At 40.1% G+C, this 72,089-nt stretch overlaps 2 protein-coding genes across 2 annotated transcripts; one reads left to right on the top strand and one right to left on the bottom strand.

The window, feature by feature from the left end:
* Positions 1 to 13,107: 13,107 nt before the first annotated feature.
* usp31 (ubiquitin specific peptidase 31) lies at positions 13,108 to 28,840 on the bottom strand. Its single transcript, XM_026347852.1, has 16 exons — positions 27,651 to 28,840; positions 27,228 to 27,362; positions 26,932 to 27,026; positions 26,747 to 26,839; positions 26,443 to 26,578; positions 25,949 to 26,096; positions 25,675 to 25,855; positions 25,429 to 25,540; positions 25,145 to 25,239; positions 23,960 to 24,037; positions 22,819 to 22,948; positions 22,267 to 22,386; positions 21,664 to 21,889; positions 21,407 to 21,565; positions 21,061 to 21,213; positions 13,108 to 20,421 (listed from the first exon to the last, which is right to left on the bottom strand). Exons 1-16 carry the CDS (start codon positions 28,173 to 28,175, stop codon positions 18,929 to 18,931), a joined length of 3,879 nt encoding a protein of 1,292 aa, XP_026203637.1. The 5' UTR covers positions 28,176 to 28,840; the 3' UTR covers positions 13,108 to 18,928.
* Positions 28,841 to 40,625: 11,785 nt separating this feature from the next.
* baiap3 (BAI1 associated protein 3) lies at positions 40,626 to 58,330 on the top strand. Its single transcript, XM_026347864.1, has 33 exons — positions 40,626 to 40,759; positions 45,555 to 45,642; positions 46,160 to 46,243; positions 46,475 to 46,582; positions 47,177 to 47,236; positions 48,229 to 48,295; positions 49,118 to 49,331; positions 49,514 to 49,558; positions 49,810 to 49,887; positions 50,504 to 50,609; positions 50,740 to 50,847; positions 50,954 to 51,046; positions 51,551 to 51,654; positions 51,746 to 51,863; positions 52,045 to 52,169; positions 53,415 to 53,505; positions 53,648 to 53,704; positions 53,820 to 53,917; positions 54,054 to 54,105; positions 54,238 to 54,389; positions 54,509 to 54,632; positions 54,742 to 54,882; positions 55,011 to 55,106; positions 55,340 to 55,555; positions 55,692 to 55,760; positions 55,868 to 55,947; positions 56,247 to 56,355; positions 56,909 to 56,980; positions 57,057 to 57,140; positions 57,280 to 57,400; positions 57,485 to 57,608; positions 57,699 to 57,904; positions 58,087 to 58,330. The coding sequence occupies exons 1-33, from the start codon at positions 40,626 to 40,628 to the stop codon at positions 58,188 to 58,190; spliced, it is 3,528 nt and encodes a 1,175-aa protein (XP_026203649.1). The 3' UTR covers positions 58,191 to 58,330.
* The last annotated feature ends 13,759 nt before the right edge of the window (positions 58,331 to 72,089 follow it).

Consider the following 72,089-nt stretch of genomic DNA (forward strand, 5'->3'; position numbering starts at 1 on the left):
GAGTGGGTCAATTTGGTAAATCACTGTCACATTAAACTGTCTGTGACACATAAACACATGTATATCGCAAGTTACATACTATAGTTATTAATATATATGTTTAAAAAAAGACTTTCTCATTTTTTTAAAGAATGAAAAGGCCAGAATTGCAAATGTAAATCTAATAATATGACAAAAAAATACATTTGAAGACTACCAGTATCTTCTGTATGCTTGCTAGTGGTATATCATGTAGTGTAATCTTGTGCAACAGTGGCCTTGCCTGGGGTGAGTGAGTTATAGTGACTTTGAAAACTGTTTTAAGTCAGAGCCAGACTTCACTCAGTCCAGGGAGACTGTAGTTTTTTGACAGAGCTCAGCTGAGGTCAGGTCTGTCTGACTGAACCTCACGCAAGCTGAAGAGCCTGGATCCTTCTTGGGTCTCGGGATAACTTCTGTTTGGAGGCTCGGGAAACCTGGCTGACTCTGTTGGGCAAGAACCTGGAGTTGCCTCGTGTCCAGAAACAAAAATATTCTGTCTCCCTGACAGTTTTATCATCACTATACAACAAGGTCAGGAAAAAAAATTGGAACAGGCTGTAAATAGTAGTAAATCCACTCCACAGTCTGTGCAGCAAACCCTCTCTTCAGCTGGTGTGAATGAAAATGTCTCAAGTTACTGTAAAAGAGTGTCTGAACCAATACGCCCAGGCAGTGCTTCATTATTTAGCTAAATTAGTTAGTTCCTACACATGAAGATAATGCTGGATTTTTAATACCTGTAAACATAAATACCACTGAGCAAAAAGAGAAGTAAAGACACTATTGGTCCATGAAGGATGGATTGGTCGTTGGGTTAAAATAAATATCTGGTAGATGCAAATCTGGCAAAAAATTATGCTAATCTGAGAGTAATTGAATATTTATGTGTCGCACATAAATGACCTGGAGGAACAATCAGAGGGTCCTGCTGGAGAATCGCAACAGAAAAGCTTTGACTGCACAGCCACACACAAGCTGCTCATTTGCACTTGCTTCACACTTCTGATTGCACAAGTGGTGTGACTTGCAGTGCGCATGATGAATTTATGTGTTAGATTTTTTTTTTTTTATTTATTTTATTTTTTTTTTTCCAACCCAAATTCCTGCCATCCCATCCTTCCTCCCACGGAGAGGAATCCAGAGACTAAAAAGAACAGATAGTGAAGTACACACTTTGTTATGCGCCGTGTGTCCCCAGTCTGGTTGGAGAGCACAAAAAAGTGGCCGCGCGATGCTGACTGACAATTTCTGATACTTAGCCTGCAGCCCCCACACAGGTCTCCAGATCAGGAAAGGTTGGCAGACATTTTAACAAGCGTGTGAGCTGCGTGGCAAGCAGCAGAGGAGTGAAATTATTTTATGCTCTGATTGAACACCTGTCGATTCTTCTCGTGGGGGAAAAAAAAAAAAAGCATTTCAGTTTTACAGTCATTGAAAGCTTATTCGAAACAGTGCTATAACGTCCAAGGTCAATTTCAATACACAGAAATTCAGGTTAAGCATGTTTTCCACCCACAAAGAAGAAATCTGCGAGCATTAATGTTAATCATGGATATTTCCTCATTCCTACAATTACTGAATGGCTGCTTTCAAAACACATTCATCTTCATATGTATTTGTGATTTCCTGAGGCCAATGGTCATGATTGAGCCTAATTGACCAGCAACACTGAAGTATTTCTAGTTTCACAGTTGTATCCGATTCAAGTGACATTTCTTTTTTATTCCCCAATTAACCTCCCATTCATTCGGTCTTTGGCAAATTACTACACGGCAAACGGACCTTGAAACTGTTTCATCTTCATTATATTAGATATTTTTCACTGTTGATATAAACTGGAGTCAAATGCTGAAGATACAAGGTTGTGCTTAAATATGTTATTATTAGCAAGCTATCAATCCATAAAATACAGGTTATTAGGCCACTCTTCATCTGAAAGTTGACAGTTTAACCCCAATGTATTAGTCATTGAAGGTATAGTAACATCTAATAAAAATAGCCTATGTAATAAAATTGTAAAAGCACACATTAATTAAAAGAAGGTCCTGCATTGCACCTGCATTTAAAAGAAAAAAAGTTGTAGTTAAATGAAATATGTACACTTTACTTACTAAAAATATGTTTTTATTAAACATTATTACATTCTGATGATGTACTGTAATATTTTGCTTTGGCTTCCTGTTACTACAATCACTGTTTTACCAATTAACATGCATTGAGACACAGGCAGCGCGAGTGGTTTCACAACAATACATCATTATCTGAAATTAAGGTGCAGCAGCAAAAACAAGAGCAGGGATATTTATTGCGGTGGTATTGTGGAGAGGCTTGACAGGCGGCGCAGTTCACCCTTCACGGTTATGTCTCTTTTTAGAAAAGCAGAAAATGAGAAGACATTTCCTTTCGTCTTTCTCTCTTCAATGGGACGTCTCGCTCTAGTGTTGCGTTGAAGAACAGCAACAGTTTGGTAAATAACATGTCCAAGTGTCACGCTGTTCGTTGGGACGTGGAGCGAAGGCAGACATGCCACTGCCCTCGGAAACACTGAGGCGTGTCCTCACCTCAGCCCTGTCAAATTGAAACCGAAAACAAACACGGAAGCACCAAACTGAGGCAAATAAGAACTTTTATATAAAGTAGTTTACTGAGGTTGCCTTTATGTCAATTTGCAGGGAAGAGAAAGTTATTGTTCCTCTGAATTTACCTAAGAGGAGCAGCAGTAGGCCTTATATCATCTATTACAAGTAGAAAGCACTCAGTGTTGGAGACATTTCATGATCTTGTACAACACTGTACAACCAAGTCTTGCAAGAAAGGCGCTCATACTAAAACACAACCTCCACATGTTAAACTATAAGCTGATGAAGTATGAACAAGTTTCAGCCATATTTGTTTGAGTCGGAATATGATGTTGGAAAAGATCAACAACGCACCAACAAACATTATGTACGCCTGTATGCTTTACAGAATGATGAAAACATTGTAGAAATAACAAAGTGTTGCCTTTTATTTTCTCCTCACATCCTACCTTCAAGTTTTATATAGACACACAGAACAGTGTAGGTTCACTGAAAACGCACCATACAAACTGATCATTTTCTGCATTCACTGAATGTAGAAAATGATCTAAACTCCTTAACCTCAGTTTGCAGAAGATCAATAATAATAGAGACAAAAGGGCCTCTCTTGTTTGGATTGCTAGCATTCTGGTCTGTGATTTTACCTGAATTTGGACCAATAATACTATTGACTCACTATTTAAGGGAACTGAAAAGCAGTTTCTCACTTTTTGCTGCAGAAAACAAAACCCCACACTCACAGGGGGGATGCTTTTTTTATTATTAGGGTGTAGCATTTTATAAATCTGTCATAAATCGAGACAGTGTGCTGGTAAAGCTGCAGGTATCTCGCACATTCGCCTCGCCTCTGTACAGTATGAGGATCAGTTTCTGCCTAGTTGCTGAGCGAGGAATATACTCCGAGATCCAGAGTGGCTTTAAAGATGGTGGCAACTCAGCTGAAAACTGCAGATGAGAGATAGAGGGAGAGGGCTGGGGGGGGGGGAGAAGACAGAGTGAGATAGAGTGCGGTGAGAAGTTAATATCTCTCACACGACATATCCCGCGTGTCATCCAGCAGCAAGCCCATCAATGCAAATATGCAAAATGACTGCAAGTGTTGGACTACTTGATATTTTAAACATGTCAGAGGAATTTTCAGCTTGAACCTGAGAAAGTGGTAAAAGTCTGAGAGTCTAAACAGCTCCTGTCTTGTGATGAGATCAGCCCAATAATCTTTATAATGTTAAAAACACATTAGTTATTCTGCATAGTCAGATTGGAGGATGTGGCCTAAAGGAGCTTACTTACAGTGGAACTGATTCCTAATTCAAATAAGAAAAAGGTCCCTGCAGTCTTTCCTTATGTATGAAAACTGGTTTTGAAAACTACACAGAGATTCCAGTGTATTTATTGTTCTGCGCTCATTAGCATTCCTTAAGCTGTGGGTCATTAAAGTGCCTCACGGTAAATCCTCCAGCACACTGCTGCAATTAAACATAAATACCAATTCGACTTCAGTCCCCAAAGCTCACAACCATATTTCACGCCGCGTTCATCTATCGGGCTCCTGTGTCAACAGAAAATAGATATCGCATTACCATGCGTGGCCATATTGTTGTCACCAGCACACGCTGACCTCCAGGTGCTTTCTCTCAACTCTAGCTCTTAACTTTAGCTATTTACAGGATGATCTGATTTTTAAAAAAATGAAACGAACGAATGATTTCTCCTTAAAGCCGGTTCTTCTCCATCACATTCTTGTTTGGGCAGGATAGTAGCCTTTGCTGTGGTGATAATCATAATGAAGTGAGTGTGCACCTCAGTTTCAAACACATCTCTGTGTTTCATAACAGAAACAATATAATAAAATCAGTGATTTATGACACAATAAACTAGGTTTAAAAAGACCAACAAAGGGTTTATAATTGCTGCCTATGGGCTCCACCCAGTGACTATAATACCTTAAACTAACATATTTCTATGTTTGCATACTCCAGGTGGAACTATAAATCACTCCTGCAGCCTCTTCAGGTCTCTTCGATGACAAGCGATTGTATTTAATTCCCTCTTTTCTTCTTTATTAAAAGACCAGATCATAGGTCCAACCTGACAGCACTCTCTGAAACTTCCACATAACACCCTCCCCTGCCACGTCCGGCCACCAAATTAAGATTAATTACAGAACAGGCCAATATGCTGAAATGGGAAATTATATGCTCCCAGGAACAGAGCTCTACAGATGCTCTGTCTCAGTTAGGGGAACAGCTTTTAGATTGCACTCACATATCCTTGTGCTGAGCACAGCAGGCGTGGGATTGAGTGTCTCGCTGTATTCTGTGGACGTGATAATACCTGGCAGAGAGGTCTCAGGGTATGATGACAATGATAAAAGTCACATTTAAGGGACTGTTGTAGGGGACATCATACTTACAGTTAAATAAATTAAATTCAGAATAATCACAAGCTCTTTAGAGCTTTATTGTTGTCTCTACTGCACGATCTGCTTATTTTTTAGCATGCAGCGCTGAGACACGTTCTAAAATAGGATCAGAAGTATTAACACATTTGAGTATGTGTGGCCCCCACACCTGCACGTATACTATATATATCACAAACGACTCCCTGTGTGAAGACTTTTTCGTTTCCTGACTCCTGTTACGGCTTCAGCATCAAAGACCCACCAAGTATTAAAGGAAAAGCTTGGACCAGCCAGGACAAGCTCAGCCACGCTGAGTCCTGCTGTGAACATCACCAGAGGAAGAAAATCATGCTGGGAGCCGAGAGAGGGCAGAGGAAAGGGGGTAGCACCTGGCATGTTATGTAATGTAAAGAGCTCATTGTTCAACGTGTACAGGACTGTGGGGCCCTGTGTGCTGTCTTTTGCAATCTGTGAAGCATTATGCGCTGACTGTGTTGGATCGTCTCACTGAGGACGAGGAAGAAGTGATGGGCAGCTGGTGGCAGAAACGTACTTCTTAACAATTTCACACATGCCAGAATTTAACAATTTTAAGTAAGTCAGTTCGGAAAGATGAACGATTCACACACTTGTACAAGCATCCTGCCTCAAGGTCTTCAACAAAGACAATGCTGAACAAAATGGAGTTCTGTGAGGTTTAATTCAAGAGCATAGTTTTTTTTTTTTTTTGAGAGCATAATTAAATCATTTCTTGTTGCAATTTAATTAAACTTTCTCTCAAAATCCTCTTATCACATTAAAAATGACCCTACTTGCTGGCAGATTTGCTCTGCTCCTGTTCAACGTTGTGTTTGTCAACGGTAAGATGAGCCTCGTGTGGTCTCACCTTTCAGTCAGCGTCCTTGTTCCCACCCTTCCCCCTTGAATGGTCAATTCCAGGTTGAATTATATCGGCTGGTGCATTTTGATAGGGTCATCCAAAGCCCGAGCAGCAGACGTCCATGAGCAGAAATTTTGCACAAATACAGTTTTGAACAGAAGCAGCAAATCTGAGCAAACAAAATGTCAACGTGAAATTATTGCAGTTTTCGTTAGGTACTCTGAGTACTTCTGATTAATAAAATAATATTAGGAATAACCTGTAAGTGTACTTTAAAATAAAGTTTACTGTAAAATTGATGAATTTAGGTTTTCTTTTAAGAAGTTATGTTGGTTTTTGTGCTTGTTTTATTCCCTGATATTACTACTACTACTACTACTACTTCAAAGACCATCACAAGCTAAATTCAGTAAAACTCTCTAGCTTTAAGCTCATTTTCCTACAGAGCTCATTTGGCATGTTGGTACCACAATCATCTTTGAAAATCATCTATCTTTTGGGTGAAATTGCACGTTTCGACTGTCACGTCACTCCAATTGCTCAAACGAGCACTTGCGAAGGGCTGCATAGAACAATTTAACACCGTCGCAGGCATTTTTAAGGCACTGAGACATTGTTAGCAGTCAAGACACCGGCTGTGACAAAGCAGATAGAGTTCATGGCCTTGGTGTATTTTGCACATCTATTTTTCATTCATTCACACATTTGAAAGGAATGAATTGTCTCAACTGTGTGTAGAAGTAGTGAAAACTACATCTCCAGCTCACTATCACACTCACTATTTCAAGTAAGAAAATAATAGCGAGAACAATATTTCCATTTTTCACCATCACGTTCTGTGAATGTCACAAATCTCGTGGTGCACACCGCATCCCACCTCTCTGCTCTGATGTCAGTGGTGTATGTTGAGAAGAATTAGAAAGAATGGCTCCGTGTTAAACCCAGATATAAGTATCAATCATCTGTTGATAAATGATGTTGTCGAGGGAAACTGAAAGGGTTCTGCTTCTGTGAAAGACCTGATAACTCTCTCCAAACGTATCTCGTCCTTCAGCAGGATGTCAGAGCGAACCTGTTTCTGAGACAAAAAGGATGCAATGATTAAATTCCTGCCTTCAGCCAGAGAGAAACTCAACACTCGAGAGGATAAAATGGGCCAAGGTGACTGCATTCGCATTCTGAAGCACGGCTCCTCTGGTCTGTTTGCCTGGTGTTGTTGTTGTTGTTGTTGTTGTTGTTGCTCTGAGCTCCCTGTGTTGTGAAGTCTCAAACATGGAAGGGAATGCTGGGGAAGTGTCAGTCGAGGAGCCATCAATGAGCTGGACTATAATCTATTACAATGGCGCAGCCGAGGATCAAAAGCAATGAGCTGCTGACCACTTAATAAACTGCAAGCTTACACTGCGGTATTGTCTTAACTATGATTCATTACCGTCACTGGATCTTGTATGAAAATAAAAGAGGCGCCTGAGGAGGCTGCTAGATTCCAGCCACACCAAATTGCTGTAAATTGCCTCTGCATTACATGTAAAGACTTTTTTTGTGGAGCTCATTTCACTTTCTGTTTTCTTTCCTCCTTCCCTTTATTTTACCACCAATTAAAAATGCATGAAAATAAGAGTTTTAAGTTGCTCGTGAGCTGCAGCTGGATTTTGAAGTTTACATTCTCAAGGCATAGTTTGTGATATTTTATTCATTAATGTTTTTCCTTACATCTTAATTACGGAGGTAGGCTTAAGCAGCTTGCCTCAAAGTCACAGCTGACATTTCTTACTTTATGAGGCGCTAACTGCGGTGAACGTTCATCTCTTACAGAAACTGCTAAATGAACTCTTTATGACACTCGGGCTCTAATGGAGAAGATAAAAAAGCTGTCATATTGAGGCCAGCAATCTGAAGAATGACCAGGGATGAAAATTGTCTACATCTAAAACAAATCTCCAATATGAAATTCTGTTTCATCTCCTCCCGCTGAGAATCTGAAAAGTGTTTGTTTTAAAACAGAAATGTGTGTTGCTTAATTATGCATGTTTCTTCTTTGGATCTCACGTCTCAAGAAGGTGATGCTAATGTTCTTTTTTTAAGCAATGCAAGGATTAAAAAGCAAAGGCGGTGCTTATCACTGAGAAAAGGCTGTTTGGGAGGCCAGCTGAGGACTGAACTGAAGGATACAGCTTCACACACACACACACACACACACACACATACCAGCAGCAGCAGCAGCAGCAGCATCAGCAGGACTCTGGTTTAGGGTGCTGCTCCGGTAAAAGCCAACGCTTGGCTGACTCATTACTGCGCCGTGAGTGTACTCATTAGTCAGTTTCTGTGGGCACTGAAAACAGCTTAAAAGTGCCTTTAAATGGTCACCAAAATGTACCGCGTGCTAAAATGCTCAAATTATTTCTCAGAGAGTGGCACGATCTGTAATTCATTCTGCCGGGTTCATTGTTATTCTCATTGGTGAAAAGGAGAGTCTGGGGAATGTGATAGGGTCTCTTCTTACTGTTAATTAGAAGAGCAGAGAGGATAGCTGCTTTTCTTTTTTTTTTTTTTTTTTTTTTTTTTCTACCTTGTCGTGAACATGACACAAGGCCATTAGGTGACTGGGAAATTTGACTCATTGCGACACGTCTCGCTGAAATACAACGTGTAGCTCACTCCTCATTTTCACCAGAGGAAATGGTATCAGAAAGGTAGAAGAGAAACAACTCTGCAGCTTCTGCTTTTGAATGTTTTACTGTCTGAATTTTTCCTCCAGTTCATGATTTTATTTAATTGATGCGTCTCGAGGATGCGTGGAAACCTCATAACATCAAAAATAAGCACATCTGTGCTCGTGAGAGGCATCCACATTAAACCAACAAACTGAATTCACCAGAGCCTCTTATGCAAAGACAATCTGTTTCAAATGCATCTCTCTGTCAGACACATTGTTCCTCACTACAGTGCTACAGGAAAGCAATAATTAATCCCCTTCAAACTCCATTAAAGCACCAATTCAATCTCTTCCAGCTCTCTACGTTACGTTTCTGATGTATCTACGTGCACTGGAGATGCAGCATTTACATCTGGCGCATCTACGAAAGGCAGATGCCATTGTGTTTTAGTGCTACATCCTGACTGAGGGAAGTCGTTTTCCAGATTCCAGTTTATGGAATAGAAACGTGTTGTGCCCTTGACAAGTATCACCATATTTTCATTCCTTGCAGTAACTACAGGTAATAAGCAATAAAACCATTTATGTGCATCCTAAAGCTGGCACAGACTCAACCGTCATCCACTGTCAGGTTCTGCTTTTCACAGCTTAAGAAGATCCTCAGTATCAAAGAGGGTGAAGAGAAACGGAACAAAACCACATGATAAAAACGTTACTTTAAAAGATTTGACAGATAATAAAGAATCCCCCAAAACCAAGCTCTACAAATGCATTAGACTGTTTCCCGAGGCCTCGGGACTTCTTAGAGCATTTGGATAATATTCATTCATAAATAAGTAATGGTGAAACAGCTTATGGGGGCATCTGGCTTTACATTTGTATTAGCTGCTGTGCTCATGAAACCGTGCATTACGATAAAGTGGATTCATGAGCAGCGAGCCTCTCAAAAACGTGGTTCCCTCAAGTCTTTTGTTCTTGCTGATAAGCAGTGTTTCTTTGTATTTGCCTGTTAATCCAATCGTGTGTTGTGTTCACTGGGAAAATGGAGCTGAGCATAGTAAAACTACGATGTCCTCACTCTGTTCTCAGTTTGGAAATGATTGCATACTTGTCGGGCCAGTGAATATATTACGTTACCTATACAGGTCTACCTCTGTCCAACAAAGACGTTGACTACACCAGGTGCAGGGAGAATTATCTCTAGTTAGGGTCAATTTCTGGAGTTCTAGTTTTGAGACTCCTGATTCCTGATAGCTGTGATAGCTCTTGCTGTCATTCTGATTCACATCCAGCCTGTGATGTGTTCCTCTCTCAGCCAATGTTAAAAACTGCCAACTTTGAGATTTTCCTGGCCGACTTGTCGTTTCTTCGTTTCTTGTCGTGTGCCCTCGAAGTTCCCTTTTTCCCACCGTCACTGTCATATTTGATTACGCTTTCCATATTCAGAAAGCTCTGGAAAAAAAAGCCCCCCGGTGTGATCTTTTGCAACAATGTTTTGTTCTCAAAAGTAGAACGGGATCTAATACACGAGGTGACTTTGTTTTCTCCATAAAAAGCTGCAGCGGAAACGGCAAGCAAACAAGTCCCCTAGTCCACAGAAATTGTTCACAACCACATTCTTCGTGGCACTGGCGACACATCCTGTGAGAACATATTGTCTCTAAGTTTGAGCAACAAGCTACTTGATGAAATAATTCAAGCTGGTGTGAAATATCTATCATGTTTCCTGCACCATGTCCTCACAGTGTGGTCATATGCATCTGAAGACTGTGAAACTATGTATAGACTCCCATAACCTAACATCACACACCCTAAATGACTCTATTGCAGAAAAATATAATATTGTATGGCTGTGATACTGAACAAATAATTTTTATGAGGGAAGAAAAATCAGTGCGGCACTCTAACAGCATTGTGATTGGATGTCCGTGTGTGTGTGTGTGCACATCTATATTAAAATCAACTCACCTTTCAGGTGGCTCTGATCGGAATCAGGAAGAGTGACGATTTCTCTCAGTGCTAATCTCGGCGTGTTTGCTTTATCTGACACCACTAGATAAAGAAGAAAAGGGAAATGACAGCAGGGAATAATAAAAATTCAATAAAGAAAACAAGGAACACGAAAGAGGGGGAAAATCAGGTTCCCGTTTTCTTTGAAATCTCACTTGTCACAAACCACTGATGGGTCTCCAGGTGCTTAGATCTGCCGTCCGCAGGTACTGAGTACCATTCAGCCGTGCTGATGACAGGGGGAGCGTGGCCTTCATCCAAAGAGTTCACACACACAAACATACATACACTTCACTGAGAGAGATTTGCCACATCTGCAGCTGCCCCGCCTCCACCCCAGCTCCACTGGAGCCTTGGATCACTGCTCATGTTGTCCAACGCAGTTTTGCCTGGTAAAAGATCTCAACTATCAATCTCCGAGCTGTCAGCCACTCTGACCCCGCCAGACCCCAGACGAATCCTGCTGTAGAAATCAGACAGCCTTCTCGTGCTGCTGCAAAGGTTGATTTAGTGGTCTCGGGGAGAAAAGGGGGGATAACAAACAGCCAGTGTGAAAGTGAATGCGCGATGAAGCTCGGCGGCAGATAGTAGAAAACAGGCGGTTAATTAGCTGCTACAAGGCAGCCAATTAACTGCCAAACATGACAAATGAACGCTGATAGTGGGGCAGTATCATAATAAAGTATTTGGGCATTATTTCTCACGTACAGCAGCCATATTATGCATCATTTCAGGTTAATACTTTTATTTTCTTATTATAGGCTTTTATGCAATACCTCTTGTTTTAGCTCCTCTACCTCCAGCAAGTGAGCCAAGCTGAGGCCAAAGCACAGAGTGACTGAGCATCACCCCACAGGCCACATAAACAAACTGCAGCTAAGCACAGTTCTCACTTGAAACATCAACTTTTTAAAATCCAGTCGTACATGTTCGAGCTGGTTTCAGATCTGGATAATGACAGTGGACAAGGCGAACAACCCTGAGAGACGTAACCGGCCACTGTAATCTCTCATTTGAATGCAACAAATCACAGTTGCAGCTACAATGTTATTCACGTAGACGGTAACAATGTTGAGGGAAATCTCATTAAATATTGAGCAGGTTTCGCAAACACCAAGGTGAGACTCAGTTTAAATTCTTCTACATACGTTCACCTCACGAACTTTGGTGTTTTATATGAACAACCATTATCACAAGAGTGAAGGAACACTTAAAAAGACAAAGAAAACAATACGGCTCCTTTAAAGTGAACGAGAAAACCCAACTACATCTTGCGGTGTTTATGACCTTTATCTTTATGGATTAAAACTACATACAGTTAAGAGGTAGCATCGCTGCTCACAGCTGCCATTATTCTTCTTCTATATGTGAGCCCTCAGTAGCTGCGAGGCCTAGACACTTTATAATCTGTTATTACAGACAGGTTCATGTTGGTGACCTTTAGCTGTTCCAGCACATGCATATTATGCTTAGGGTCTCTCACCTCTCCGCTGGTACCTCTCTGTCTCTGTCTTTCTCCGGTCCTTCCCCTGAATTCCAACCTCCTTTTCCTGCCTTCTGAAATCAATTATTATTGATTTTTCTGCACTCTCTGGGGTGGAGTCAAAAGAGGAGACAAAGAAGATAAAACCACAGGCGAATTGCCAAAGTAACTCCACTGTACCACGGGGGGCTGATATTATCGTGAGAGAGTAGTCAGATGCTGGTTCACCTCTATTTAAAAACAACGGTGAAGATGTGAACATGATACCAGGAAAAATTTGAGAGATTTGTGATTGAAAGAGGTGACCGACCAAGTCCACGTGCTGATGCCAATCAAACATAAGCTAAAAGGGACCAAAATACTTTAACATGTGTACATGTATTGGAGTATTTCCATTCCATACTACGTAATACTTCTAATTCATTACACACTGGAAATCAATGTGTATAATTTAACAAGCTCACACCCCTCAAGTAAAAACAGAATGCTAACATCTGCACATCTCTGAGCATCTATTTTCTGCAGCCAAAAAAAAAAACAAAAAAAAAACAAACAACAATACTAAAATAATAGTCCTGCCGAAAATGTAGAGATGCTCATGTATTACACAGCCTTGAGGTTTACGATAATGCACAATCTCTGCAACAGTGAGACAATGAGCAGTAGATTTGTGCGCTCATGCACTTGGCTTCCCAACCCCAAGTGGATCTGGACTGGATAAAAAAGAAAGCTTTGAACATTAAAATAAAACTGCCTTCAAAACGTGGCTCATGCTGCTACAGTACATCTTGCGACAGCTGTGAGAATACTAATGCTTTTGTGGAGGCAGACACAGTCTTGCAGATCTGAAAACTGAGCTCACTATCGAGTGGTTTGCACTTATTACTGGCTCCATGTGAGATCACAGGCTTTTCTGAAATTAATCAATCTGAGGTTGTGAAACAGTAATGCATTAAACTTTCCAACTTTAATGTGGTATTTTTTTAAAGCTGTGGTTGTGAGTCCATAAACCAAATAGTTAGAGAAAAGCTCCCTCTAGTGTAGGAATAAGGAGAGCTCCACACTGACACTGTTTCAATAGTTTTAATCTGATTTTTAGTTTTGTACTTGCATGGGTAAACCAACGAAGTATATACACAATTGTCCTTTTGGAGAAATAAAAAAAAGTGCATATATGATTTTAAAAATAAAAAAAGAAATAAATTAACATACAAGACTCTGACACAGTATTGAACTACTGACTGCCAAGCAGTTTGTCCAACTGTTAGAGTCTACATTATAAAATTACATTAAAAAAAGGCGAGTTTAGACAATGTGGATGTCAATAATAACCTTGTGAACCTGGTACAATAAGACGTACAGTAAAACAGTATTAATAATTGAAAATGAAACATTGTATTTTACAAAATGCTTTAAGAATAAAAAAAAAAAAACAGGTCAAATGAGCGACGTGCTCGGCAATCAACAAAATAGTGTTTTCTTTAAGCTTAAAAAATTAAATGAAACAACATTCATTACACAGAACCTTAGTGTCTGTATCGTCCAAAGATACCAACTATCCATTACAATTTGATTTGCTTAAGGCTTCTGTTTGTAGTGTTTACATCTGGACAGTGTCCCCAAACACCTCATCTACCTGCTGTAAAATTAAATCATCTTACATTAAACCCACAATAATTAATTATTTCAATTAAGAACAACATGTCTGTCCGTGCAGCTGTAGTACAACATCTGAAGAATCTTCAGTCTGTGGCTCAAATATACATGTCTCGTTCTACAGTTACAGTGGTTATTGCAACTTTGCTTCAGTGGGAAAATACTTACACAAAAATGTTGCAGATAATATCACTAATTAATGGTTTCACCTTGAAAAACACAACAACAAAACAGCCGTGTCACAACAATACGCCCATGCAGGATTCTCTAATCTTAATTAAGTTCTGCAGAGAAGCCATTGTAACAACAGTGATGAATGTTTTCTATGCTCAGTACCACAGAAAAGCAGAGTGACCCTGCTTTAAAGCATGTTGCTGTTTGTTTGCTGATAGACGGCCTGATCTGAATTAAAGAAATAATAATGATTAAAATTAAAAAAATGTATGCGGCATAAATAATACAAAAGTATTACCTGAACATTTACATTTGAATGTCATTGTTCATTACACATTGTAATATAAAACTATACATTTACTACTTTTACTTATTGCATTTAGCTATATGTTTGAGTTGCCTTTATATTAGACTCACCACATCTTCAATGTAGCTGATGCACTTAACAGGGGTTCACAAACTGTTACTACTGAAGGGAATTAATGGAAGGCTTTTTCACAATACGTATATGAGGCCGGGTAGTAACTACATAGGGGTTTTCCCATTCATAATGTTGTCTTTGCTGGTGTACAACAGCTGGTGTACAAAAGTAATGTTAAACCTTGAAAAGAGGAGCACCCAGAGAGCACAGATCAGCAGGGAAAAAAAAAAAAAAAAAAAAACGAGAAAAGAATATCTATGAACCGTACATGGTACATTGTTGAAAGTTCATATTTCATATAGGTACGATGTTTAAAGTTTAATCCTTTTAACTGTACAGATCAAATATTTAGTGATTTACAATTTAAAAATAGTGGAATGGTGTGCAAATCAAGCCATGGACTGCAGACTCTTGCATAGTTTATGAAAGACATGCATTAGCGTTGTCATGCAATACTGCATTCCTCAATCATTCTTAATTCTGTACACTGACAACAAACAAACAAAGGAAAAGACAGCTGCAGTGAAGAAATTAAGAAATTAGTTTGACATCGTGTTTCAACGGGTTATGTATGTGGATTAACTGGATATTTAACTTAACAGTACTTGTCTGGTCTTCAGTGGCCTTCTGTGCTCTAAAACGCCAAGTCATTCAAAACCTCCGATTCATTAGTCTTAATTTATGAGCATCAAACAATGAGGTTACTATAGGATTAGTGTTCTACCACTAGTATGTTGGTCAAGGCATAATAACAGTTTTTATGACTCAAACATAGTGTTGATATTGTTAGGACACTGAGACGATACATGAGCGAAGAGATACACACAAATTATGCACTGACCTCTTTAACAGCAACACTGTAATACATTACAAACTGTAGCTTGTTATTTATAAGGCTGATAATAGAGGCCCACTGAGAACACTGCAAACTCTGTTGAACCATCATGTCTCATCTAATCATATAATTTGTGGAAACAAAACAGGCAATGTGATGACTATGAGCATGAATGTCATAGATGAATGAAGAATGTGGAGGCTGCAGCGACTCCGGTAGTTTGGGTGGGTACAATATGATCTTAAACTATGACTCATCACTAATATATTATAAGTAATATACAGTATGTCTCACATTACCTACTAAGATTTGTTTATAGTGCCCAAAAAAACTAAATAAAATGTCAAAAGTGAGGGGGCATCAAATCCTAATTTACTGGGATTTGGCTACATGACTGGATGAATAATCTAACAAACTGCTAGCATGAGTGTAATGGCATGGTGCAGCTCTTAAATACTTACTAGCCACTACACTGTATTTACAGACTTTTACGACAGGCAAACGAGATGGTGAAAGCTGAATGTTACACAAATTTCCCCTGGTTTGATCAAAAGTGCCATGCATAGGTTCCTGATAGATAACTATGTTAAGTAGAAAAGAGCAGCTACAGGAATACCACCATATTTAAACATAAAGTATGTTATTTCTGTGATCTGTGACAGATCGAACACAAACAATATTTTTCTAATGGTGAGACAGTCAAAGATTCAAAACTCCAAAGGTTAGTTGCCAGTACAGTGATGAGTACACAGACAGAAAGATCACAAGTCTGCAGCAGAAACGTTTTCCACAACGCCGTGTATACCCCTAATACTAATGTTAAGTCACTGAAGAACACAGTGAGAAAAGCGTCCTGAGGATTTTAGTGTCAGTCACGTTCATCACTTCACAGGTAAACTGGTACGTTTACTGGTAATTCAAATATCAAGTTTGATGTTGTGGTTACACATTTCTGTTGTTTCTAAGGCCTAATCAGTGTTCTCAACATATGACAACATAAATGTTAAATTTAAATAAAACATTACTTCGGGTTAAGTACAGATGCCTGTTGTGAACCTTTGGGTAACAAATCCTGGCATGTGGTTAGAGAGTCACCAGAAAAGGTGCATGACCATGGTACGTACAGTGACTTTTATATTGTGAGGTGTAATAATAAAAAAATAAAAACTCAAGACATGACTGCCCACACTCTGATTCTGTTCAGACCAAAAATAACATACTTGAATCTTTAAACGGACTGGTCGTTCCTCTGAAACCATCTGAGAACTAATGTAAACGTGGTAGATGCTACAGAGAGACTGCTGAGAGAAATACTGTAGATCTATAATTTAAAGACTATGTTCATGCTTAAAAGTAGAACTACTTACGAATGCTTGGATTTTAATGCATAACAACACTCATTCCGTAAAAAAACATAAAAAAAAAAACATACACTATGCTGGTATATAATGTTATGAATATTGAAATTACAGGTGGAGTAATTCTACAGTGATAAAGCTTATAGTTCAAAATGAGGCCAGCAAGCATTATGCAGCCTCTAATGCAACACTACTATGCCATGCAATGTCTAATAGTTCTGCCTTTATATCCATAGTTAGACAACTGCTCAGAAATAATATGGATGTAGTTATATGAATTCATTAAATGGCTCATTGAAAATATTCTCCTCTAGACTGATGAAGAAAAAGAAATATTATTGTAGTTCTTGTCCTCTCCAATGAGGTACTGCAGGTTATGATAAACACTGCCCACAGATTTCTAGTTCACTGAAGTGTGTGGTCACAGTTCTGACCGTCAGCATTTCAAAATATGCTCATTTAAGAAACATCAGTGCCAAAGGAGCAGTGGTCTGTTGCAGCACCAGGTGGAGTAAAGGGGTGAAATGACCCCTGAAACTTTGAGATGAATGTACCCTTTTACCATATCAAGTCTAAGGCCTGACACTACTATATGATATGTCTAGATACCATGTCAAACAACATATTTAATATGTGTATGTGTGTGTGTGTGTATGTGTGTGCGCACACATGAGTTGGCAGTTTATTACACCCAAAGCAGCAACAGCACTGTAATAAATCCTCTCTTCATAAAGGTGATGATGTTTTTGTTGAAACCGTTTAATAGAGGTGTTTGGGGAATTTAGTTTGAGATGCTGTTGAACTGTCTTGTCTTTCTATTTTCTTGTCCACACCATTTATATCGAAGTAAAGGCCAGGCTAAATCAAAGAAACAGTACTACAGTACTAGTAAACTGTACAACGCAATATGGTTCAACAGCAGCACAAACTACAGCCTCCAAAATGACCATTCTGTGGAATCAACATCTCTCTAAAGCATTTTAATTATCATCTTCAGGATTTATTGCAGGATTGTTGTATCAGATTTGTTTTAGTTAATAAACTCTCAACTCAGCATACACATCACTGTTCTCGGTAAATGAAAACTACTTAATCTTTACAAAGTGCGAGCGATAGAACATTCCTACTCAGTGATGCATACATATAGTAGTAGACCACTTTGTTGCCAAAGGCAATTACTTCTTTCCATGTACAGTATTAAAAGGCGCTTAAGATCAGTTCCATCTTGCACATGGAAAAGAAAAAAATGGGCTATATACCATAAACTTTCTGGCAATATCATTACAGATGCATCTTTATATATACTTCTGTTTGTTTTTTTTTGCAAGAATGAAATTTAAAGACTGGTGTGTTTTCATCCCAAAACAAACCATCTCTTTTAAGACTAAAGTAGTTAACGTCATAAGTTTTTAATAAAATACATTTCTATCAAAAAATTACTAGTATTAAACAAAAATAAAGTTTAGAAATATTGGAAAATTTGCCTCAATTTGTGTACCAATCCTAATTCTTTCTTCTCTCAAATCGTATTCTGTTTTGTTCCAGAGCCTGCTATCAGTGATTTATTTTATAACTGTTAACCCCTAATGTTCATAATACAGACTTGTATTTGCTTTGAGTTCAGCTCCACATGAATCGCAGATACTCAGACATATAATGTAAAATGATGTATGACTGCATTTAGTCTACTTGTGTTTGTTCCTCCATAGCTTATGACAAAACAGACTCATACTACCTCTAATTACCAATGCAAAGGGTATAATGGAGAAAGGTTTCACTACTCACTGATCAATCTGATCAGCTTAAAACATTCAATAGAAACTAGTATTAACGTTTAGACACATTATTTTGGATACATTTCTGGCTTCACTGTTTTCGAGTTTGATGTGCTGATTGAACAATGGCAATGAGGTTTAAGCATCAGCAAGTCAGGCAAAAGGTGTTTTTTGTTTCTTTTTTATGTTTAGCCAAAACTAGATTTAGTTCAAATTTGGCTAAGACACTAAATTAAACGCTGCAAAGCAAATGCAAACCTTTTGTCTCAAGCAAAAACAATTGGATTTCAAAACTCCAATACAGAATTCTGTCATACAGGACTCTCGTAAAATCAAACCAAACAGGCTGTGTTGCAGATCTAAATGCATATGGCATGCTCACTTAGTCTCCATGTCAGAAACCATTTGATGTGTTAAGCCTGACTCCACCATTTTTCCACTTATTTCAAAATCATATCTAATGGTCAAAGGTATAGCAGGCAACGATACACTATGCTAAAGTAGCATATATTCCTCAAACCTCAAAGCCACTGTATTAATCTTCTGCCAGTTAATAAACCAGTTACATCAAAAATGCCTCTTTACAAATACTGTACATGTAGTGTTCGTGGAAACGTAGGCACAAAGAAAACAGCTGCACAATGTACGTTTAATGGATTGAACTATTGTGGATATCTTATCATTGAGGCCTCTGCGTTGTACGTGCAGGAGATTGCATGCTTGATGACATCTTTCGGGAAGATGCCATCCTTTCAAGAGGCTTCTTCCCGTTTGCGGGAGACTTAAAACTTACTTCAGAAGTGGAAGACTTTGACTTGCCTACATTTAATAGACTGCGACTGAGAGAGCTGGGGGGCTTGGAAGACTCTTTTGTCTCTGACTTTGTCTCACCTCCATGATTCTGTGCGGATGTCTGTGAAGACACAGGGTCTCCTGTCTTTCCGTTGTCACCTCCAATCTCCTTGGCTTGTCCGTTCTGCTTGCATGTCCTCTCTGAGGCCTTTTTGGCAAGCAAGGTGCTTTTTCCTAAATCAGCCGACCGGCGGCTTTCCCTTTGTCGGAGGGCACTCTTGAAGAACGACAACCCTTTTTCCTCAGATTTGCTGCTGCGCTGCAGATCTTTGGTGGACACACTGGGTGAGCGCAGGCTAGTGACAGAAGAGCTGCTGCTGGAGCTCCTCACAGATCTCCTTTCGAGCCGGTTGCTTTCCCCACTCTTAGAGAGTGAAGAACGAGCTACTGAATTGCTGCGGAGATTGTCAACCAGAGGGCTAGTGTGCATAGAATCCCTGCTGAAACTCCTTTCTACCAGCCGTTTCCGACTACTCGTAGAGCCTTTCTCTGTGACACTGGAATTCTTCTTTGCAGTTGGTGAGGGAGAAGCTGAGGACTGAGGTGTGGGGTGGACACATGGCTTATGTTGTGGCGTTCCCTCTAGAAGCTGATTTGCCACCTTCGTTTTTGAAGGAGTCCCACTGGGTGTTGAGGTGCTTTTCTTGGAATTTACACTCTTCTCTTTAGTATTGCTGACCTTTTTGCCTTTCACAGGTGTGCTGGAAGACGTCTCAGGAGCGGAGGTTTTGTGGGCTGAGCACAATCGTTTTTTGGAACTTTTCTCTTGCTCCACTTTGCTGGAATTCTTTGAGGAGCCTGTGCTTTCTGCCTTTGAGGCAAATCCCCCAATACTGCTCTTACGTTTCTGTTCTTTGGAGGGAGTGGCTTGGGTAGGTAGTATGTTTTGGTCTATAGCTGTTATCTGGTTGTTGTTTTCAGTTGGCTCAGTTTTGGTGCTCTTCTTTTCCGTTGGAGTAGGAGCTCTGCAATACATCAGGTCTACAAACCTTTTGTTGTTATCCTGGTCACTGAAGGTGCTCTCCATCATAGACAGAGGAGTCCTGCTACCAAAATAACGTTCGTGTCTACTGTAGCTGCCAAAACAAGATGTGGAAACCTTGTCATCACAGGCCTCTCCTATCCTCTCTAGAGGAGGAGAACATCGAGAGTCAAGGGAGAAACGTGAGGGTGAGCTGGACCTCATGTGCAGCTTGGCAGAGAGAGACCAAGAAGGCTTTATTCCACTGTCGCTGAAGGCTAAAGGACTAGCAATGGATGACCTGGAGGACAAACTCTGACGCTGAATACTCCTTACAAAAGGGCGAACAGAGAATCCTCCTGAAACCATGAAAAATAGTTACAGTTAAAACAAATGTTAAAGTTTAACCTTTATGTTTAAAACATCTCGGCTTTTAATGTATTTGTAAGGATTTTAGTCGCATAGTGTTGATGTGATGAAGTTCTTTGATTGATTTGACATAAGCTGAAAAATATTTACAAAAGTCATGTGAAAGCCATAGTTAAATATCAGTATGCCTTGCCAAGAATTTTGGAATGATGCTAACCATCTATTCTGTAGCGCCTTCGGAGGCCCACATTTATATTAACCACAAACATCAGCCCAGATCAACTCCTGTCATGTCACAAGTTTGGATTCACTTTATATTTGAGCTCTGTCACAGTAAAAATGTCTGTCAAAAATGTTGTCTTGCTCATCCCCTATCAGATGTCATGTCTCATTCTTGCAATACTGATTCTGACTTGATCCCCTTAAACACTTACAGTGGAGTTTCAAAACTGACATGAGTAACCTTTGTAGAGAGAGTATTAGACCTAACAAACTCTAAGCTGACGTCACTGTGTTGCCGGCTGTAACATAATATTCAGTGTGTTAATTATCCAACACAAGGCTCCTATTTTTCTAGTGAACTCCAGGTAGTAGGTAGGTATGCCATATAAATATAAGCATTATCTTACCATCATCCTCACTACGTTCTACTGGAAACTCTACTGACTCAGCCAGTGAAGCCAGAGAGGTGCGTCTGGATGAGGCTCCAGAGGCCAAGCTAGCAGGTCTGCTACCAGGCAACCTGTTTATCCAGTGATCACACAAGGATGAACTGGTGGAACCTGTGTGAGAAACAAATAACTTGCATATAATAAACATTATGTGCTATGTCAATTATATGTCTTCAGTCTAACTATTATTTTTAATACATCAGACAGTCACATACATGCTAATACATTTTTAATTCTCAAAAATACCTGAACTTAAATTTAGAAAATAAAATTTGAGGGTTAAGAAGCTAAAATCAATACCGACCAGCAACAGAGCTGTTGGCTGACCAGGAGGGGATTGCGGTCCTCCTCTGGTAGAACAATATGTAGGCTGTCTGCTGACACACAGCGTCATCAGATATGGCTGAAACCTCACTGTCATCAAAGCAATACCACTGACCATCGATAGAGTTCTTGCAGTAAGCTGTAAGCAGAAAGCAAACGAGTGGTTTACAATGACGATGAAGACGTTAGTTTCTTCTCATTATCATGCATAACCTTTACAATAGTTTGCAGTATTACCTGTGTAGTGGCCACCATGCATATTCCCATGATGGTTGCACACAGCATACAGGTCATACAGATAGTCATCGGGGTTTCTTCCCAGGCCGTATGGTCGTCTCCATGGTGACCAATGAGAAGGTAAACTCCAGCTGCTCTGACTTCTCTTAACCACATGAGGTGCCATGTCCATGCCCATCAGCGGGAACCTCACCATGTTCTGCATCTTCACTCTGCGATCCCCCTCCTGGAAGCAAGGGCAAAATACAGAAACACAATAGAGGTTAAGTTACAACTCTAGTTTACCTACCAGCTGCAGCACACAGCGATTTTGCATAGATGACACATAATTTAAGATTGTAAAAACTTTATTAATCCTAGAGGGAAATTGCTTCACCTTGATAAAACTGCTCTCTGTTGCAAAAGAGAGACACACACCAACACAAATACAAGCACAAACGCCAAAAAGAGGTTTACAATAATCAGCGGTGGAATGCAGTTTACAGTTATGTAAATAAAATCACTTAAAAAAACCATTTCCAACATCAGGTCAACTACAAACGGTGAGATGGTGCAATATTAAGTACTGTTCTTGATCTTGATAATTAGAAGAAGCTAACATACCTGTCTGAATCTCTTGAGATGCAGTATGAGCACATCTGGCAGGGTCCACAGGCTGAGCTTGATGCGGCCCTGCTGCAGCTGCTTGCAGTGAGGACAGCGCCAGGCATCGTCTGGGGCCAGCTGAAAGACACAACCCAGGCAGAAGCCATCAAGGACAAGCTCCAACCACGCTGCTTATAAAATAGTCCTCACACAGGATGAAGTCTTTTTTTTTTCCTCTCGTTCCCTCCATTCTCCTCCAAAACATTCACAGGCAACTTAAACCACAACATATACATGGGTCTGTGCCTGGCCCCACATACCTAATTTGTTCCAAAAATAACATCAGGACTCAAATACATACTAAAACCACAGCCAGTGAAACTTTTGAAACTGCAGCAAAAGAATAATAAACAAGTGGGGCTGTACTTGGCTATACTAACCACTGACATGCATCGATGCAAATTTTCAATTTACTCTTTAACGTCAAATTACTGCCACTTCCGTAATCAAATACTGCATGTGTGTATTTCTGTCTGAGCATATCTGCTATATAAGCAGTCATAATGTTACCTGCTCCTCTTTAGTGTAGAGCTGAAAGCACTGAGCGAGGGTGCAGGCTTGTGGCTGATGATGTTGTTCCCTGTGCAGATACACACTCTCAGCATCTGGAATGTACTCCTCCTCAGTGTGTCCAAACAGACTGTGAAAACATGAAGCACAATGGTGAGTATCCTAGAATCCACCTATCAATCAATCAAACCTTCTAAAGGCAAAGGAACATATTGTAACTCTTTAACATACTCCAGTATTCAACTTTTTAATCCTTTAATAAACAGTATTGTCTTGCATGTTATACTTGATCATACTTGTATACTGAATCTTGCCCGGGGGCGAAAAGGGCTGTTTCACAAGTTTCACAAACATTAATGAGCATCCAGTAAATGCCTTAGAAAGATTTGCTTCATGTGTTTGCCAAACAATTTTAGACTGTTGTCAGTGAAGTCAAGTTTGTCACAAACAACAGTTCTGATGAAAAGTTACATTTAACCTGCAAAACTGTCTGTAACCAGCATAGTAATTACAGCCCTAATCAAGTATTAGGTGAACTTGACAAGAAATCCCGCAGAAAGTATTCGATGTCTCTGTCAGCTTTACAGAGCTGTTGCCAGGCTTTAGACTATAAAATTAAGAAGTGAAGGTGCAGTGACTCATTGCCAAGCCAGTAAGCAGTCAGCAGGAATTAGCTGATTTCACTAATACCGTTGTTTCTTTGTTGGTTTCCAAGTATCTATATATCTGGTCTCTGTCATACCACAAACAACTACAGGGCTCTGTCAAATTCTTTGTAATGTTGGTCAATATTAAACAGGATTTTGTCATTTAAATTGTGCTTTTAACATAATTTCATACAGATCCATGCTTGTTTGTCTAGCTGTTAGACATTGGCCTTTAATAAAACTACAGTAAAACAGACAAGAATTTTCATGTATACAAGGAAAGTGGTTTAACCTATGATTACACATAAATACAATGGTTTAACCAAACGTGATTTGGTGGATGCATGTCTCCCAAACTAATCAAACTGGTTCTGCAACAAAAAGTCAAGCTTTCTGAGATTCAACAAAACCTGGCTTACATTCAGGTTGGGCAGAGCAAACATAATGTGGATAAAACAGACTGACAACAAAACTGTCAAATAATAATCACTCACTAGTCCTTTGTCTCTTTGTTCCACTCCACCACAATCTTCACATGTGGTGGCCCTCCTTGTCCACAGGACTTGTAAGCCCTGTAGTTGAAACAGTTATAATGGGAAACAAATTAAGTCGTTGAGGTTGGTTTCATCTGTACTATAAATGGGATTTCAAATCCCCTCACTTATGTTACTGTAGGATAGAAATAAATGTGTTTTTTTCCCTGTGAACATTTCTTTAGCAGATGGGTTGATCCAATATAAACAAAAAGAAATAATAACTAATCTTTACAAAAAGACTTAGGTCAAAACAAATATCTGCTCTAATAGCCTTTGTTGAGGCTACAGGACTCATAAGAGTGATTCATAAGAGACAATAACATATTCAAACATAGTGTAACTGTCACGAATGCACAGATCAATCAATCAAGCTAATGACAAAAAAAAAAACCTAATCTGAGTTTTGCTTCATTCATGCACGAGTAATGTTGTCTTTGTGTTTTATTATTGGCAAGTTAAACAGGTGATAGGCTAAACATGTTAAACTGGCATTTTAACAAACAGTCAAAATCTTGTTGTGACATGTTATCCGCCCAGGTCTCTGAGCCCAGAGCATGTGTGAAAGAGAAGAATAAAGGAATAGATGGATGTAATTTTGACCTCACCCTATTACCCAAGATCACGCTTGTCTCAAATTTTCGTGCAGGTGTACAGTCTTTGCTTTGATTTTAACATATCTCAGTATCAACTTTCAGTAATATTAATGCTGAGAACATCATGAGAAAACAGTATGACTTAAACAGCTAAGCATAAGTAATTCAAAACATGTTTTTGTTGATGCAGTAGTCTTCTAAAATTACTGTGCTAGTATAGTATAAACTATCTGATTTCATACAGTTGTGTTTGCTTGGCTTTTTCCCACTAGATGAAACGCTTGGCTGACTCTGACTGAACCTGCTTTGCAGGCAGGAGGATGCAAACCAGTACATGGAAACAAAGTAAAATCTCTTCCAAAGATTTGATTCAACATGAATTGCAAATTCAAATTCAAGTAGTATTTTGCAGGTATTTATATGGTAGTGAAATGCAGTATTAGAGATACAACTACAGACATATGACATTCAAAATGAACATTAACATAAATCTTAAGTCATATCTCCCAATGCAAATCCAATTAATGAGACATAACATAGTAAAACTGACCTTTCCACAGTTGGGTGACACAGTGGTCGCTCATCTTGGGGAAGGAGGTAGGTGATACCAACAACGCCAACCACACGAAGACTGAAAGGTCCCACCTACAGAGAGAGGGAGATGATACAAGTATGCAACATAAAGAACGGATTAATTTCACAGGTTTCTCGTTGGAGACTTATAATTATAATAACAATTTTCATATCCATCTGTCTGTCCGACCATGCAACATCAAATCATTTTTTTTCCACTGTATATTTTATATAACGCAAACTACTTGTTATTTTCCCTACCTGAATGTAGACCCCAGGCCTCAACAGATGACGCATTTTCTCCAGGATCTCTTTTTGCAGAGTATCCCAGGTCACAGTGCGCTCCATGTACAGTACAAAAGGCAGGCCAAACCTAAGACAAAGTAATGTGCAAAGTGAACCCACCCTCTATAACTACATCAATAGTCCACTGATACATTATCAAGAAAACCACAAACAAACTGAGTCTTAGTGTTTTAGGCACCGTAACTGCACATAATTCTGTACCTCTTTCCTTGGTGACCGCTACAAGCTCTGTTACACACCAAAAGGATAATCTTTTCAGGTCCCAGGTTTTTATTGGGTGATGCAGTCACAGGGGTCATGGCTCCCTGCATGAAAGATGGAGTCCTGCTGATTTCATTCCCATACTTCAAATTGTTATAGTTTAGATTTGCCAGAAGACTTCCTGTAAAAATTTGAAAAAGAAATATATAGCTTTATTAAAGCTTTAAATTTAAGTCTGAAAAGCCAAATATTTGCAACATGTAAAGAGTTATACCCCTTTTTGTGCGTATATTTTCCAGTTTGAAGGTCTCTGGTGTCTCAAAGGCAAAGATGGAATCGCTTTCTTGAATGATGTCAAGATCATCATCATCATCACAAAATGAACGATGGAACCCGTCATAGTACATTTCAGTCAAAACAAACTGAAACAGAAAAAAAATGTTAAATTAAAAATGTGTGCTTGTGTACATTGTTCTTCAGAAAGCAAAAGTCATCTTAATATATCTCATTATCCCACCTTAGCTGTCATTTGCATTTACTCTCATAGCATTTCATCCTGCCATCTTACATCAGTGTTAGCACTCACTTCTAGCCGCCCAAAGGTTGTTCTCCAACTGTGAACTGAGCTCATTCTATAAAAAGCCTGGCTTTATTAGAAACTACTGCTCAGAGGTAGAACCTGCCTAAGGAACACTGGGCTTACACTTTGCGACTGTAATATAGTCTCACTGTGTCAGACCCCAAGCTGATAAGTGACAGGAATAGCACCTGGTCCATTGGGATTTTGGTCTCACGTGACACGGCATCTCTCAGACGATAGACAGTGCTTTTGAGAGGAACAGCAACTCCAATCCTCATACAGTGAGAGTACTTCCCTTGGTAAACCACTGTCACATACAGAGGCCTAGAAAAAGGAGGTTTAACACAAATAATAAAAATGACATCATAAAAGAAAAAAATAAATAATAGCTACTGATTACTGAACCAGTAATAACTAGTCATGAACTTATCAACTGAGCCCTATTAACTGATCACTCCCTGTGCTGTAGCACAGGACAGGAGATCAACTCACCGGGTGTGTGGTAGCGGGATCGGTAAGGAGATGCACAGGAAGGGATCAAAGGTATTGCTTTGCTTTTGGCAATGTGGGCAGGTAAGAGAAGACCTGTTGGCAAAAATAGACATATCTTTATACAGAAGATATACAATACAGCAATATTGCCAGAACAAACAAGTTATAGCTGACGTAAAGTTTACCTATATTGAGCCTGAAAGAGTTCTTGTACAAACGACCCAGCGGAAAGAGGAGGGGATGGTCCCTCTAGGCTTTGGTCATCTTCTTCAATGGGTGGCTGATCATATACAGACACATTTTAATACTCAGACTTTTAAATAAATCATAAACAATACCGGTCTATCCGAGATCATAAGCTATTCTAAAAGATATACCCATTCATATAAGGTATTTCTAATAACTAGTTCTACAAACCAACAGGGAACAAGACAAAGCAAGCACTGTGAAAGCAGATCATTTTAAGATATAATGACTTCACCTTTATAGCAGGCCTGCTGTTGGGGTTGACTGTGTTCAGGTCCTCGTGCACTCTGTCCAGCAGCCACAGCAAAAACTCTTGAGCATCGTGTTGAGAGTTCCCTCTAAATTGTGTGGCATTTTTTGACACGACATTCTGCAACAAATAGCATAACAGCATATTAACACCTTTACGAACAGACACTTCTTACCACAAATAGTGTAGATGCGCACAAAATACAAGCACTGGCATTTTTCTATAGACAGTGTAGCAGTGGGAACAGCAGTAATTTTTACTACTGACTTTGTATAAAATATGGTTTATAAATCTACAGTCTATCATATCTTCCTCTGATAATTTATTTGACTGGCTTTTGCCAGCGTAAATACACAACAACAGTCATCCTTATTAACCACGTTCATCCGTGACAGCATTCAATCTTACCTTAAAATCCCTGCTGTGCTGGGGGGTATACTCAAATGTCCATAAAGCTCGCACAAGTCCTGACAGTTGCTCTGTGACTTCTCCTTTGGCCAAGGGTCCCTTCTTCTGCAGATGTACGCCATTTGTCTTTGGTTTGTCCTCCTCCAGCTCCTCGTCTTTGTAGTGCTCCAAAACCAGGTACTCAGCAAACAGTTCGGTGTTGCTGAGGCACTGCAGGATTGCATTCATGAAGCAGGTATTCCCATGGTTTTTCAGACCTGACACTCCGGGAACTCTCTCTCCAGACAGGAAAACACCCAGCTCCCCATCGTCCATGGGCACATCTTTACTGCCAGATTTATATGTGGAAAATCCTCCATCATCTTTGTCATCCTCGGTTTGAACTTCAGATCCAAAGTGGGATAACGCGGTCAGTGTCCTCAGGACTTTGCTCATAAAACTGCCCACGGAGCGCACTGAGCCTCGCCGGAACAGCTTTTTGCTGAAGCTCGACTTCTTGTCCTTGGTTGCGGCTTTGCAAGACATGATTCCCCTTTCACATGCGTACAAGTCAGACTGATGTGAAGTGCACAACAATCATTTCACTGGCTACTATCTGCTGCTCCATCTCAAAGCATGTAGATAGGCATAACTCCAGCTGATTCATGTTATGCCTCACGCTGCTGGCAGCGTTAGGTGTGTTAGCTAGCCTTAGCGTGTAACCACATCTCGACCGAGGCTCCTAAAACATGCAGCGGTAAATGTTTAGGCTCACTTGTCAAATAACGTCAGCTTTATCGTGCACTACAACGCAAACAACACCGCATGAAGCCAGATAGCTGGTGGGTTAAGAAGCATGAACATTGTTGTTTATGCCCGAAACGTGGTCCAGAGTTACCTTGTTTTTGCGGTTTAACCACTGCCCCGCAGCAATGAATCAACATCAGTTTGAACCGAGAGCGAAGGCAGCGGTGTCAACGTTAGCTCGTTTAGCTAACGCTCCAGCTAGCTACAATAACAAGAGTCCCAGCAACAGGACAGTCCTCCTCGACTAAGACGTCCGAGTCCGACGGAGGGTGATAGTCCCCCATGATGTGCAGGTAGTGGCAGCTGAAAAAGAAAATATACCGAAATGTTGGTTAACCTCACATTTTTCGCATATTTGAAGACAGATTCGTGCTAAGCTATCAGGATCGTTCTGCTGCTGCTGCTTCTTCTTCAGGTGTTTGCGTTGGCAGCTCATCAGCCACTCTACACATGCGTTAGCTCCACCTAGAGGACAGAGTGAGAACAGACCTGTACACAAGTACATACACATAACCTGTTATTCTCTGTTTGACAATATCTCAAAGCACGAATTGGAGTGTCTGTCCAATCAGATCGATTATCCCTCATATATGGATATAAATAGAAATGCAACAGTATAGTTTTACTTTTCACCTCTCACTATGCAGATGTAGACTCAGATGTCTCTACTTGTTTTCAGCTGAGATATAGATTTTAAGTTTTGAATCACAGATAACAAAAGAGTTACTGTTGATCAATCCTGCTGTTTGATATGCTGACCAAAATCATTCAATCCTGTTTGTTGTCTTTTTATCAGTCTGTTACTTCTTACGCTCTCATTTCTTATGCTCACATTCGGAACCCAGCACACACACAGTAGTTTAACTCATCTTTAGCATCTTTCTTATTAAAATCTTCGTTTCAGACACTGATCAAATGTGTTGCAACAAGATCTACAAATGTGCCTGCACCTGTTCAATAAACAACCTTTAAAGGCATGTTTTCACTGGCAGGCTTGGCGTCCATAGTCTGTTTCAGTGTTTACAGTAGCTGTCAGATATTCTGCGTCTGCTTTTTGAATATGCCAAGTTAAAAAACAAACAAGAATGATTTAAGAGCAAGAGTAAACTTTTAGATAGGACTGTTGTTGCTGTTCTTTGTCAGTTCACTCATCTGCCTGAGGGAGGCACAAGCAGCTCGGGAAAGATGAAGAGACAGATGGCCTATGTTTCTAATACAGTAATGTAAGTAAAGTGTTTCCTTTTGTGTGGGTTTAGTATCGTCACGCTGTACATGCTGCACATGTTTGTATGTACTTTAATAAAATCCCATGGTGATGAATATCTCTGCCTTATTGGCTGGGAATGTGTGATTAAATAAACTGAACTTGGAAAGTTTGAGGGCAGAAACACTGTTTATAAGTTTCCACTTGGCTGGATCGATAAGGGGAAGAGGAACTAAGATAAGATAAGAAAACCTTTATTAGTCCCACAATGGGGAAATTGCATGTTGTACTTAATATAAGTACACCAAAATCTACTAAATAAAATGTCATATAAAACTAATTTAACTGTGACAAAGTGCATGTTGTAAAGTTACCCATAAAAGATGTTGTCAGTTCTATGACTCTGAGTGTGTTTAGGGGAAAAGAAGGTCTTATTGTTTCTTCTGTCATGTCAGTAACTACACAGGAAAAAAAAACTACTTCGAGATAATAAGTTTAGATTTTTGAGTGACAGCTGTTTAGTGAAGTCATCCATTGAGAGCTGCTTTCTCTCACTGACAGAGTGAGCTGTTTGCTACAAACACTGACACGTTTTAGCACTGATGACTGTATCATATAGAAATATAACTCAGTCAGACGTCACTGTGTGCTGATGCTCTGACACTCCGGCTCATGAAACCCTGTACATCACTACAAATGAGTCAGAAAAGGCTCTGATTGGTGTGTTTACTGGTTACTTTTAGGCATTGTTGTCCTGTCCTATATAGTTAGTTCAGTTTATGTCTTGGTCATAACCAAAGTCCTTCACTTGTTATTTGCTGTTGACTCTTCAAGGAGTTGGAGCCAGCTGGGGAGGTTCTCTAATAATGTGTCCATGGAAACAAGGCAAAGGGTCACATGTGTCTTATCACTCAATGCAGGAAAAGCCTTGTGCTTCATTTGGAGAGATTTTATAATGTTTCTTCCTCATTAGTTAAAGCTAAGACTTCTGATGTCACTCTCTCTCTCTCTTTCGTCACAGTTCAGGAAGCACTCACAATCAATATTTCGGTCAAAATTCTTTCTCTTAACTTGCATTGGTGAGAAAGAAAGTAAAAAATCAAACAAAGTCAGGCTCTTAACAAGCAGTATGATTATTTAAATTAGTATTAATAGCATTGATGTTAAGCTGAAAATGAGAATTTTGAATAAACTACACCTGGTATCTACTTAAGCTGCTATGTGTTCACTCCACCTGCAGCTGAAGTGTCGTACTACTGCTTTGACCTTCACGTGCATGCGAAGAGGCACCCAAATCCCAAATGGGGATGAATCCATCAGCAATCAAGTGTTGGCACCAGAGATTTGCATTAGTAGACTGTGCCACAAACAGATCCCATTTGATTCTATATGAATTATAAATAGGTTTCTCATTTGAGAACGGGCTTTAATATATGTAGATTATTGTAGGTAGACATTGATAAGGAAACACCCTAATCACAGGATGCTGACTGGCTTTGACTTTGTTGATGCTGATGAAGGGCTCCAGTTGTGGATTGTCAGTCCTACGCTATGAGATGACTGGAGCGTCTGTTTTAATGACCATGTGTGAAATAATTTCTATATTTAAAGACAGACACCTCTTCCCTGCAAGCGTATAATTAATGTCTCTGTGCCTCCTTATAGCATTTTTGCACATTCTCTTCAGTTTCATGTGCAAACAGATGAGGGAGAGCATGCCTAACGTGTCCTCCAGCACGAGGGTCGGCGCATCAGCCCCTCAACCTTATTTGCATGTGTTGCAAACATTGCTGCAAGAGTGTCAATCAGCGAAGCACTGACACAGAACAGCATATTGTCAACACAAGTGTCAAGGGTAGGAGCCGATTAGCATAAGTAAGCTAACATAAGAAAAGTTAATTTGATTTACATTAGTCAGATATGAATGCTATGCTAAATACATTATTAATAAGTCAATAATAGTTCAGATGGAAAATTGCAACTGCATCTCCACTTATGATTTCATGCTTGGTTCTGCAGTAACATAGTAGATCATGGTGGGAACAAACTGTCCATATAGAGTTTCAGGTAGTGAAAGGTATTACAGTGACTAGTGACATAAAACAACCCTTGTGCATCAGAAAATATTTATTGATGATTGATTTGATGTTTGTTATATACACAGGTACAAATCTAAAGCAGGCCTGCCACATTATGAAATCATAGATGTTTCTTTTGTTGTTGCTGTCATAATAAATATTTATTGCAGAACTGTGTAAAAGTAGATGACAGCTCAGTCTTACCTGTATCTAACCTGCACTGTCAAAACCTGGAAGGATTTTTTCTCGGCGACATCCCTCAGCAACAGTCAAATGATGCCTTCATGTGCATACCGTAAAACCCTGCTTTGAATTTCATTTGGATTATAGCCCAGTTCCAAGGAAAGAAAAAACTAAATCGTTATTGATATTTGGTCTAATGACTAATAAATGATTCAAAGTTGTTCTTTGAACATTGATGCTGTATATCTTTTATTACTACTACATTTGAAGTCACTCCTTAAGCAATTAGACCATAATGTTTTTTTTTTAAGTGTAACCTTTTTCTTCTATATGAGCTGTGTTGTCCAAGATATACTTTTAAAAACTTGCTTCACTTTAGCAATCTGAATAAAATTTGTCTCCATTTGGCTTTAACCTTTAACCAGCCTTTTCACGTCAGGACTGCGATTCTCTTTTAGCCTGTCGTAGCATCGATATTTCCGACAGCAGTCGAGGACAGTGAAGTGTCTCCGCACTTCCTATGGCCATATTTGGGTAAGCAGCGGTGAAGCGTGAGCTCCGGAAAGCGCTTGGAAGGACTAAAACGAGCTTTTGTCTGTCGTATATCACAAGACAAATATCTAAACGCTGTTTGCACATAAGTTGACTGCGCCACGTTTGCAGGAGGAAACATCTGCAGTGATCAGAGCTTTGATTCACAGGAACTCTGACGCACGCAGCAGGAAAAAAAAAAAAAAACAATCCACACTGGAAAACTGTCAAGAGACACAGGTAAGGCTATGATGGATTATTTAAAAAATCATTTAACAGACTAAAAATGACCTTTTACCATGAGAACAATTAATAATGAAAAGTCTGCATCAGCTGTACTGACTCATACTGTCATTGTTAAGGAGGTTTGTTAATTGGCACCTGTTGATCTAAATCCAGAACAGTTAGAAATAATGAAATTTTGCCTTTTTGATGTGCATAAAGTTCTGTGAATTCCCAGAATGGATGTATGCTTGCTATATGATGAATTTTACAACCATTATATGAATCAGAAATGCTGTATGGAAATGCTGCCTTCACCATTGCCAAAAGTCTCCCATCATAGACATGTTAAACATGGTGTTGAAACCTGATCAGCAGCAGAAGTTGTCTGTTACTGTGTGCGACTGTCACTGAGTGACACGACATCCAGGCACACAAGTCTGACACACATCCTGGAAATGCCATTTCACTAAATTCTGGCGTGTGCGTGGTTTTCTTAACTGTTGCACTCTTATTCGTCCATGCTTTGCACTTATCAAGCACATTTCTAACGCTAGAAACGCCCCACATCCATCAAAAACCAAAACACACACACACACACACACACACAGAGCAGCATCACATCAGATAGAGACAGAGCATGAAGTTGGTGTTGAGGATGTGCTATTTCACTCCTGAGCATGAAACATTAGTAGCCGCAGGAGAAATCCTGCTCTACAGCTTCTCTGCAAGAAGTTACATTTATCCTGAGAATAAAGGCAGGTTTCGACTTCACCAGCTTGATGTGATTTTAACGCACTTGGAAGTTGAGACATAATGCTTGCTGAGCTGCTCACTGTGTATCAATCAATCCTGTGCTTTGGAGATATTGACACACACACACACACACACGGAGCACACAACACACATAGCAACTAGAATGATCTCTCAGTGACAGCGGCAGTAGTTTGTGTCTGTAATTTACCTGTGCATTTAATATTGATGTGCAACGCATTAGAAGGGTAATTTTTGTTTTTTATTCATGACCTGAATGAAAGTGCAGTCTAATAGAAAAGAAGCTCTGGTTGGCACGCATGTAACTAAAATCTAATTGTCAGTGTCTCACATCTGCTTAAACCATCTTTGCCTGTTTTATTCATAGCTTAAATTGCGTGGCTCTGTGTGGCTTTCTCCTGTGCAGGTCCACTTTAGACTGATAATAATGAGTTCATTAGCGATGAATTAATCATCCCTTCTTATTATCATACAGTAGATGAGTGGCCATTAGTCATAAATCTTGCTTCACTTTCAAAGAGGCATCATAAAAAGGTTATGGTAATGCTGCACTAAGATAGCATTCACTTGTTCTGTTTGGAAGTACGCCATTTATTCCAGCATGTGTGAACAGTTGTATGACTTCATAGCAGCACTTGTGTTGCAGCCCAGTGTCATGTAAACACAGATTGATGCTTTTTTTTTTTTTTTTTTTTGTTATGTTTGTTTGTTTGTTTTGGTGTAAACTATGAAGCTGGCTTTATTGCTTCTGCATAAGGAGCCAGTGGGCTGCTGTTCTTGACAGCAGTGTTACTGCTGGAGCGAGCATTTTCAGCGACAAAGGATATATTATCTGGGGTGTAATGAGCAAGGATTTGTGCCATTGTTTTAGTTTTATTTTTTGTGTGTCACTGTCAGTGATTTCTGCTGCTTGGCTGCGGGGCTGACACCCTTTACAAAGGCTCGCAACCATCAATTCGTGGGATTTTCTCTGGTAATCAATTTCCAAGCCAAAGTGCCTGTCATGTGCCTTGACAACACGTACTCTGGGAGCCTTTGGGCTGAGCATACCGGGTGCACTGTGTTTCTTTTGATGGATTATAGATTGTCTTATCTACAGGTGCCTACAGTAAATGACAGTGACGTCCACATTTTTCTATATCGAATCCACTGGAAAGCTTGTTAACGAGTTGACATAGAACTGTCCCCGAGGGCCAGTCGCATAACAACACTGATGGCCAATAATGAGGCTCTTGATTGTGTCTTAAAGGTTATGACAGTCATACTTTTTAAGCTACACTGCAGACTAATCTACTTACAGTTATGATCTGGGCGCATATCCCCTCAGGCTCGTGTGATTAAATTACGTTCTGCGCAACACTGAGGTCAAAATGTGCGTGTGTTGTTTGATTGAATTACACAAACACAAACTGTCGGTGTCATCATAAGAGTAGACGCTTAATGTTTCCCTTTCGTTTTTCATTTTCATTCCTCGGGAGGAATGTAATGAATTAAATGCATGGTCCTAATTACTTTGATTGTAAGACAAATGTTGCAAAACCATCTCTCTCTCTCTCTCTCTGTCTGTCTCTCTCTCTCACTCTCTCTCTCTCTCTCTGTCTGTCTCTCCCTCTCTCACTCTCTCTCTCTCTCTCTGTCTGTCTCTCCCTCTCTCTCTCTCTCACTCTCTCTCTCTCTCTCTCTGTCTGTCTCCCCCCTTTTGAAACACTTAACAAGAGTCTAAAAGATGAAGCTTTTACGCTCAAACACACACTTGGAGCAGTGCTCAACAACAAGACTAATGACTTAGAAAGGAGCATTATTGAAAACCACAAAGGCACTAATCTTTAGACGGCTGTTTGAAGCTTCTAATGACTGACTCAGAAGGTGTTTCCTATGCACCTGGATTACTCTTGTCCTATAGAATTGTGTCTCAACTCAGTCGTGTCGAAGTGATGAGACTGTTTCCTGCGTGAACTGCCTATATAATGCTGTTCGTGTTTTGCTGCTTTAACACATTGCACATTATAACACATTATATCATCAAGGGTCTTTTTTCAGCCTTTGTCAAATTCCATTTACCTGTATTTACCAGCTCCTTTTCCTCTGCTGTTACCATAGAGACACTCCATCCCTTTCAGCTAGGCGCCTTTGGCTGCTGGGCTCATTGGCTCTCACAGGAGAGAGACACTGGTGAGCAAGTGTTTCCCTGGCACGACTTCGGCACCAATGTAGTGAGAAAGGCATTTACTTGGCTTTGACAGTGTTTCCTTGGCAGCCGGCACCCCACCGACAGCGGCACGTCAACCCGTTTTGTCACTATGGGCTGAGGGCTGAGAAATGTGAAATCCAATTGGGAGAGATCCACTCCTGTAATTGAAATGAGTTCACCTGGGAGACAGATGCTCTCTGGTACCTGCTGGCTGTCAACAGTCCAAGCTTACCAGCCAGTATGCAGTAGATAGTATGTGATGGTCAGGGTTTTTCTGTCTGTGACACCAAAGCTTGAAGTTGGAAAACATGTTTCCTATTTACCACAGTGAGCAAACATGCCTCAGGTATTTCAGCTTCTTGGTCTTTTCAGGATGTCACGAAGAGAGTGTAACACTGTTAAACAGGCGTCAGCCAGTGGACCGTGTAATTGTGAACAATGTCTGGCTTCAGATCATAAATGCACTTTTGTTTCTTGGCATATTTTTAGCTATAACGTGAGCTGGATGTATGTAGAAACATTCACACGAGAGCTAAATCGTGTGTCTCTGTCCCCTCTGTCCCTCTCTAGGAGTCTGTTTCTGCACATACTGCACCGTTTTGCTCAGGGCTTTCTAAATACTTTATGTATTTAGAAAGCAGCTGCATGAAAGCCCATTGTAAGATAATTGCAGTTACCAGTTTATGGAATTGGAAATCATCGAAAACTATTTGACTAGAGCACTGGAATAAAAAATGTAACCCAAAATAATGTAATACATTGCCTTGTTAAATGCTTTTTGGGGTTGTTAAACAGAGTTTATATTGATAACAAATCTGCAATGATTATTTTTTATTACTTTATTTCAGAAATCTGAATTCAGAGATAGATCAGGACTCCAGACCTAACCTCTAATTCAACTGGCAGAGGGGGAAAACTGTCATATATTCTATGTATATATCAGTTTATCTTGGTGATTGTTATTCCTGTGCTGTGGATAAATATAGATGTTTAAACTTAGCTATCCTTCATGTGTATGACATGCTTCAAGTGCATCTATGATGTTGATAGACAGCAGAAAGTATCAACAACAAGCTTCAGTCATACTCAAATCAACCTGAGTCTCTGCATATTTGAATATTTGATATTCAGATCAGTCACACACAAAATAACTCCTCGTGCAAGCTGCAGTCAACCATAATGCAATGCTGCAAATCATTATGTCAGCTAGAGCTTATTGTACATATGATAAAAAAAAAAAGTAGGATTAGCACCTTGTGACTCTGTCTATCATTTTAGTAGATAAAGGGAATCGCTGGGTGAAGTAGAAATAGAGGCGATTTCAACAATTTCTGACTGGGTGCAGCAGAAATGACACTTTGATTATATCTTTGAGAGAACAAGTATTGACACTTAAGTATATTACAGTAAAGTGGAGAAAGTCCAAGTGGATAACAGATTCAGTCTCTTGGATGGATAGCATATTGTCCTTTGGCTTGGCCAAAAATGCAACTTGTACATTGAATTTTTGGCTTAGTCCGAGCTGGAAAGCCGACTGCGTGCGGCTCTTACTGCATTTGGCCCGGAGCCCTGAATGATGGCAGCCACACAAGCAAATATGTTTCATTTATTGTGTCCATTTGGTGCAACTCAAAGTGTAATTCAAAACAGGCAACCTTCTATGGGGTCACCCAAGAAAATAAATACCAAAAAATCCACATTACCTCTTAAATGGGATTCATCTACAATCTCTTCCAACACACACGCAGATATTTTTGTTTTGCTTTTACAGTTTCTTAACAGCAGTGATGACTGTGTGCTACGCTGGTTGAAAAGTCAGAAGAAGCCCCCAGCCCACGATCCATTGCTTCTTTTTCACATGGATTCACAGACATTGGCTGTCAGCTGTTGAAAAGAGTGTCTGACTGTCCTCTGGAACAACTTGTCTATCAATCAAACCCTGCCTCTCGTGCGTCCTTGTCATTGCTCTTTCTTTGAGCATTGTGCTCTCTCGACACACTGGCTCACAAAAAAACCCCCTCAGTCATCTAAGTGGAGCCGGTATCACAGTCCTATTTATAAGACGTTCACATCACGGGTAAGATGCAGTAAACTGAACAAGCTGCAACGTAAGTGATTAGATGCTGTTGAAGAGACTATTTTATTTCAGAATAGGATGATTTCTTCGTTGCTAGGCAGATGTGCTTTCATGCTTGAGCATTTTGCTATAGAAACTCCCATTTACGAGATGACCTTGCAATCAGATAATTCTCCAGCTTTTCTATGTGAACTCAAAAGTGAAATGACACTTCCCGTGCTCTGTAAACAGTCTTGCTTCCATATTGCTGTGAAATGCTATGTTAATGTGGCAGCTAATAAATGTATTCTGTTCCTGTGAGGGTTTAGTGACCGACTTCAATATTGAACTACAGGTATTTATAGACACGCAACCTTCTGTCGAGATTAAAAGGATTATGTCCCAATAAAGGGTATATGCTTCAGATAAAAAATGAAAATGAAAATTAAGCTCAGTGTCTGAATTGTGATGAAACAAAGCAATAAAAAGGCATTACTATCAAATAAGTATAAAAAAGTGTTGTTAGTCATTTAAAGCTATTTGGGTTTTGTGCCTGCAGACTCAGCTATGGTTACCAGGATAAAGTGAGCTCATATAAAAGCATTCGAGTTTGCTATTGCAAAAATGGCGCCGTTTGCAGTCTTTACATTTTCTTCTTGCTTTTTTTTTTTTTTTTCTTCTCTCTGGACGGGGAATTATTTGGCTCTTCTTCTGCGGAGAGCACTGACAGTGCACAGTGTTGTTATGAGGCCCATGTAATTCAGTTAGACACCATGACGCCAAAATGAGAGTTGACTTTACGGCAAGTGGCTCCGAGTCGCTCTCAGTCAATTGCTTAGCAACACAGTGCCAATCTCTCGAAGGTTGCCAGATAGGCTCATTTTTCTAAATTTGTATTTCAGTTTTGATAACCAAGGAGCACCTTTCTCAACCACCAGATAACATTTGTGCTTCTGTTATAAACCTAAAAGAACATGTTGGAATAAAATAACAATTTCAGGTCAGATATATGCTTTATATTGCATTCCTATTTCTTTCTAAATAGATTTTATTGTAAATTGCTGTTTGTTGAAATTAACTTATAATAATTTTGGTTGGAAAAAAAACGACTTCCTGAACAATCTAAGTAATTTCTAAAGGAAATATTCCCATCCTTCCTATTATCCTGACATGACATGAACGCAACATTCAGGTTGCACCAGAATTCGCGAGCACTGAATTACCGTAGCAACAATACTAGCACCTGGCCAAGCAACAAGATGCATAATGAATTTGAATCATGGACTACACCTTAAAGAATATTGCATAAAGCTCTTTCAGAAATGCATATAGTTGCCCTAACAGAGGAAAATATATATCATTATTGTGTCTGTAACTATTAATCTGCTGTAAACGGACAGCCCTAACATTATTCCTAACGTGACAGACAAAGTGCTGTACATTTGCAAACACATTCACAAACCGATGCTGTACCCTCAAGTTCACGATCTAGTCACTAATGCTGTGATTAGAAGATAACCTGCTGTCCCTCCGAAGCCACTGTCTATTATCCCGACCACTTCTCCTGTTAAGGGTCGCAGGAGTGCTGCAGCCAATCCCACGCTGTCATCGCACAAGAGGCAGAGTACACCCTGGACACACACTCTCATTCACACCTATGAGCAATTTAAGTCAATTAACTGTATGTGTTTAAACAGGAAGGAAGCCTCCATATGTGATATAATACGTGTGTTAGATGAGTCAGTGTAATGCTTTGTCAGATTCAGTGTTGGATTATATACATATCGTTCTTGTAAAATTATAGGTTTTCATGATAAGAGAAGCTCAGAGAAACAGCAAGTGAGCAGAGGCAAAGGCTCGCTACTGTTTTCTGATTGACATACATGTAGGTATTGATCTGGTAGTTCAACTTCTAGATAACCTCACCGGGATGATTGAGAATCTTTACCGATATGGAGGTATAGCCTTTGGGCAGCCCATCTAAGCAAAGCCTTTAATTCCTGTCCTCCAGCTAGCAGCTCAAAGTTATAATCATGTGTTGAAAAAGAACATCTATGTTCAAATGACAACATTAAACACACACACACACACACACACACACACACACACAAAAGTTTTACAAATTACAGCTTCCAGTTCCACTACATGACCAGTTCCTCAGTGTGGTACTAGGTGTTTTTAATTACTTGTTGAAATATGGGACTGTTACTAAAATACAGTCATATGGTTTTTGTTTACAAATTTATAAATTATTAACTGTTATATGGAAAATTAAAAGCAATAAAAACCGGAATAACATTATCTAAATGTAGCGTTACAATTTACAATCTGCAATCCCACATAACATTTCACTTTTCCTATAAACATTATTGACCTTCAGTAAATGTATTGTCTCTCTTTGGACATCGTCATCATCACTTTGGAGTGTCTTTGCAACAGTAGCTATTAGTGTTTGACCTGCACATGTTTCAGGTCTAAACATTTTCTCTCCACTTTGGTACTGGTACAGATACAATAGTTTTGTGAGATTACTATTACACATCTGTTATTGTTCTCCAGTCTGCACAGCATATTCATTTGCATGTTGTGGATTTGCAGTGTGTGACCTAAAAATAAAGGGCTGTGATCTGGCCAGACTAAAAGGTGGAAGATAAATTGCACAACCTGCGGCATTAGTCAGACTCAGACAGAAATAGAACACACCTTCTTCTGAGGAAGACTGTAATTATGTTAAGAGACAGTCGGGGTGATCGTGCAGCTAATTGCACTAAAAGAATTTCCTTGGACACACTGTATTTCTACAAACAACCTGTTATATTAAAGTGATCCCACAATGAATGTCGACTCCCTTTCCTATAGTTTGATGAATGACTTGACACGAACACTGATAATGAAGGGGTGCAGTGGAGTGACCAGTGTCTTTATGTGTCCACCCTGACAGTGAAACATCATGACGACACTGCTGGACCTGAAGAGTAGTGTCCTGAGGCAGGTGCAGAGGAGTCAGTCGCTGAGGAGTCGGAGAGAGCCGCCTCCCACCGCCAGTAGCCCCCTCACACAAAGTCCTGACCCTTTACCTCGCAGGTAAGTCACTCTATGATGAATCTGTTCAGAAGTGTGTGGCCAGTTCGAACATTTACTCGCTGCTTTACAGGCTTTATTGAGTTTGAGCAAGAAGCAGGTGTTCCTGTGTTCCCAGAAACATAATTTCTAGCTACAGCTAGTACTGACATGACTGTTTCCTTTTCTGAGAAGTAATAGTCTTTTTTTTTTAAGCACATTAAAGTGCACTCTGCGGAGCCCTGAAAGATAATGGCAGCCTTTTTGCATCAGCTCATAAGCAATAATTAATTGATGGTATTCATTTATTTTCTGCTGACCATCCTGCTGAAGCCACAGGTCATCATTTGTTGTCAACAGAGTGTTTTAATGTGGTTGGCATTTATTCCACAGTCGTGACCTGCTGCGAGCTTGCCATGCACAAGCTGTCTAGCCACCAAGGACACATACACCTCACTATTACATGCACAGTCAGGCACTGAAGGGGACACAAATGCAGCTTTTTTTGTATGAGTTTACACCACTTGGTTCATAGGTTTGAATCCTCTTCAGGATATGAAGCTCACCACAGCACAGCACACTGCTGTTTTTAAGTTGTGGGAAAAAAAAAATCTTGCTACATCACAAATGAAGAGAGCAAATCACCATGTGCGTGTTTATGTAAGTACTCGTGTCTGAATGGGGAAAATATAAAAGTTATGTGTAGCTGGGTTTAGGAGGGTGTGTGTGTACTGTATTTGTAAATGTATGTTGTTTTTTGTATGTACATTCATCAACATCGCTTTTAGATCAAGTCAAGAGGACATGAATAACATGACACTGGTTTTATGTATTATTAAAATGGCACAAAGAACTCCTGTTGCAATGTTTTAATTTCTATGTGTAAACTTGTGCATATACTGTTCATTATACATATATCTGTTGTTATGGACTTGCATTTATGTGCTTTATGGCTTTTATGCATATTTATTATGCTTGTACGTATACATTTTCTGTATGTGTATATGTAGTCTATGCACTTTATGTGTGTATTCTTATTTTTTGTTCTATGTCCTTTTCAATTTGTCTTCTTTTCTTTTATAAAGTTGTATAATGTCTTGATTATGTCATGTGTTGCCATTACCTTGATATCACTGTGTTCTTCGGGACACGGGAGACTAAACAGTACATTGGTGGATGTTTTTTTTTTTTTATTCTTTATTATTATTTTTTATTTAACCTTGGCCTTGATCATGCCTGATCTTTCCACATTTCTTCCTGTTAAAGATGTTTGTGGAGTTTGTCCTTTCCTGCATCTTGGCAATAAACTAAGTGGCACAGGTAAAATCTGTTTTTTCTTGTCTGAAGCCAAAAGTAATAGTATGAACCTGAGGTTTCTATAGCAACCTAAACACCGGCTGCTGCCACGATGAACTTACATACTTGTAATGACGACCACCTCTATTTATAACATGGAACATAATCGCAGATGTTGCTTACTGATCAATAAAAAAACGGTTTTTAATCCAAATTCTTTTTGGGTAGAACCTCCATTTGTTTTGTTTAGCTTTTTCATTTCATCAAAGAGTGATTTGAACTGTCAATATCTCACCTTTTTCTCATTTCCTATGCCAGCTCCCTGGTGTTAAAGCCTTCCCACTGAGCCTCCGCCACACGTAGCCTGAGCACTCATTATTAGAGGCCGGCTGTTGATCTTTGTTATCCGTTCAGGCTGCTGCTGACCTGCCTGCACTCTCCCTCTAATTGAGAATTTGCAAATGAGGCCAGGTAGATTTGGGCCGCTCCATCCACAGTTGTTGACCCAGTAGTACAGTCGGCTGTCGGAGCGGAGCTCTCAGAGCTGAAACTGGTACATTAGAGGTAAACTTTTTAATTCTGTTTAGCACATTATGTGTTTTACCTTTATGTGAGCGGGGTTGTTAAGTCTTGTTGAGCTTAGCCAAGTATTAAAACCCACAGGAATGTATATAAGAATGTACATTTATATTGTCATTTACATATTTAACTAGTCACTTTAAACCTGTCAACAATAGTGGCCTTCATATATCACGCTTCACTGTGTTTTGAATCATGATCTTGCTGCAGTGTCCTTAATCGACTTGACTCCTTGGGGTCGCTGTCTCTCATTTTTAAATTAATGCAAAATAACCAATTTAGACTGGCATTCAATGGAAATGTCTAAGGAAGATGCCATTACAGCTGATAAACAGATAAACTATACATTTAAAGAATATGTTTTCCTATTTTTTTTTCAACAAATGTTATTCTGTCCCTCAATATTTCTTTTGAGCTCTAAACCTGCTTTTGGCCACCAAAAGTTTCACTGTTCAGGTTGTACATCTATACAACATCACAGGGCTACAGTTAAGAAATACAAGCTTTACTTTAAAGTTGGCCTTTGCCTGTTTTAAAATAGGTAAAATCCTCAGCCAGTCATTGATCCACGCAGCAAGGAAGTACACACTGTAAGACACAATTGTAAGGCACCCAAGAGGACCCAAGTTGGAAATAAATTCACACCAGGCTTCTGCTCTGTCTGTAGTTCTAACTGGGAGACTGCTGTTTCTTTCACGACTTATTGAGTAGAGAGAGACTGTGATCAAATCTCCACAGCGAAGTCTTTTCACCTGTAATGTTCTGTTGCTTAATCAAATGTGCAATTACAGTAAAACAGAGAGTCCTTTGTGTCGTGTTGAGAGGAGGGTATTTATGTGCTGGGGATCCTTGATGATGATAGAAGAATATTGTGCAGGATAGTTTTTAAAAATCAGCTCTTTTTCTTAATGCATTCAGACCTCACTTTATCTTTCATGCTGCAGAAAACAGTGATGTCTGCAATATTAATTACTATGTATGCACTGCCTTATTATATTAAAGTGAGGGGCTGCTGTCACCTTCACACTCCCAATTAGTCGTGTTTAAACACATGTCCTCCCAGACAGAGGAAGTTCAGGCTGTTCGCATTTTTTGTTTATGTTTTCCTTCTGATTTACTCTCCACACAGGAACACATAATTGAAGCATTTGAATGAATTCAGAAAATAAATTAGAATAAAATGACAGTAGAAAAAAAAAAGACCTGTTTCCTAGCAACATCAAATCAGTTTGTCATTCTGGTGGCATGTGTGTGTGCATGTGTGTGTGTGTGTGTGTGTGTGTGTGAGAGTGTGTGAGAGAGACAAAGGTTGAAAGATATCAGCTTTTTTTTTTTTTTTTTTTTTTTTTTTTAGATGTATCAAATCAGAATGGATTTGCATCATTTTTTCTTTTTTTTTATTTCGGCTCATAAACAAAGCTTGAAACTAAAGATCCCAGATGGTTTGGACAAATCCTCAGGCTGTTTGACTGACAGAAGATGGGACAGATTTCTGGATGCCAGAATGCCCTGGATGATTGAAGAAGGAAGGGAGAGAATTGAGTGTCTCATAACACAAGAATTACGATCAAATGAAGCTTATTTGTACTATGTGCAAATGGAAACTGCAAGCTCCAAAAAGCAAAGCTCCCAATTTTCTGTGGAGTCATTCACAGATGCAGACTCAATTTGTGGTTTCCAGCTTTCAAACGCTGACTGAAAGGTTTCAGATAAGAATATCAGCCACTTTTTATTTATTTAATAGCTTCTAAGAGATCGACAAGTGAGCCCAAGAAAACCAAATAGTTGAAGTCGATTTGACAGAGAGAAAATTAATCATCGAATATTTTGATTACTAACTTATCATTTATTTGACCTTGTGTCCATTTTGACTTTGTAAAGTTCTACAAGTACAACATACTGCAAATGCCGTATGGTATGTTTCCCGTAGGGATTCTGGCACGTTTTACCCACTTTACCTTAATACAGCATGCACCTTTTTTAATGGGTTTGACCGCAGTGGGAACCTGACCAACACCCCCTCAGCATGGCTGCCATTAGTCTCCATCAATACCTCAGGGGATTGCCATCAGCTGTACCACCATGGCGAGAGCCAGTGGGTGCTGGGATGGGCTGCCATATGCCTGCTGTGATGCGCTGATGCTAGCTGTTCGAGGAGCTCGACAGAGCCTCTGCGGACGGCCATTCTGTATAATGTGACGGGGTATGACTGAAAGATGAGGAAGGAGACAGAAGCCGGGGAGTGTGGGGATGGTGGGACTGACGGCATGACTGATCCCACTGGTTCTGCTACAGCCTACATTAGAGCTGTTGCCTGACCCAGTGATTTCCATACAGGCCTGGAGGATGATGCCCAGTGAGAGATTTGAGAGAGGGGAGAGTAGGGGCGGGGGGTATCTTGGAGGGTCCTAAGATGTTCAGCCAGCTACTCCCTCCCTGAATGTGCATGCATCACCATGACAACTGGGGCCGACGGGAGTCCGGGGATTCACTCACACCTGGAGGAAACTGAAAACATCATTAGCATTTTGCACACAGCCCTGCTCATCATAGTAGATTAACACGGTTCATGCAGAGTGCAGACATGTTGGATCGCTGAGAGCTTTGGTCCAGACCTGCTTTGCTTTTATTTTTAGGGCATCAGAGAAGACAGTGGGACAGTGTTTGATAACGACGCTAATAAAGATCTGAGCCACGGGCGATGGAGCCCAGTAGTCCTACATAAAAAGGATGCAGATCATCTTTATTGACAGACGCTCCTCTAAAGCGTCTGCAAGCAAGATGAAGCGTCAGTGTCACTGGATCTACTAATCAGTTTCACTGATGTATCTGTTGACCATATTACGACATTTCACTTCACTTCTTCTTGTACGTTACCATATTTTCCAGCTTCTCATCTCAGTTGTTAGAGATGAATTGTCAGTCTGCTTCCTCTCCTTGGCAGGATTTCCGAGGACAGCATGGAGTTCTTTGAGCGTATGAATGTCATTCTTCAGAAACAAGAGAACATGCTGCGGGCTGCCCAGGCTGAGGTAACCCCAACCCAGCTTCCACCTCTCCATCTGTTACACACTTCAAGTTCATACATGTAGTCCTCAGCGCTGTCGCTCAGCGCCTTGCTGTATGACGTCTGATGACAGAAGGGCTCGGTTGAGTAGGGTGCTCAAAAGATTGGAAGCTCGACTGTGACAAGCTGCTTTCAGCGGCTATGATCAGCTCGTTCTGCTGCCAGTGCTAACAAGGCAATGATGCTTTATTGACATCTTTGATGAGACAGTTTGAGATCTTTCCTTTCTACTTCCTGCTTTTGAGCTAGGCTCACCCCATTTATTGTAATATGTATTTATTGTAATATTACTAACATAGCAGAGCATAGCAGATGTTAGAAGAGCATAGTGCAGCAGGGAGAGGGAAGTCTGATTTTGAGTCTCATGATAGTGAAAGTAGCTTATTGTGACTTTAGGTATAAAGAAATTCCAACACTGTACTGTCAATAATAGTCTGCCACAGCCATGAGAGAGAACAGCTTTGTTTCTGTCCCACTCACAGTGTCAGAGAGGGGCCTGTACAGTACCACCACCCCAAGAGCATGTGGACCAGTCCTTCATCTCTGACAGAATCAGCAGGACAGAGGTGCGCCACTCACCTTTTTTTTCTATTCTTTTTGTCTTTAACTGTATTTCAGCAGGTATTCAATTTTAAAAGTCACAATAACAGAACACAGTTGTGTGTGTGTTTTTTTCCGTTTTTTTCATCCCTGCACTTCATGTGCAACAGAGCAGAAAGCATGAAGTGAAAAGAACATGAGCTTTTATTTTTGGAGAGTTGTTATTAAATGGAGTGTGTTTTCTTTTTTTCATGTAGCTGGATCTGCTTTATGAGGAAGCATTGTACACGGTGGTCAACAGGGTCGGAGTCCCTCCACCAGAACATGTGAAAAGTGATGAAGAGCTGTTTGCTTACCTAGTAAAGGTATCTATCCATCTATCCATCTATCTATCTATCTATCCATCTATCTATCTATCTATTTATCTATCCATCTATCCGTCTATCCGTCTATCCATCTATCCATCTATCTATCCATCTATCCATCTATCCATCTATCTATCCATCTATCCATCTATCTATCCATCTATCCATCTATCCATCTATCTATCTATCTATCTATCTATCCATCTATCTATCTATCTATCTATCTATCCATCTATCTATCTATCTATCCATCTATCCATCTATCTATCCATCTATCCATCTATCCATCTATCGGGCTCCATTAACTCTCTGACAGTAACACTGATGCTTAGTACATGAAAAGTGTTATTTGTTGTGAGAACGCTTTAAGAATCTCAACAGATGCTCTTGGCTCCGACGTGTTTAAACATCAAAGCCCACTCGCACTGTGTGCTGATATTCATCTGTCATATTACATTAATTGAGGTGATGTCATGCTAGGAATTGTAGCCTCTTTTATGTTTCGAGTGGGCGTCTTATTTTTAAGGTGTGCAGCATGGTTCGTTTGAGTTCAGAGTTTCAACTATTTGTTTTATGCCTGGCTTTCTTTCCAAGGTGTTTGACATGGGAGAGGAAGAACATGACATCATTCTCCAAAAAGTTCAAGAATCCAAGGTGAGATACTGCTTTGTTCATCTAACAATAATTCTTCAATAATTTCTAGATAAACAACTTGTTCATATAGTGCAATAGAAAGTTCATGGTGGCACCCTTAAAACCCTTAAAGTAAAGGTGTTATATGTGTTATATACTGCATATTTGAGTTTATAACAATGGTAAAAAACTAGATTATGCACATTGTATTGTTTTAATGTACATTTTCATTTTCATGTTAAAGTGCTCACAGTGTAATTTAATTTGGAAGCAGTGGAAAAATTGTTTCTATTTTGTGTTCAGCACATAACACATGTATTAAGTTCACATATTCGTTGTCTGAAATATTTTCCACTTCTGCTTTTGTCACTTTGGTAATTTCAAAGCATGTTTTCCTGCTTATGTAGCCTTGACTCCATTCGGCACCTTGACAACTAATTGTGTTTCTAACATTAAACTCTAAATTCACTTATACTTACTTAAAATCTTCTCTTGTCCCAACTTTTTTGGAAAGGAGGGTTTTAAATGATGTATTAAAATATGTCATCATTGTCCTTTTCAGTGATTATGATCGTAATAAAACGCACAGTAAAACAAATTGTGACCTTCAGAAATACCTCTTAACCCTCACCTGTGCAGCTACATTTGATCATGCGGATCCTGCATTGTAAAGTGCTGTGGCAATAATTTGAAAGCTTGGCCTGGACAGCCACAGCAGGAATGCACTGATGCCCTTGGAGAGTTTTCAGATGTTAGACATCTGAAAGCCACATTTTGAATGATTTCATGTTTTTCTGTTAGACTGTTAGGGACATGTCACATTGAGGGCATGTGAAAATAGATTTTTTTTCCACTTAAATAATCTTACCAGTGATTTTGCCTTTGGTGAAATGCTGAGTTTTTCTACTTTGTTATTAATTTAACTTAATTTATTAATTATGTGACCTTGATCTTTTATAGCATTTGATATTTTCTTACTCAAAAGACCGTTTTACCTATTTTTTTTTTCACAGCGAGCAAGTTTTTCCCTGAGAGTCTCTGTTATGAAAGCAAAGAATCTGATGGCCAAGGATGCAAATGGTGAGACGTTTCAACTATTTAATATCCCATTGCTAACAGAAAACAGGATATCTCTGTGAGATATTTTTCACCTAGCAACAATAAGGGCCTGAAAAGCCCTTGAAAGCACTCAATTCAATAAAAAGTCAAGTGGTCCACCTCCTCACCTTACATCATATAGTTTCCAACTCTTCATGGTAATACAGATGTTGAAGATAAGTGAATCCTCTACAGGTTTGATTGGCATAAGGTGTGGGATTATATATATATATATATATATATATATATATATATATATATATATATATATATATATATATATATATATATATATATATATATATATATATATTGGTTTAATTGATTAATTGATTAAATCTAATCAAATATGCATGGACAAATGTTATGCTTCATATTTTAATTTGGTGACAGAGTATCATATACTGTATGAATATGCTATTTTTGTCTTTGTATAATATACATAATTAGATGGTTTAATCCAAAATGACCATATAAGAAATCTTTATTAAGCCTAGAGGTTAAAGACAGATGGTGTCATAATGAGCTGTAGCTGGTTAAAGAGCTGATACCATTTTAAAAGAGGCAAATATCACATTATATGATTTTGTTTCTTCCCCAAACACAATTAATTACTCGTGTCCAGTGAAATGATTCTCACCAGTAAACCCATTTTCAACCAGCAGCACTGATTACACCAACGAGTACTTTAGGAAAACACTGATTGTAATTGTGACAGCTTTCCCTCTCGTTGCTGATGCAATAGCATCATGATATAAACAGTCTCATGTGTGCAATAACCATTTTTTTCCTGTGGCCTGCCAGGGTACAGCGACCCTTACTGCATGCTAGGAATCCTGCTGGGCCAGAGCCCGCGGGAGACCGAGGAAAAGAAGGAGAGAAAGTTCAGCTTTAGGAAGAGGAGGGAGAAGTTGGAGAAACGTTCCAGCACTAAGGAGGTATTACCTGCCAGGTGTATCCAGGTGACCGAGGTCAAACCAGAGACTCTCAATCCAGTGTGGGACGAGCACTTTCTATTGTGAGTGAAGCGGTTTAACCTTTTCTCAGAGTGCTGGACGTTTGATTTGTTTCACACGAGCTCCCAAATGACCAGCACAGCACATTGTCATCTCCTTGGAAAGAGCAGTAAAGGATTGAGATGTTTAATGTGTTTACTGGTGTAGGTGAAAATGTAATGAGACTTTCCTGCTTGATTCACAGTGAAATAGATGATGTCCAAAACGACCTCCTACATCTTGACATATGGTAAGATTTCTGCCACCATGGCACAAAAATGGTTTGTTGTTGTGTGTGTTTTATCCGTTACGCCCTTCAGTAAGAATATTAGCATTGTAGAGATGACGTTTCCTTTTGACCTTTACATCTCAGCCTTAAACGGTCCTGATTGTAGATCTTCAATTTGCAGTTCCATTTATTTTCGTGCGAAGATAATGAAACATGTTCTCACAGGAAATGAGAGATTGTAATAACCTCTGATTTATTCCCCTTTTCTCCAGGGATCACGATGATGACGTGTCTGTCGCTGAGGCCTGCAAAAAGCTCAATGAAGTCAGCGGGCTTCGTGGAATGGGCAGGTAGAGGAAAACTGCCTGAATTATCATAAATATGCTGAAATGTGATGATGTAAATACACCGCCTTGTCAAGAGATCATAACAGTTCAACAACAGTTCGTCATTGAAATAATCCAGTTGACGCTAAAGCAGCGAATATACTGTAAGTCAAAAGTTCCAGTTTGTGAATGAAAAGGCGTGGGTTGTCTGCATTACTTCAAAATAATGACACCAACCTGCTTGTTAATTCGATGGGATCATTTAATTCTGACACACAGGAAAGTCCAATGCCAATAAAGCTGTGCACACTGGGAGCACAGAGTGTTCAGTCGGGTCATGGTGAGACTAATAAATAACAGACATGTCTAATGAAAACCTGAGAATGTCAATCACAGCCAGGGGACAAAGGGATCCTGGAGGTGGAAAATGTGCAATTTCCACTTTAACAAGAAATAAACCGACTAATAGCTTCACCGCTTCCTAACTGATTAGGAAATGACATTCATTCTGCTGTTGCTATTATTGCAAGTCGCTGCAGATAAAAAGCATTAGCTAAGAGCCTAAAAATGAACAACTGCACTACAAACTACAATTAAAAATGAATTCAGCCTGTGACAAACGCTGTTTTCTCTTGTCTAGGTATTTTAAGCAGATTGCGAAGTCAGTGCGTTCCAATGGATCTGCATCATCAGGCTCTGAGGAGAATGCCGATGACTTTCTTGGATGCATCAACATCCCTTTGAATGTGAGTGTAGAAAGGTTCAAAGCAAAACTCTTACTATTGAGAGGCAAAACATCTAACAGACTAAAAACAGACTAGTGAATACAACATAAGTAGGTCGCTGTCATTTATCAGGCTGGTTTTCTTCTTTCAGGAGATTCCAGTTGTCGGCTATGACACCTGGTTTAAGCTGGAGCCTCGATCAAGTGCATCCAAAGTTCAGGGAGAGTGTCACCTGATATTAAAGCTCTTCACCAGCCAGGTATGCACAGTATAGCACTGATTCAATAAAGACTAGTACTACTGTGTGCCTCATATGTGTAGAATATAAAGAATTACAACCTGCGATGTAATTTGTTTACATATAGAGAGACTCAACTTTGTCTAAGAAGGACTCCAATGCGTCCATTCACAAAAAACTGCTGAGTCAGATTGTGGAACATGAGCATGCTCATGTCAAGGTGAGTATCCTTTAGATTATTTATTTACATCAGTTTTTTTTTACTATTGCATTTGGCTACCCAAGTGAAAAGAGGTTAGTTGATTGAATTGCCTTCATGTTGTCGTCTGTCTTGTCTTGTCTTGTTGTTGTTGGGTTGCTTTCTTAGCCTCCAGGGGGCCACTAAATAGGATTTAAAATGATTAGACTTTGTTTTGACTGCAGGGAAATTAGTTCTGTGGATCTACGTGAATTGGATTTGAGTTTGTCCGGTGACAAAACAAAATAAATTGTAGGTTAGGCGGCTAAGCAGCACAGCATATTCTTTCTTGTACTTAAGAACTCCTCTGTCACATCAGACAACAGCTGGTGCTGCGGAGGCGTTTGATGTATAATGACTGTTTTGTGTTGAAGTCAAAGTCACTGCACCCTGGCTTTGACTAAAGTGTTCAGTAGGCTAATTGAAGAAGATTGGAAATTGTGTTCTTATCTGATATGCATGACAGTCATGTACATATAATTCTAGAGAGAGCCTTACAACTGGAATGGGCAGGTTTGTCCTGCAGCATGGACTGTGCTGACCCACCATGCTGTGCAAACTGATCTCTCACCTCTGCAACAGGCCATTATGTGAGTACTAATGGAGGAATAAAATTGATCAAATCAACCGTACACGCTTTAGCATAAGATAAAAGCGACGCGTTTCGTTTTTTTACCGCAGCCGCTGGCAGTGCTACAGCGGCCACCATCGCACCCAGAGGGTGTGCTACTCCCTGCTGCTGCGCCTCCTGAGAACCATCGATGCAGAGTGGGACCCTCCCGCCGTGAGGGGAGACCTGGTATGTTCTCCACCATTGCTCCCCCTCCCCCTCCCCAGTAGGAAAAACCTTTCATCATCTGGAAACAGTCACCTCATTAGCTCAACTCTTCACTGACATTCATCAAGGTTTTTGGATCAGCCAAAAATGTCTCACAGCCTGTGTACTTGAAGCTATAACTGAGGGCCCTTCCTGTGTCCAGGAGAGGCAGCTGTCAGACAGCTTCAGGCTGTACACAGAGCACTGCCTGTGCCTGATGAAGAACATGCGTCAGGTTTTCCCCTGCACCAGTGCCGCTGCCATTACACGCTACGAGCTCATGCTGAGGTAAAGTCACACCACCATTACATCATCTCACACAGTCGTCCATGCTGCCATACCAGAAACACGCTTAACCTTTCACCCCAGCACACATGAACAGTCCGTCACACTCTGTGGAGGAAGTGTTTGGTTCAATCGTTATTCAATATCAAGATATTTGTTACAGAACATGTTGTATAAAAACTGAAATTTAGGGGTTGTGCACCAACATATTGTGGTCATAAGCCATAACTTAAACTTAGCTAATGTAACATGTATTATTCCCTGTATCATATTATGCTTCAATTTCACCAGTGACCAAATCCTACCATGAACACAAGTATGAGAGACATGCAGTCATGTAAAGCATCATCTGTCCGAGCATCAAAGGATTACATTGAGAGCATGCATATGGAATTGAAGATGATAGATGTACATATGTATATTTGTGAATTACTTTTATTCAAATTTGTGCATTACATGTGTTAATTAATTTTCTAGACACATTCATTTTCTAGCCTTCAAAATGCACTGGCCAAAGTGACATTTAAATTTCAAGTGTTAGATAGTCTCTCCATAATTCAAAAGCAACTTGGCAGGTATTTGTGGAGATGCTCTTCTTTGGATCAGTCGAGGTAAGTTAATGAGGTGACGAGTTGTGACAAACCCACAGAAATCATCACCCTCTGGCCTTAGCTTCCAGTTACTGTCACGCAGAAGGAAGTCCAAAAAAGAAAAGCATCAAATTAGGGAGTCTGAGTTAGATAAATGCCAGCCAGTAAAATCTGCTAATTACTCAAGTTCATGTTGCTGTGTCGGACTAATTTGAAGGACGCAGTTGTTTTTTTAAAATTACTGTTTTTAGAGAAAAGCTCCCCCATAAGAAACCCAGCGCTTCGCAGTGATCAACACCTCGGGGGAGATCTCTTTGTAGAAGTACATCTCTCACAGCGCGCACACACACACACACACACACACACACACCAGAGTGACTCACCTCACACTTGAAGTTGAATCTCTGCTCGCCTTCGGAGATAATGCAGGATTGTGCATACAATTAAAGTCGAAGGAATTTAGTGAGATAGTAGCTTTCCTATATATATGTGTGTGTACATATATATATATATATATATATATATATTATATATACACATCTATACACACACATATATATATATACAGTATATATATAAAATAGTGTGTGATATGAAATCAGCATGACCTAAAAGCAGGCTTGTATTGTAACTGTCTTGTCCTGTCTGCACATGCCAGGGGGATTGGCTACATGCAAAACATGCGGGCATTTAAGACTGTGTGTCCTCTTCGAAACGAGCTGCACTTGGACATCACGACTGCTGCCAAGGTAACAATGACAGAGCTGGTGTGACTGCTGGTATTAAAGTGGTTTCGGTCCTCTTTGATGTATACAAACAACACTGAATACTCGACAGAGCACTGTTAATTAACCCTTTTATCCGCCTTAATTTGTGTAATTATTTCAACAGAAGGGAACAGCGGAGTGGTACGAGAGCTTAATTGCAAGATATAAACCGGAGGATGGGGTAAATTTGTACTGATTAATACTTAAAGTCCTAATCACAGAAATCATTGCAGCTCCCTTTTATTGGCCGCGCCTTAAGAACTGATCCAGTTGTTAATTGTGTGTTGACAACTAAGACTCTGGAAGAGCAGCTGAAGAAGTTGGTTCAGGTGGTCGATGCTGTGTGTGCAGACGTACAGAGAGCCCAGAACACCTACAACAAACTCTTTTACAGGTAAACGTCAAGGCTGAATGTCCTCAGTGAAATATTAATAAAAAACATCAACGTAGAAATGTTCTGCTACTGTGCACACACTCGCTGTGTTTCAGTATCACAGCGATGCCATTTCATCCTGTGTTTGTTGTCACAGTGCGGTGAAAGTAGATTTCTTCAGCATATCGTACAGGCAGTTGGAGAAACAGGTATGCCACTGAAAATGATGTGAAATGCTATTATGCACGTCTTATAAAGTCTTTTGAGTCTCGCTGTATTGTTGTCACTAACTGTAACAGACACTTGACACTTGGATATAATCAAATTCGCTCATCCTCCAGGTAGCCGATGATGTAAATGTAGCAATGGAGCGGGTGTGTGGGACTCTGGAGCAGGAGAGCTCCAGGCTGACTCAAACAATGGGAGAGACCATCTTTGAACTCTTCATGTCCTTGAAAATCCTCAAAGGCTTTCGGGAGTTTCTTCCTCTCAAGTTAGTCATCACTTTGACTCTGATAACTATTCGTATGCGGCTGGTAGCAAGAAGATGAGAAGTCAACCCTCTTTCCGGCTTTGAATTTATTAAAAGTGATGTGTGTTGTTCTCTAACAGGGATGCTAAAATGTTGGCCTTGACAGGCTTTCATAACTGGTTCAAGTCCTCAATTCATAAGTGGCTGCAGATCATTCATGACAGATCTTGTGACAGAATCCGTAACGCAGTGGAAACAGACAAGGTGAGAGGCTCCCGCCCTTTTGTAAATGTGAAGACAAATTAAGATAATGCATTGAAAAAAATGAATTATCTAATGTAATTAAGCTTTTTCTTTTTTTTTTTTTTGACAGCTCGAACCTGTGCAGCAGGGAAAACACAGCTCATCCGCTGTGGACGTGGCGATGTGCTTCAGCCAGGTACGCGAGATCTGGCTCCAGCTGGCCTGGCCAGACTCTGCGGGGGCCTTCATCTTTGTCACTCGTTTGACAGACGTGAGTGCCACTTTCACGTAGTCACATGCTGCACATACACAAGCACATATGTGAAATAATGACAGTTTCGCTGGTATTAGACGGGTGTTATTACTTATCACACATTCTCTTGTTTTTATACGTCTCAGAATTTCTGCAGCGAGGCCGTGTGGTACTCAGAGATGATAACACACAAGATTGAGAGGAACCAGCTGGGCCGAGACCACAAGAGCTTCACAGTGCAGGTAACACCTGCAGCAAGACCAAACTAGGAGAGGGCACACTATGACATGTCTCCAGGCCATACAGACATGAAGATATCAGCCAGTGATCGGATATGTTTACAGTGCAAGGAAAGCAATCAATTACACTCACACCCTATCCATCCATTTCTCTGTAGCCCTGCTTCTTTTCCTTCTTTGTTTCTCCACCTCCACCCTCTGTTTCTCCTCTTTGGCTCTTCCTGGCTTTCTGCTAGCTCTGCATAGCCCTGAACAACATGGAGCATGTGCGAGTTTTCCTCGGTCACCTGCCTCGCGACCTGGACTGGCAGGGTGTAGAGAGGGCCATGGAGGAGTCCTGCGGGGTGGAGGGGAAGGAGCAGGTTTACAAGGCTCTCAACGGACAACTGTTCAATATGGACCTGGATCTGCAGAGGGAAGCCAAACGTCTCATCACACTGCTCACTGACAAGGTGAGCATAGTAGTATTACAACACATGCAATCTGTTACTATTTATTATGTAGTATTTTTTTCTTACTATAAATAAGTATCTCACATTGGTGTGTAACCACTTGCAAGCACTTGTGTAAAAGATTCTTTCCATGCAGATGCTGCCTGAGCTGCGCAGGTACATCCAGCACATCAGCCTGTCTCCGGACTCCATCAACAATGATGACGTAAGGCTCGGTTGTGGTCTGAACAGCAATTATTCTTAGTTTGCATTGGTATTTGTACATACAGTTTTTGCATGTACATGTTATATGTTAATGTGACATTCTTCCAGGCTGTGTCCCCTCTCATGAAGTACTTAAAAGACACTATGGTCATCCTCACTGAAAAACTCGTAAAGGAGAACTTGGCTAGGTAATTATTCATTTTTCGTCTTTGCTCCCTGAATTCTGTAAATGAAATTGTATTTCTTTCGTACTAGCAGGTGAAAGTGTGACAGCTCCACAATTAAGATGCTACAGTTGCGCGTGAATGTAAGCTTTGCAACAATAATTATACCCCTTAGTCTTGTTTTGTGTAATTAGTTACTATTATTCTCCTCTTATCTGTGAAAACATGCTGCACATGAAGCTGGGTGAGGGTACAGAGGTGTAATTGCAAGAGCTGGTAAACACAAACGTGTGGGTGTCTTATTGTGCCTGTCGCCCTTGTAGAGTTCTCCAAAGCATGTGGGAGCTGCTCCTGCGGATGATCCTGGACACAGTTACAGAAAACAGAGGTGTTCAGGTGGAGTTTTACAACCGCTTCCAGTACACGGTGGAGGTCAGTGCACAGTCAACTTCATGTCACAGAACTATTTTTTTAGCCGTTTCCAGCTTTGCTTTGTTTGACTGTGAGCCCACCAAGAGTAATCTGCTTGGAAAGACATGTGTCAACCCTGTAAAGATTATCATCACCACTGTTACCATCATTCTTTGATTAGCTCTGTACGCTTGCTGTCATGCAGTCATTAGCATATATCAGATATTTATGAAGTCACTATTCCAAAGTGAGTTCCTCATGAATGACAATGTGGGAGCTGTTGTATATTCCAATGCCAATTTAACCAGCTGGCGGGAGACATGACAGATTTGCTTGGGAAGTCACATGGCATGCCAAACGAGTGGGCTGAGGTTTGAAATTTGGCAGACGAATTCTGTGTTTGCCTGTAGAGGTTTCAATTGGTGTGTGTGAACAACACATCCACTATGCCGAGACTTTCTTCTATCAAAATTAGAAGGATGAATGTGACGAATGATAATTCCCAGCTCACAGTTTTTTTTTTGTTTGTTTGTTTGTTTGTTTGTTTGTTTGTTTTTTTACTTGAATGCTTTAGACTCTGTTGCAGTTCTTCCATGCAAGGGGAGAGGGGCTTTCCTTGGAAGACATGAAGAGTGGTGACTACAAGGTAGGACTTATTGCAATTTATCATGAGGTCCTGCTATTCTCTGTTTCCCTTTCTGACCCTCCTCATTCTGCCTTAGGTCCTGGATGAGGAGCTCAGACTGAATAAATGTTCCTCCTTTGAGCTGATTGAACAGTACTATCTGGAGAAGATTTCTCTCCAGGTACGTCTCAACTTAGTGACACAACATGTAGATGGGTGTTTTTGTCAGTAGAGTGAAAAATCTTTTCATCATGGCAACTGATGAGAAGTCAAAATTAGTTCTGCTCATCATGTTATATTTTTTGTAATTGATACTGCAGAAAACACTCAAACATACCCGTTTTGGTCGGATCAGTGTGAAGTGCTACTATGATGCTCCAGAGCAGAGGCTGACAGTGGAGATTTTGCACGCTGCAGATATCATTGCACTGGATGCTAATGGTAAAACAGTTGAATCAGTCTGAATCACAAAGTGGAGTTTTAAAGTGGGGATTTCATTGTGTCCACTTCTGTGATCCTCCTCAGGTCTGAGTGACCCATTTGTCATAGTGGAACTCTGTCCTCACCACCTTTTCCCTATGGCCAAGAGTCAACGCACGCAAGTGAAACTCAAGACACTGCACCCAGTATTCGACGAGCTCTTCTACTTGTGAGTTGCAGCTCACAGCCTTCCTTCTTTATTTACTGTATATGTGCATGTGCACCAGTGTCTGATTAGTTCAATTCCTCTTTCTTTCAGTCATGTTAGTCCTGAGCAGTACCGACACAGGTTTGCTTGTTTGACCTTCACTGTAATGGACTACGACTGGCTGTCCACCAACGACTTCGCCGGTGAAGCTGTGGCTCCTCTTAGTGATTTCTGCTGGCCAGGGAGACCGAATGCTTCAGCTGCCGGCAAGAGCGTCCAGCCAGTCATTCTGCACCTGTCTCGCAGTAAACCAAGTGGTACATGTAGCTCCAGGCTGTATCAAGTCTGTTTTCTTTTACACAAACATAATATTGGCTTCTCGAGACACTTAGAGTATAGGTCTGAGTTTCCAATTACTTCTCCAAAACCCATTCAATCTAGACATACTGTAGTGTGTCAGGTGTAGGAACTGCTCTCATCTTTTTGCTCTCCCCTGCAGAGAAGCCAATCATGAGGATGTTGGACGCACGCACTGGAGACAGGGAGGCTCAGGAGTTTGTCCGCAGGCTGAAGGAGATTGAAAAGTCAATGGAGGAAGAGTAAAAGCTGTGAGCGCTGCCTGTGTTGGTGTTTTTCTGACCACGTCTTGCAACATGTGCTTTTGTACTGGTACGATGTTTACACTATTTGAATTTTTTTCCAATGTTATCGTTTGTTCAGTAATTAAACCAAAATGAAAAGAAAAAAGGAACAGAAACTGTGGAACTTATTGCTGTTTGCTAACTGGGAGATGAACATCCTGTCACTGTGCAACTCTATGCTGTCTCAGTTAAAGTATATTTTAGAATTGAATGGATAGTTGATCCTAAATGTTACTAGTCTATATTTTTTGTAATGAGTAATGTTATCTTTGTTGTATGATCTTTGATATGATAGATTTCAGAACTATTTTGTGGAAGTAGCTTACATATCCAATATTATTCAGTCAAAGTTTGAATCTATACCTCAGATATGCTCATTAGTTGCAGGGGATTTTAACATGTATCAAGACTTTTGACATTCTTCGCAGACATTGTGGAGATAACATGCATGAAAGCCTATTTAGGATGCGAATGCTTGAACATTGATTTTTCAGACCATGCAGTCTCATACCAACAAATAGTTGTGAATAAAAATACCTGGGTCAGGAAGGGACATCAAAGACAAGACAGAACACATAGCTTTGGGAAATTGCACTTTCTGAGACTTGGTGTTTTAAGGGCAGTCGGACAGATCAGCAACAGGGAGTCCTAACGCTGCCCTGGGGCACACGCCACAGTCTGGGTTCACTGGACTTTTCAGAATATTCTTCACAAGCCTCATGATGGGTCATTGAAGGGGCCTTAGTAGTGAAAGACCCACTCAGTCTCTTCTTGCTGCGCAGCATCTCTGCAGATATGTGACTGTTTCGCTGATGATAGCACACTACTATAAATTCAAATCAATCAATCAAATTCAGCACATGGACAAAACTAATTCTGTCATGTAGCAAACTTGAAAATTACATCATTTCATGAGTAAAGTCTGTACTCCATAATTTACCCTGAATTACTGCCATCAAACTCAACAATTGAAGAGCTATTCTTAGCAACTGGAAATTGTGTAATCTTACACTGTTACAGCTGCAGCATTAAATAATTTAATTCGTAATAAGAAGAATTAGTTTTGATGTGTTATGATAAAAGGGATAACCAATTGAACATTAAACATTTCTAACTAATAATCTAAAAAAGAGGTTATTTAGATTTATTTTTGCTTCTCTAAGATACCACTTGTTTCTCAGTACCTGATTTATGTATTGAACTCAAACTAACATTTAACTAATCACTTTTGTTCATTGTATCTGGAATTATCTAAGAGTCATTTATATTTTTATGGTTATGGGAATAGACCAGGAGACGCTCCCTGGGGGATGGGTTAAATGCACAGGACAAATTTCATTGTAACATATGACAAATAAAGGCTGCTGCTGCTTCTTCTAACGCAGTATGTGGCACAGTGGGTGACCTCATATCCAGATGGTAGAGCTCTAAAAACATTAGGAGGGAGCTAGATAATTGCAGTTAATGATCTTATCTGGTTTTCAAAGTTCGGAAAACAGCCTTCAAATATAGCAAAGCATCATTATCCCAACTTTACAGCACTGCAGTCCAAAATTTGAGATTGTTTCTCAGTATGAAGCTCAGTTTCCTGAGGTAAAAAGAAAGGAAAAGCCTAATGAACCTATGCAGTGGCATAATTACAGTATAGTACATACTATAATATACTACAAGGTCTGTCTGCCTGTAGCAGCTTTTACTGATAATAATTCAACACCAGCTCTCACCACTCACCATTCCTCTAAAGCTATGTGTCTGTCACTGACATATTTGCAAAAATAGGTAAAACTACAACCTGGCATCCAACCACGTCTTGGAAACATGGACCCATTATGCAATTTAAGCATTATTAGACAAAATTTTAAAAAAGCACAAATTATAGCTTAATAATTGATTATCATAGATTTTATTCTAATAGTAGCAGAAAGCTAACAAGCTAATATTACTGTAGCACATCTAAAGCGCCTATTTCCTGGAGAGAATTTAAATCAAAACAGGGGGAAGGTGTAAATCTAGAATAGTTTCTTATAAATAGACATGAGGAAACAGATTTTATTTTGAATATTAATTTATGGACTAACAAGCTGAATTGGAACCACTCATGTTACTCCTCCAGTGAGAGGTTGCATAGCTCTCAGTAAAAAGGTTCATATGATACACCCGTATCATCCTCATTAGAGCTTACATAGTTGCACATAGGAAAAAACTAGTCAAAAAAAATCAAAGCATAAGAACAAGAACAAACAAGAACAAAACCTGAATACAGACAAAAAAAATGGAGGTGCAAAAACACTGAAATTTCTAATTTCATGTGTGCCAATCAATAGACAATTGGGCAAATCCTCCAAGCTAGAGATTATATCTGAGCATTAGAAATTTTAGTCCATGAGAAAATTAAATCTGCCTTCATGAAATATACTATATAAACTACAGACTGGTGTCTAGGAAAGTGGCATTACACTGTTAAAATGTAGCGTCAAGTTAACAATTGGTTATACTCCTCCATGCTACTCAAAACCACCCTAAAAACCACATGGGTATGATGTTTTGAGTTTGTGCTTGCATATATTATATATTATATGAAATATTTCCAAAGAAACACAAAGTCACTGCACTTGGGAAATTTTAAATGACAATGCCAGTTAGAAAAAATAGCAATTTTATTTTCAAAAGACACCTTACAGACCAAACACCAAGATCACATAGTAGTAACACATGTTTAGAGATGAAACGTCACTAAACACTGTAGCACGTGCAGAATACATAGCACCAAAATCTTCACACCGACAGCATTTTGATAGTGATGTAACTTAACAGTAGCTGCTTGTGTAGTGCTTTGTCGTTACCTTGTGGAGTTGTGAGGATGAAGCACGCAAAAACCATATCTATGCCTGGAGAGTGTGCTGCATTACAGGGATTCTTCAGGTGTACAAGAAGCCTGCCTTACCTAACAGGAGCACAGAATCCTTTCAGTCCATCTGAACAGCACTTGCCTCTATGTTTTGTTTTGATATTGTAGACAGGACTTTGTTAGTACCGTTACTGAAAAATCACCCATCTCATTTGTTTTCACGAACAAAGACGCAAGGACTTCAGTATGGTATGAACGGTATATAAATAAACTGATTTCATGCCCAGTCAGTGTCACTAAAATGCTAATTACAAATCCTTTTATTTCGATTTCACCAAAACCTCCCCCCCAAAAAAAGCCAATTCATTCGTAATGAAAGGTACATATGTAAGAACCAACTGCAACAAAAGTCAGTGCATGGCAATTCCTTATTATGTGGATTTTTATATTTTAGCGACACTGCATAAGGGCGTACTCGGTTTTATTGTATACCATTAATTACATGATTGTCAGTGCTGGATTGGATTTATTTTATTTGAGGTATTAATATAAAAGTATTGTTAGCCGAGTATTTGGTTTGTTGTCTGCCATCCAGCGTTAAAGGCAAAAGCTAGTGAACGTATCTTCAGGCAAAAACACCTTTAGTTTGTTATTGTAAAAGTGAATTATTTGTCCTTGAATTGTAAATGCCTGTGTTGCTGTTTGTTGGATTATACCTTTGGAAGATGTCTATGACCTTGAATAAAAATTGTATTTAAATTTGAATTGGGTACCTTCACTGACGTGAGCATAATGAGTGAGTGAGTGAAACACGGTTACTGAAGGAACTGGTGAAACAAGTGTTCTTTCAGCTCAGCAGATGTCTGCAGTGTAAAGAAATGCCACAGGCTGACATTGTCTCTACGATGTCATCATACTTCCGATCGATGTCCAATGATCCCCTCCCCGTCAGCACTGTTTCTCCATCTTTCCTTGACCTTTAATATGTTAACCTACCCTGCACAGGAGCTACCTAAAGATCAAACACATCCTGTAACACCGCAGCAACCCTGGAGAAAAACCATAGAGAATCATGTGAAACAGGGGTGTTCATTATGTCCTGTGCAAGATCAAAGAGCCAGAGGACTCACCTCTGACACAATTGCTTTACTGTCCATGTTTCTCAAAGAGCTGCTATGATAGTAGATTAGACAAGGATTTCACATAGCCGGAAGACACGAGTGTCTGTGAGTGCTTGTACTCTACTGAATGCTGGTCATTGCATTTTAAATTAGAAGCCCAGTGATGATTGAAGGATACTGAATTCTGCGCTGGAGCAGGTGTGAGGAGGACCATGCCATCTAATGCAGACATCATGCCCTTCAGTCACACACTGCATTCACTGGTGCATCTGACAGCGCTCAATACTTTAATACATCTCATAGAGGTTAGTAAGTCTGACTGGTTCCGTGTCTACTTTTCTGAGTTGTACAATACGGAAAGAAAGTTTGTGCGCTGTTGAACAACGTGTAAGACATTTTAATTAGGCATTTGTTTTAACCACTAGATGTCCTCGTAATTTTACAAATCCTTACATGTGCTTGACTCATGTTGTGTGTCTTATGCATATAGTGCTCTGATTCATTACAACAATGCCAGTTAGTTATGACAGCACAGTGCACAGAACGAAGGCCGTATCCCGACAGAACCCCATAAGGCTCATGGTCATTGTGCTCTTCCATTAAGAGGGTGAATTTCATCAAGTCATTGAAGAGTTTTTCAAGTCTTTATATGGTCAGATTGTGTTTCCATCTAAATTTTGTGTCACAAACGTAAAATAGAAATTGCATAAAATCAGGAAAGTACCCCAAATGACCTTTAACATGCATTTTAGATATATTGCACCACCTAGAATCTATTCCCATCTGATTATGTCCCAGTAAAGTTCTCAGCTAAAAACTGAAGGTTTCTCATGGTTTGGTGGTGAGAAGCTACTGTGAGGCTTCCTCATCAGGTATTTTTGTTATGTTTTGGCATTAGGGGAGAGAGGTGGGAGCCTTTAGCTGGTGTTGATCCTTAGGAATGTTGGCAGCATCGCTGTGTTACTGCTGCTCCTCTGCTGCTCCTCTGCTGGTTCTGGCAGGTACATTTAACAGCGCTCTGATCCTGCTTTGTCTTATCTCCCTTCAAACAACCTTAATCCTCAACAGAGAAATGTTATACCGCAGTTTGTCCCCTCCCACAGCAGCAGATCACACTCACACTTGCTGCATGGTTTTCCAGTAAGGAATGACACCAGGTTTAGTAATGACTCTTCACCTTATGCATTTAGGGGAGGGGAAGGGAGGATTATTGATTCAAACCAAACTATTATATGTGCATGCATGGACTTGCTTGTTGTAAGTTGAAGGAATGGAAGGAATGACTCCTTCTAAAACACGTACACTAAGATGTCCTCCTTTAAGACCTAAAGAGAAATATGATTCAGTCAGATGTAGCAGGAAATAACTGTCTGCAACCTGGCTGGAAACTATTCCTTAAGTAAAAAGAAAGGCTCCTCACAGGCTAAGGACATAAACACCTGTTGTCTGCAGGTGCATGCTCAGAAGTGGCGTCAGCATAATTACGTACTTTTGAAGATAGCTTCCCTAAATATGATGGGGCCAGGGTAAGGAGAATCTGACACAACAAGTGCTTTGTGGGTTCAGAGGCCTCTGTTGAAGTGAGCAGAGATAATACTGGACAGCTTGCCCCTGAGGAATGCCAGCGGAGCAGTGCTTGGGTCAAAGCAGCAGCTCTGCAAGGCCGTTGAATAGAACACATCACAAATCACCCCTCACCCCCCAATACCAACTTTCATGCACGTGGTGATCCACCAAGACAACACTGTAACTGGCTGCAGTACTGTAAATGAGTAAGTGCTTCAGGGCTTACTTGCAGGACTGAGCTGCTGCAGACCTTACCCACAATTCATAGCATGCTTGCATGTTATAAGGAATGACGGGAAATCCCAAACAAGGTTTGGCGAGAGCAAGTTAGGCCTGCATGTACTTAGCTCAGTAGAAGACGTTACATGTATTTGTTCTTCCAACTATTAAATTTCCCAGTGATTTGACCCAACAATGACATTCTGCTAATACCCTTAGACTGAATAAACATTCACATTTAACTCCTCATAATATATGGCTCTCCCTTTTCTGACCACAGAAATGCATTTTCTCTCATCACTACAAAAACATTTCTAAGACCTCATACAGTATCGTATTCTTGTTGTCAAGCATTCATGTTGAACTTATAGGTGACATCACTTAGAAGACATGTGGGTTCAGTGTTTCAGGCAAAACCAGAAACATGGCAACCAACATGGCTGACTATTGAAATATTAAACTTTTACTTTTAGTCTTATCACCCTTATAACATCACATCACAACATTCATTACAATTCTTCCTTTCTACATTTCCCTTTCTGTTATCTCCCAAATTGACAGTTGCATCACATAAAATTGCCTATGCACATGGTGATAATAATTATAACACTTAACTTTTTTACCCATCTTTCATTGAAGAGACAATTAAAAGTAGTTCCATTAACAAACTAATCATGCAGACACCCCACTGTTCGGCCCCTCCCCTGCTGGAGCACATGCAGAGTTTGTGCCTCTACTCCATATTTATGTTCATACCCCTGTTCAAATGTCTTCAAGATGTCTACACAAAAAATTGCGCTGTAAGCTGTGAAGAGCTCTATATAATTAGCTATGGCAGTTGTGCAAAGTAGTTTATGCACAGCCAAACATGAAGGCTTAGCACACAAAGAACAGTATGTGCCATATGGAGTCGTGATAGCCACAGAGGTTATCACATGAATAGCATGTGATTTACTTCCAACCTTTCTTAAGCTGAACAACATCCTGTCATTGTCAGCGCTCGGAGACAACTGGAAATCTTGTTTTCTTGTTTCTTGGTTTTGGGCTGAGTCTTTACAGAGATGATGGTCCTTTAAAAACAAAGTAAAGTGGAAAGTACAGAGAAGAGCATACAGTGGAGACCAGCCAACACCATAGTTTGATGTCTGGGATTTAAATGAAAACAGAAGCGTTTTTGGTTCTTCACAGAGGGCTCTGTGAAGAAGTCATTGTTGTGGCAGGGCATGTCCACATGAATTCCCTGTGAATCCAACTGCGGTTCCCTCGGTTGGTCCTAAATACAATCATCCATCCCTGGCTATTTCTGCAACACTTAAAATTACTTATAAACTTCCTTGAAAGTATACAACTATAAAACATTAAAAGTAAGGAGTCGAATTTTGGATATGATGAAACCAGGGTGCCCACACGAGAATGCATCTTTGTTTTCAAGTGATTACAGGAAGAAGGCATTAGGAAATTGAGATCAGCTTTCCTGTTATTCCATTGTCCATGAAAAGCGCATATGCACCTTCGCATTTTATTTTCTCTTGGCAGCTTGTGTCATACAGTATGTGTAAGAGGAGACGAGCTGTTCCTCTCTTGGCTGATGGTGTAAACATTACCCCTACCTAGTAGCACAACAGCAGCAACAACTTAGCCTCCATGGCGAAAGCCTACTTTACGAGTAGGACTGGCTTCTGAAAACGCCACTTTACTTGAGCAAACAGAAGGTTGTCACTAAAATTTAATGTGCAGTGGGTGATGCTGGGTTCCAAACAGGAACCATAAAACAGTAAATACCTTTCCATGCAAGTTTGAGGAATCTGATATTGCAAGAAAAAAATAAAGTAGCTGTAAGGGGAAATTGAATGGGAATGCGTGTGTTTGTAATAACTTGATCAAATATGCTTAAGGTTGTAAATGCATTAAAGAATGTGTTAAATCGCAAGAACGTTTCAGAACAAATACAATATGAGAGCTTATGTGAGTTAACAGTATCAGAAACAGAAGAGTATTTGAGTTTATTTATGTTTTAGTGGCACAGTTTGGACGCTGCATTTCTTGTATGCTTTATTAAGAAATAAAAAAAAAACTGTGACTGTTTCAACACTATAAAATTTGAGAACTACTAAATCTGCTGTGTTATATTTCTGTACTTTTATGCACACTGTGTGCTTTGGCAATGCAAGAGCAGAATGGCAGACTTTGAGGAAAACTGTATTAGAGACCATGCCAGTAATCTGGCTTTGATAAAAGAGGTCAAACAGAGTGATTTTTCTTTCTGCACTGTGTCTGTTTTTAACCATATTAGTCAAACACTGTGACACAGTTTTACCATTTTTTACTACTTCTACACAAGCAGTGTAAACCTTCTCTGTTTTTGGCGCAATGTGACTAAAGTGACGGATGCAATAAAACTTTTTTTTATTTCCACAACCCTTACAGAAATACACAAACTACACTTTCTTTAATGACACCTGAAATATGACGATCCCAAAAGGTGAAAACTGTAGCAAAGGGGCCCTAGCGGTATCCACCGGGAATCAAAGAATTCTCACCATTGCGTCAGTGACTGGGTGACATTAAAGATGACATTTTGACCAGAGCTGTTTAGTCCTCTTGTTATTTATCCTGTGTCACTGCTGCCCTTTTCAAAGATGAGAAATAACACAGCCAAAGTCGGGATTCTTCAGAGCAGCAGCCACCCAAAGTCAGCATTAATTGAATCTGAAGGACCACCACTCTAGCATTTATCTGTGAATGCCCCGTGTATTCTTCTCTATTTGTGCTACAAAGGCTAATTTCCTCTGGTGTGAAGCACTTTTTTTTTTTTTTATTCCTTGACTGATTGTGTTCAGAGTAATCTTTGGTTCATTTCCTATTACGGCTCTGCACAAGCAGGACATCCGAGGGTCAAGTGGTCAGTCGCAGCGCCAAAGTGTTCACAACCCTGTCTTTGAAGTCTTTGATGACCACTAACAAAGACAACTGTATCCATGGCCACCAGTGGTGAAAGAGGGAGAATGTGACCAGTTGCCGCAGATAAAGAAAAACTCTGGTTCACTTCAAGGTCAACAGACTTTTCACACCTCCCAAACTTTGTTGGACAAGAAATACATTCTGTAGCCGACCTCTGCAGGGTCTTTGGAAACCGATGCAAGCAGGAAATGCTGGCCACTGAAGCGGATTTGAACATAGCGTGCTTCCTCTTTTGCTATTTCTGTGTTCATGAAAGATGAAAGTTGACATGAACGATGTTAGGTTGAGAAAGGCTGACAAATTCTACGCAGCACTTCATTGAAAGTGCCATAAACTCTCCCAAGTCAAGGGGAGCAATGGCTTTACGTAGCACTCTGTGTATTTCTTCTAACTGGACCCTCACATGGAGGCTGTGGGAATGGAAGGAATCCTCCCAGAAGGGAATAACAGTGAGGAACACAAATGTAAAGAGACCCTCTGTGGTCACGGGGCCTGTGTGACCACAGTGGCCCTGTGACCACAACAACTTTCCCTGTCCATCCCTTCTTTGTCCAGTAAAACACCACCACCGCCACCACCACCCCTCGAGCAGACTCAGTTCATCAGCAGTGCTGCACGGGGGGTCAGTGATGGGGTGTTCACACTTTCAAGTTCTGTTTTTTCAGGACAGGAGCAGCTGTTAAAATGTTATTCTATTATTCAGTCCAAGCACAGAGTGTTTCACAACGGATTCAGCTGTCTAGTGTTTTGTTTCACCGTCACCTGTGATCTTGATTTTAACTCCGAGGGTCTGTTAAGAATGAAATATGGCACATTATCGAAGCGGAGCATAGCAAGCTTGGGACTCAAAGAGTTGCCTTCTTTGTATAAATCCACATCTTCAGTTAAACCTATACTGTACGATTTGGAACTGGAGCAGTTGTGAACTTGTAAAAGTCAATTTTGTGTGCTTTAGCCAAAATCCCACATTCACCCTCTTTAGTCTGCTCAAAGCCTGATGGATGTCATTGTTGAGTCCCCGGGACCACCATGGCGGCTGCCAACACTTTTCAATCCGCTCTCATCAGCTCCCGCACAGCTACTAAATTCTGTGGCTATTCTGGGTTAGCACTGTAGTATGTTTTTGTATCACGTGGACATCATGTGGTGAGCTTTTCAAAAGAACCTGCCATCCTGTATTCCAGCAGAACAGTAACCTCCATTTGCAAAGTTTCCAGGAGCTAATTCGTGGTGAATCAAGGGTACACTCAGTCTGAATGAAAACAGGGCGATATTGTGATCATGTGCTGACTTGCAGTGAGGTGACATCTCACTCTTGTGTCACCTTTTTTTTTTTCTCACTGGTAAATTAATGAAAATGTTTGACTGCGAAGTTTGTGTTTGTTGTTATCTATCCACAGAGCAGCATCTGGCCCAAATTCCTTTTGCCAACATGCCAAATAAAGTAGCCTCTGTTCTGAGAGAAAATGCTGCCCACAGTGAGGTGAATTAAAACCTAAATTACATATTCAGCTTTCCTAAGCACTTGCAGGTGTAGTTAACAGAAACAGAAAGCACCGCTGTTGATCAATCATCACTTGCTTTTATTGTAAATTAGGCTATCCCTGTCTGACCACAGAACAGTATGGAAGCACTATTCTCCCTGAGATACATCTTATTAAAACTGGCTTCTTGACAAGCATGCATGAAATGAGCGCACATAAGTGCGAGTACCGCCCCTCTGGTTCCAATCAGCGATGTGCTGCTTGTTTGGTGAGCACCATCTGGTGAGGACTAAGCACCAACAGGGTGAAACTTGATCCAGATGCCTGCTATTTGGCAACAACATCACTGTCTCATTGTATACTCCTGAGAGGGTTCCACTAAGGACATGGCTGATTCTCCTCGTGGGCTCAGGGCAGTCTGTCATCCTGATTTTGGCTGTATTTCTTTGAAATTATCTGATAGTTGTTGAAAAAACCAAGAAGTCTGCAAGAACAGCATGATTCCAGATGATTACATTGTAAATACCATAAAGCATACTGACAATGCGTAAAAGCCTGAATAGACAGAGATAAACTTACAAGCTACTACAATTATATGACTTTTTGATTTAACTGAAACTTAAATAGAAGGTAAAGTAAGATAAAGAACTTGAAAAATTAATATAAGAAAAATTTAAACCACAGCAGCTTGCATCTTTATCACCTAAACTTTCTATGGAAAATACTGAGCTGATAATCAGTGCATCAGCAGACAGACCGTACTTTATCAGATCAAGTGCATTCATCCACCCACATACACATACTCACACACAGCCCAGCCAGCCAGCCCAGACACACACACACACACACACACACATACACAGTCTCCTTTTTGCTCAAATCCGAGAAACACCCCTTTGCTGTTACACAACAGCAAAATCCTGCAGTTTGCCCCAGAATGCACTGCTCTCTTTGCCGTGGTGAGTGATGGAGTCATGTGGAAGAACCCCTGCTGTAAATCCATTCTGTCTGTTCATTTCTGTCTGTCTATAGTTCAGCCTTCTCTCCTCCATTACTGTCAGTAGGTGTCTATAGGCAGGAAACAAATGTCTGGGGTTACTTCAGTCTAACCTGACTCTATTAGTCCCATATTAGCATATATAAACAAATTATTTGGTGGCCAAGTGGTTAAGGTTCATACGACATGACAGTATCCAATGTTTGATTCCTTAGAAATTTGTTAAAAAATGTAAAATGCAGTAGCTAACTAGCTGTAGCTGTGGATTAGACCTCCACAATGTTCAGAAGGAACTCTGGACAATTGCTCCTTATGGAACAGATTCAGCTTAGCATACTTTTAGGATGTGAGCGGTTCTTTTCATGGTGTTGCACAGCATCTCTGTTGGGTTGAGGTCTGGGCTCAGACTGGGCCACATGATGCAGATTTTGTGTCTTCATAGCCATTCTGTGGTAGATTTACTTTGATTTTTAGTTGCTTCTTCAGAGCTTCAGCTTGCAGACAGCCACCCTAACATTATCCTATTGGATTTCATCGGAAATCCAATAGGATTGCCATTTCTCCACAATGGCAAGATCTCCAGGTCTGGAGACAGAAAAGCAGCCCCAAATGATGATGATCCTTCCACCAAATGTCTCCATTGGGTTAATGTTTTCATGTTTGTACCTCATGTTAAGTTTTATCAGTTTAGAAATATTGTGTTTGAGACCACAGACCACATTTCATGACCAATTTATGCAGAAAACCAAAACATTACAAATAGTTGTACCACTGTACATATGCCACAAGTATGACTTATATTAAGTTGCAGTATGCAGATGACATTTTCAGAGTACCCCAGCTTTTTTTAGTTTGTATTTGCATCACACACTCCTATAAATCTCTGCCCATGCGGCACAGTGGCTAAATTACAGAGAAGTGTGCACCCTTCAAAAAGCCATACATCAAAGTCTGCACCAAACCAAAACCAGTAGACAAACAATTAGACATAATGAAGTATTATTTATGGTAGAATAACATCTGGAAAAAAGGGAAGCCAACATAATGACAACAGATATTAATGGGATAGAGCAAAAATTCGCACATCTGGATCTCAACTATGGAAATTAACAGCTCAATGCAAGAGTGTAACAAATGATGAATGAAATGTGTTTCAGTGAATAGCATTAACCCCTTAAACCTCTAAATGTTCAAAATCTAGTAAACTGCATGCATCCTGCACTACCACTAGAATAATAGCCACAAATACTGCGAGCAGAACAAAAATTGCCTTGTTTAGCAGTGGAGAACTGCTCAGAGAAGTCTATGCCTGCTCCGTGGACTTATTCTTTTGTGCTTGAAAGCACAAGGAGGCCCATGTATTTATTCAAGCTGTCTTATGCAGGCTGGTTAAGCCTGTAGTCTGTCTGTCCTGAGCAGCTGCTGTAGAGTGACATGAGTTCAAGATGTCACCCAGACAATCACAGGAGTTTGGAGAACTTTGTGGTGACTGTTTTCTGGGAGTGAGTCTGTCTTTGTGTTGTGTTCATGCACAGAGCAGCATATTCTTTGTTTTCACTACGGTCATGTGTTTTGGGGTGTGAAGGAAATGTGGCTGATGTAAGAAAAACTGTGTAATGGCACCCTTGCGGTTCACTGATCCTTCCCAAGGTCCCCCATGTGTTGGTTATAAACACATTCCCACCTCTATATGACCTTACTATGCTCGCACAGCTCATCCCTCCACCACCTAAAAACATAAATAATGTGCACATTAGGCACATAAGGACAATGGATTATACTCCTACAATATCTCAATTCTACCTCTGTCTGTGAAAGGGGAGACAGCTATGTCCAACACTGTCATCTACTAATGTGTATGTCTACTAACGTGCATGTAACGTAATGTCTATAGAAAATCCTGTGTGGTGATTGTAGGCCTCCCATAAAACAAGCCTTCTAGGCAAGGGCGGCCACCTCAGCTCCACCTCCACACAAACCTCACGCAATGCATTAAAAAGCCAATAAACAGCCCTGCTGGCAGGCAAAGAGCGGAGAGTGTCCAGGGAGTAGAGAGAGGATGGCGGTACGCGATGGAAGCAGACAGATACAGCTTCTAGTTAGTCGATGAGCTCTGTTTAATGATTTGTACAATACTGCATTTGTTAATGGCGCAGCAGAAAGGGAGATATCCGAGATGTTTTTAAATAGTAGTGTTGGAGCCTGCAGAGCTGATAGTAAAAGACCTTAAACAAAGCACCAAACCTAAGGACAATAGAGAGTAGGAGGACTTTGGAGAGGAAGGGGGCCCAGAGTGGGGCGGCTGAAAAAGCCTACAGTGTAGCATGACAGAGAGAGAGGGAGGCATGCAGCACCATGCTGACAGCACCACTCTGAAAACAGCAAAGCAAAAGTGGAGTGCCGGGACGTACACGTAGCACTAGACGTAAACTACAAAGGTCTTTTGACCTGTGTAGTTTTGGTATTATGTTAACTGTCCTGTTGCCACAACAGTGAGATGAACCTCATGGTTCGCTATAGTTGTCCATGTACTGTACTGTATGCCTGTAAGACCTGAAATAATCAACGGTGTATGGAGAGAAGAACAAACAAAACGTTCAAATCCATCTTAAATCTTAAATGGTCTCAGAACCAGGGACAGAATTTGTATCTGGCATATGCACCA

The sequence above is a fragment of the Anabas testudineus genome, chromosome 8 (assembly GCF_900324465.2).
Source record: "Anabas testudineus chromosome 8, fAnaTes1.2, whole genome shotgun sequence".
Lineage (NCBI taxonomy): Eukaryota > Metazoa > Chordata > Actinopteri > Anabantiformes > Anabantidae > Anabas > Anabas testudineus.

Excerpts from the sequence above, each read along its gene's own strand:
- usp31 (XM_026347852.1), bottom strand. The coding sequence starts at position 28,175 with ATGTCTTGCAAAGCCGCAACCAAGGACAAGAAGTCGAGCTTCAGCAAA. Across the intron at positions 26,579-26,746 it reads ATCCCGCTACCACACACCCG|GCCTCTGTATGTGACAGTGG; the intron begins GTGAGTTGATCT and ends TCCTTTTTCTAG. Across the intron at positions 25,856-25,948 it reads AAATATACGCACAAAAAGGG|GAAGTCTTCTGGCAAATCTA; the intron begins GTATAACTCTTT and ends AAATTTTTACAG.
- baiap3 (XM_026347864.1), top strand. The coding sequence starts at position 40,626 with ATGACGACACTGCTGGACCTGAAGAGTAGTGTCCTGAGGCAGGTGCAG. Across the intron at positions 55,107-55,339 it reads ACAAGAGCTTCACAGTGCAG|CTCTGCATAGCCCTGAACAA; the intron begins GTAACACCTGCA and ends GCTTTCTGCTAG. Across the intron at positions 55,948-56,246 it reads GTAAAGGAGAACTTGGCTAG|AGTTCTCCAAAGCATGTGGG; the intron begins GTAATTATTCAT and ends TCGCCCTTGTAG.